General features: G+C 50.9%; 2 protein-coding genes across 7 annotated transcripts; one reads left to right on the plus strand and one right to left on the minus strand.

Moving 5' to 3' along the window:
• Positions 1-2,164: 2,164 nt before the first annotated feature.
• Positions 2,165-7,462, minus strand: JMJD4 (jumonji domain containing 4). Of its 4 annotated transcripts, none has more exons than XM_055333758.1 (6): positions 7,067-7,462; positions 6,740-6,905; positions 4,588-4,722; positions 4,030-4,297; positions 3,396-3,542; positions 2,165-2,597 (listed from the first exon to the last, which is right to left on the minus strand). In XM_055333758.1, the coding sequence occupies exons 1-6, from the start codon at positions 7,329-7,331 to the stop codon at positions 2,295-2,297; spliced, it is 1,284 nt and encodes a 427-aa protein (XP_055189733.1). In that variant the 5' UTR covers positions 7,332-7,462; the 3' UTR covers positions 2,165-2,294. The 4 variants fall into 4 exon arrangements, with proteins under 4 accessions (XP_055189733.1, XP_055189734.1, XP_055189735.1 ...); XM_055333759.1 differs by having other exon boundaries at positions 4,597-4,722; positions 7,067-7,461; XM_055333760.1 differs by lacking the exon at positions 4,588-4,722.
• A 195-nt stretch (positions 7,463-7,657) lies between these two features.
• SNAP47 (synaptosome associated protein 47) lies at positions 7,658-54,703 on the plus strand. 3 transcript variants are annotated; one of them, XR_008665517.1, is made up of 6 exons: positions 7,658-7,777; positions 13,809-14,343; positions 36,036-36,526; positions 42,774-42,898; positions 51,431-51,576; positions 52,882-53,004. XR_008665517.1 is itself a non-coding variant. In XM_055333730.1 (6 exons), exons 2-5 carry the CDS (start codon positions 13,859-13,861, stop codon positions 53,026-53,028), a joined length of 1,248 nt encoding a protein of 415 aa, XP_055189705.1. In that variant the 5' UTR covers positions 7,659-7,777; positions 13,809-13,858; the 3' UTR covers positions 53,029-53,045; positions 53,570-54,703. The 3 variants fall into 3 exon arrangements, 2 of the variants coding, with proteins under 2 accessions (XP_055189707.1, XP_055189705.1); XM_055333730.1 differs by lacking the exon at positions 51,431-51,576 and adding an exon at positions 53,570-54,703 and having other exon boundaries at positions 7,659-7,777; positions 52,882-53,045; XM_055333732.1 differs by having other exon boundaries at positions 51,431-53,023.
• The last annotated feature ends 15,248 nt before the right edge of the window (positions 54,704-69,951 follow it).

Raw genomic sequence — 69,951 nt, forward strand, 5'->3', positions numbered from 1 at the left:
GTTAGGCCCTCCTGCCCAATGGCTGCGAGTGTTACCGGAACACAGCACGGCTCACACCCACCAGGCTCAGTGACTGCAGGCTGTGGAATGCAGTTGCGTGTGCAATAGGTGGACATAAGATAGAGCAACATGGAGGAAGCACCCATGGAACCACACGTGGCAGTTCTTGGTGGCATAGTGGGCTGGATGGTATAGAAGGGACATGCGAGGAACACTGACAAATTATGTGTGCAGCGGTCAGAGGCTTGCACAGTGAGTGTACAGCACCATCTAATGGCACACCACGAGTCAACAACCTGGTCCGCCAGGGTCCAGTGTGTAGTGTGCAGTGAGACATGGTCTGATGGCACAAAGTGGGCGTGCTCAAACCAAAAGCCTGAAAGTGAGCACAGGGGGAGGCGTGCTGGGGAATGGGGGACACACAGGCTTGGATTGTTGTATGTACAAGGTCACTGGATGACAAACAATGGCCATGCAAACCATGCAGCTGACTGGAGAGTAGCATGAGCACCCACCTTTGAGTGACACACGGCGAGTGCAGAAGCGACTATATGGCAGTGGGACTGCCAGTGGTGGAGGCTGACGGGACAGAACATGTGAGCAAGGGGTGAACATGAGCCACACACAGGCACGTGTCCAGACACAACTGTCTGGGACAAGGGCAAAGAGCAGGGCGGCCTTGGGACTGTCCATGGCTGCTGTGCAAGGAGTGGTTGCTGGGTGTCGAGGCAGCATGGAACAGAGCGGCACACCTGCCGAGTTCCAGCACGCGCTGGGAGTGACTGTCAGTCAGCTCTACACACCTGCTTGGCCAGGCCAGTGCTACGCCAGTCACTCAAATGCCAGTCTCCATGCAGCCGTGACCCCATCCTTCAGAGGTGGTTAGCTCTGAACTCCACACAGCTTGATAAAGCAGATTCCCCTCTACACTTTGGGTGGGCCTCATCCGATCAGTGGGGGGCCTTCGGGCAAGGGCAGAGGTCTCCCAAGGAAGCAATTCTGCTTCCAGACCACAACGCACAGACGCTGCCTGGGTTTCCAGGCTTTGGGCCAAGACCACGACATCCATTCTCCCCTGGGTCCTTAGCCTGCGGCCTGCCTCACAGATCTCACTCACCAGACCCCACTCTCTCACTCTAGATATATCTTGGGGGGGGATACCATGTCTCTGAAGAGCCCTACTACAGTCACTGTTGAGTGGCACATGGGTGTGCGAGGAGTGGAAGCTGAATGCTGCAGGTAAGTATGCCCTTCAAAAACTGGACCAGAGTGCAATGGTGCCTTTTCTCCTAGCAGAGGAAGCTGGGTAGGGCCAATGTGTGCAGAGTGGTTTTGAACTTGCTGGTCACCTAACATGGCCAGTCCATGTGAAGGGTGGGAGGGGGCCTGCAGGGGGCCTTGAACACCTTGGGCAAGGTCCTGGCCCTCGCTGGGTCCCCAGCCACGAGGGTGGACTCAGAGCCAGAATGACAAAGGCAGTACTGTCACACCCAAGAGGGAGATGGCATCCGAGGCCAGCAGACCCCAAGTGGCACCTGAAAATGACAGAACCATGATGCCCGGGGACCCGCCTGAGGGATGAGGTACAAAGCCTGGCCTGGTGCCCTGACCAAATAGACCTCTTTGGCTTAGGGCCCTGGGCAGGGGGCAAGCAGGCAGGGGAGGCACAGGCCAGTAGAGGGAAGGCAGGCTCTACATAAATAGTGGTTCTTCTAGGATACAGACAGAGGCCCTGGTCTAGGGGTTGCCCTAGGCCCAAGTCTACACCCTACACGGAGGAGCTTGCTCCAGGGGAAGATGTAGGCAAGCACAGATGTGGTCCCACTGCAGAGGGGGCCCTGCCCGGCAGGCCAGCTGCCTCACCCCGCCATGGATGGGAAGCCTACTGGCTCGGATGCTGGCCTCTGCTCAGAGAAGGCTGGGGGCATCAACTATCCCAGCCACATGCCGCCCCCATTCCTGAGTCCCCAGCACACTCCAGGCTTCTGTGCTGCAAATCTCATTTGGCATTACCTTCCACCCCCCTCACTGGATCCAAGGCACTCTGGCTGAGCCTCATGAAGACAAGAAGCGGAATCTTCTGCACAGGCATCACAGTCCCAGGGATGCCAAAAGACAGGCAGGATAGTACTAGACCTTTAAGAGACACTTGAGACAACAATGGTTCAGCAGGAAGGTGACATGTCCGAGCCCACACAGAAGCACTGAGCTTTATTTCTGGAAGCGACACTAGAACAGACTGCCTGCCTCCCAGGCTGGTGCCTCAGGGTCCCGCCTGATCCAGGCTGCATTCGCTAAAGAGAGGCGGTGGTGACCATGACCTCTTCCAGCTGCTGCAAGAGTTCCTCTGGCTGCAGAGAGAACATGCTAGTGTCCAGTCTCTGGAAGTCGGGGTGGGCCACCACAGATGCCAGCACCTCTGCAATCCGGCTGACATCAAAAGCAGCCTGCTGGCGGCCCAGCCAAGTGTCCTGACTGTCCTCCACTTCACCATGGCCCATCCCTTTGGCCAAGAGGAGGAGCCTCCTTTCAGCGATGATCTTGAGGAAGTGGTAAAATTCTTCAAAATTGATACCAGAGCAGGATCGCATGATGACCTGGCCAGAGGATAGCAGAGCATGAGCAAGTATCTGCTGACTATGGGTAGGGACCAGACTGCAAACCATCTTAAGAGTGGTCCATCCCACCTGCACCCCGATGTTTATAGAAGCAATGTCCACAATAGCCAAACTGTGGAAGGAGCCTCGGTGTCCACCGAAAGATGAATGGATAAAGAAGATGTGGTTTATGTATACAATGGAATATTACTCAGCCATTAGACACGACAAATACCCACCATTTGCTTCAACGTGGATGGAACTGGAGGGTATTATGCTGAGTGAAGTAAGTCAATTGGAGAAGGACAGTGTATGTTCTCATTCATTTGGGGAATATAAAAAATAGTGAAAGGGAATATAAGAGAAGGGAGAAGAAATGTGTGGGAAATATCAGAAAGGGAGACAGAACATAAAGACTCCTAACTCTGGGAAATGAACTAGGGGTGGTGGAGGGGGAGGAGGGCGGGGGGGTGGGGGTGAATGGGTGACGGGCACTGAGGGGGGCACTTGACGGGATGAGCACTGGGTGTTATTCTGTATGTTGGTAAATTGAACACCAATAAAAAATAAATTTATCATTAAAAAAAATCTGATATAACCACAGTAAATGTACAAAACCAATAAATTAATGGTGGTATAATAAAAAAAAAAAAAAAGAGTGGTCCATCCCTGATGGTGGGGACAGCCCTGGTCCTGCTGAGCTTCCCCCCACTCCCATTGCAGCCCTGATCCTGCTGAGCCTCCCCCTATCCCCCGTCCTCCACTGCAGCTCTGGAGAGCCCCTCCAGGCTATCCTACCTGACAGTGTTGGTGCCAGTCAGGCATCGTGTCCCTCCACTCACTGACCTCCTGCTGCACAGCAAGGAGCTCTTGCTGCAGGAAGTGCCACATATTGGCCAAGTTACAACCGTTGACCCAGTTGTGGTTGATGGAAATAGTGTCATCCTGAAAAAGGTGGGGCATGGGTGTCCCCATAAGTCCATACCAGACCATGCCCACCACTGTCCAGAGGTCCTTCCGACTGTCTCCCAGGGGATACTAGCGTGAAGAGGGGGCTGGTGTCTCCTGAGTCCATAGCTGACCCAAAGCAGGGATCCCAGGGGGCTGGTAACTACCCACTGTTGCCCAGGAAGAAATATGGAAGGGAGGGGAAGAAACAGAGGCTGGGATGGGGGCCCTTGCCCATAGCCTGTCCATCCCATACCCAGGCTCTCCTAGAGGGTAGCTTGTCTGCTGTGGGATCAGGAGGGGTGGGGCTGGCCCTCTCTCTGGAAAGGCATCCGAGACGTGCCAAGGGTGAGGAGGGCTGCCGGGCAGGCCAAGGGGGAGATGACACTCTGGTGTGGGGGTCAGACCAGTGGGGCCCCAGGGCATCTCCCTGACCTGTCTGGGCCATGCTGCAGTCACATGCGGTGGGGTGTGCCCACCCTACCAGGTTGTGGACTTGGTGGTGCCACCCACTGGGCACAAAGACCATCTCGCCCGCCTCCTGTGTGACCTCCAGGGGTGGGCTGCAGTGTTCGCGCATGGGGTACAGCTGGCTGTCAAGGAGCGCAGGGGAGGTCACATCGTAGGGCAGGCCACCGTGGCAATCCCGCAGGGCTTCTTCCTGCCCCGGAGGGAAGAAGAACCACTTTTTCCTCCCACAAATGTTGACAGACCAGCTGAAGGAGCGGAAGATGTCGGCATGGAACGGTGACCTGTGTGAAACCTCCTGTTGGTGCCTCTTGGCTCAGAGGCGATCTGGTTCTTCAGCATAGGCTGGCCACGGACATGGGCCCCAGGGTCCTACCTCCCCCACTTGAGAACACAAGGGCTCTAAGCAGAGCCCCCAGGGGCAGTGAGTAAGGAGGTTGGGGACTGGAACACCTGGCAGCCTATTTCACGGACTGGGCATCTTAGAGAGGCTCTCCCGGAGTCGACGGGGTAGGGGAGGGTATGGGGGAGAGGCAGGCAGGGACGAGGCACAGGAAGGAGGGTGGCAGCGCACAAATGGTACCAGGTGCCGGCAGGCCCCATGTAGATGAAGCGGTAGTCATCCACGTCCAGGGTGTCCCAGTACTCATTGAGCCAGTCAGATGAGAAGTACATGGGCAGGGTGAACACATCCTCTGCCAAGGAGTCCCTGGACGGAGTGACACAAGGCTCTTGCAGGAGTACTCACCTCCCCACACCTGTGCCCCCAACACACGGGAGAGCAAGTTTCAGAGCGAGTGAATGACCCTGAGGTGCCTTCTGGAGCCGGTGCCTGCAGTAAGGCTGAGTGGGGCCATCTCAGACCACAGCTGCCACAGCCCATGACCCCACCTAAGCCCCATCTGAAGAACGAACCACAGTCATAAACACATGAGCCAGCTTTGCCGGTGCTGTGACGCAGCTTGGGTGACCCATGCAGGCAGCACCCCATAACCCAATTATTCCAGACCACTCTTGCAACATTCCCAGGATTTCAGCCTCTGGTTGAGCTGGGGCTTTAAGTGCCTCGTCTGCATTTTGCTGTTTTCCAGAACCTGCGGCCTCATCTATACTCTCAACCCTCCAGTGACCTCGAGTCTTATTAAGTGGATGGACGACCCGTGGCCCAAGACAGTACAGCCCATGTCCATCCATCGAGGTCCCTCTCCCCTACCCCTCAACTCCCTACTCCTCTGGTCCAAGAGCCTGATCCCCACAACCAAACCAATGGGCCTCCAGACACAGGAGCTCATCAGCCCAAGGGAGAGCATAGCTCTCCCAGTGACATGTTGGAACAGGCTCTGGAGTAGCTCACACATCCTCATGGCCAGAGGTCATGACAGGGGAGATCCCCAAAACACCATGCCTATCTCTCTGTTCCATGCCTTGGTCACACTTCTGCTTATCCTTCAAAACTCCCAGAGCCACCTCTGCCTGCCTGACTCAGCCTTCCTCTGCTGTGTATTCTGGGGTTTCCAGAGAAAATACAGGACACTCAATCAAAACTGACCTTCAAATAAACAGTGGATAAGTTTCAAGGACAACCATGTCCCATGCAAAACCTAAAAGAGAGTTACACACAAATACCCACTCCTTGCTTATCGGAAACCCAAAACCACCATGCAGGAGCATCTGGGTCTAGGAGTACCTATGTGTGCTAGAATAGGAGTCCCTGAGGGCCAAGACCACTGTCCCTTGGCCAGCTCTCCATGCCAAACATACAGTGTGGCAGGGAGCATCTGTGAGGTGCACTCTTGGATGGATCCAGAGAATCATAAGGAAGTGAACCCAGACTCCCTTTAGCATTCTGAGCCTTAGTTTCCACATCAGAAAAATAAATATTCAATTGTTGGCTCATTTATACAACACGAATTGAGTGTTTACTGTGTGTCCTGTGCCAGCTGGCTGGGGTGACCAGCACAGCCCTGGGTAGGGGAATGGGCACAAAACCCAAGGACCCGGGATCCCTGAGTGGCGCAGCGATTTAGCGCCTGCCTTTGGCCCAGGGCGCGATCCTGGAGACCCGGGATCGAATCCCACGTCGGGCTCCTGGTGCATGGAGCCTGCTTCTCCCTCTGCCTGTGTCTCTGCCTCTCTCTCTCTCTGTGTGTGTGTGTGTGACTATCATAAATAAAAATAAAAATTAAAAAAAAAAACCCAAGGAGCCCCTCGGAGAGCAGGAATGCAGCCAATGGGTGGGGCTGCATGAGGGTGTGACATGTGTCCCAGAGCCCCCATCATGGGACCCCCTGGCGCGGGAGCAGGGTGAGTAGGTGGGGACCAAGCACAGAAGGAAAGCTTCCTTAAAGTCAGTGAGTCACTGCTCACTGATGGAGAGTCTCCCCAGGCTAGGTACCGCCTTACTGAAACAGTGGCTGAAAGAACCTGAGTATGCAAAGCAAGGCTGTGCAGGGCTGGCGGCAGGCAGGGTGTGAGACCCAGCCTAAGCTGAGCGGACACGCGCAGCACCCGACAAGAAGGGTGCCACTGCCACCGCCAGTCAGAGGCCTGGGGTGGCCAGCACAAGTCTGGCACACAGGCCGGGAGAGGTGGTCCCCTCGGCCCACCCGGGCTCCCAGCTGGGGGCCCTGCGATCAGAGAACTTCCAGGACTGCGCACCTCCCAGGGGGCAAGCTGGGCGCATCCAAGGCTCAGTGTGAGGTACAGAAGCAGCATCCGGCCTTTACCTGCACAGGTGCCAGTCCTTGAGGTAGAGGCAGCCGCGCGGAGAGGAGCAGCCCCCCTGGATGTAGTCCTTCCAGTAGCCGATGTAGTCGCGGAGGAGCATCTGCTCCTTGGGGTTGGAGTTGTACTCCCGCACCCCGCAGTTGGCCACGGGGACCACCACTTCTCCTGCAGCCAGGGGGAAGGCCAGAGGGTAAGGCCCACTGCCCGGGGAGGTCTGAACCCAAGGACGCACCCCACCCTCACCCCGCCCCTCCCGTACCTCCCTGAGGGGCCGCACACCGCCGCCCCCCGCCCCGCGCCCAAGCATCCTCGCGCTCCGCCCCTACCATACTTCCGGAGCAGGTGCTCGAAGTCGGGCTTCCCCGCGGCGGTCACCCAGTGCCTGCGGCTGCCCCAGCCCTCGGTGAACGCGCTGGAGAAGACGCACGGCACGTTGGGCAGCAGGTAGCCCTTGAAAAAGTCGGCGTAGGAGAAGGAGTCAGGCCTCTCGATGAAGTCCACGCGGCCCGGGGACGCGCCCACCCCGCCTGCTGGGCGCCCCCGGAGGCCTCGGAAGTAGCTCTCGGCGAACACGCGTGTCTCCCGGTCCATCCTGCGCGGGGCGGGAGAACGGCGAGAGCCCCGGCTTCGGGGACCCCGCGACCCAGCGAGGGGCACGGGCCGGGAACCCGCCTCCCGCCTCCCACCTCCCACCTCCCGGCTCTTTAAACCCGGCGGGGAAAGGAAGTACTTGCTAAAACTACTTCCGGAGTAGATGCTAGTGCGGAGACCGGAAGCTCACAGCCTCGGTGCCAGCCGGAGCGAAAGCCGAGCGGCACAGGAGCTCGGAGCCCGCCGTCGACCCAGCGCGGCGGAGCGGAACCAAGACGCCGCGGCCCCAGTTCCGGCCGGAGCAGGAATCCCGGCGCGGCGGGCCCTGGGCGCACGCGCACAGCCCGCGGACCTCTTTCTGCTCAGGCGCGAGGGCGGTCCGCAGCCCTCCGTGAGGCAGCGTCGGACCCGAGCCTCGCCGTCTTCGCACCTCTGCGGTGATTCAGGTCAGCGGCCCCCGGAGTCTGTGGCTGGGCCTGTGCCGGGCCCTCCGGGCCGTCCCCTGGGTCCGTCCTGCCTACCGCTGCTGCCTCGGGGAGAGCCCCTGCTGCTGCCAGCGCGCCCCAGGCCGGGGGAGCTCGTGGGACGTGCGCGGGGCTGGCAGCGGGGGACCGGGGGGGAGGGCAAAGGGCGGGGGTTGGAGGGGCTGCCGAGGTGGCGGTGGACGGGGCGGAGAGGCTAGGGAGGGGGTGGGGGGACTGGCGGGGGAGCGGGGGTGCCGGTGTGCGGGGTGGGCGTGCGGGGGCTGGGGGGACTGGAGGGGGTGCAGAGGAGGTTTTGGGGGGGCTTGGGGGCCAGAATACGGTGGAATACGGAGTATCTGAGGGGATGCTGGGGAGCCAGAGGGATGGTAAGGACCCAGAGGGGATGTGGGGGGACCCAAGGGGATGCTGGGGACCTGTAAGAGATGTTTGCGGCCTAAGGAGATGATGAGTGGCTGGTGGGGAGTAGAGGCCTGAAACGCGAGTTTGGGGGAGCAAAGGTGAGGATCTGAGGCTGCACTCCAGCAGGATTGGAATGGGGGGGCACGAGGGGGTGACGAGCAAGGGTCTGAGCATGTAAGAGAAAGTGTCCTGGGAACACAACCTAACCCCGTTGGTAGGGAAGGAAAGAAGGCAGGCTGCTTACTGGGAGGGCTCTGCAGATGACAGGCGCCTAGAGAGTGGGCAGGCCTTCACACATCTCACACCTGGTAAAGCACTCAGGTCCTTGAGGGGAAAGCAGATGCACCTGTGTCCTCTTGCACCTGGTGAGACATTCCTGACTCAGTTCTGTAGGGATGTGTTACAGCTCTGAGGCGGCAGTTGGTGACTGTGCCTTGTAAAATATGGATGTGGGCTTACATCATTCCTGAACAGAGGGGCCCTCTGAGTGAAAGGGGGGGCAGAGGACGCCCCTTTATTAGACGAGGAAGATACCACTGTGTTTACCTTTGCAGGTGTGATAAGGAAGGCCTGGGGGTGTTGGGACTCTGAGCTTTGCAGGGCTTGAGTGGGACTCTTGCCCCTGAAGAACAGGGTGAACCACGAGTAGGGAGAGGCAGAGAGGAGGGAGGGACCAGGAGAATGAGTTTGGGAGCGTCTGACATCAGGGCGAAGAGGGTCCACGGTGGGAGCTGAGAATGCCAGACAGGGGGGCAGTGGAGCTGCAGGAAAGGCTGCTTCCCAGGCAGAATTCCTCAGGGACCAGCAGGTGCCCATCTAGGAGAACTCGACGGCAGTGCGTGGCGAGAGGGACCCCCATAGTCCTCCCTAGATGGGACTTTGAGATACAGTTGTCCTCCCAGGCATTTGTGCATTCGTTCGTATTTTCCACTCCCTTCTCCCCCCATCGTACACACCCCCTCCCGCCTATTTCTTACGTATGGAAACATGTATGTAAGCTTTTGCTGTTTTTAATCCTTTTTTTAAAAAAATTGAGCCGGTACTGTCCACATCTTACCGTGGATTGACTAGATCTTCCTTAATTATTGGGTTTCAGTTGTGCTGAATGCAGATCACCAGGAGGCAGTTAGGAAAAGCTTGGGAAGCAGAGCGTTTATAACTGTCTGAAGATTTAGAAAATGTGGTTTAAAGTTTGCCTCTTGGGAGAAACACGGAATTCAGATAGGTGTCTCCTGGGAAGAATCCTGGATTCTGGCTCCTGAGGCTTGGTCGTTGCGACTAAGTTACCTCAGAAACAGGAGGCTTTGGGCCACCAGGTCCACTTGCTCCCCAGAATGGTGGAGGCAGCCAAGCCAGGGTAGGAAATGAGACCCCGTGTTTCGTGCTGTGTCCACACGGTGGCCCTCTGGTGCTAGACGTGTCACCAGCACTGCACAGATGGGGCTGTGGCTCTCAAAGGCGCCTGGAAAGCAGCCCTGGCATTGCCTGGGAACTATGAGAAATGCACATTTTCCGGGCCCCACTCGGGCCTATGGAGTCAGAACATGGAGGCAGAAGGGGGCTTGCACAGTCAGCCCTCAGCGGGAAGGAAGACTGCTCCTTCTCTCCAAGGAGTGAGGAGGTTGGTGTGTGTCACGTGACTCGGCCACAGTGTGGCCCTGAAACACCCCAGCAGCACACTGGCACCTCCCGGGTTGTAAGTGGGAGCTTCTGAGGAGCAGGAGATGGAGGTAATGGAAACGGTGGCTGCCGGCACCAGGAGACACTGCTGCCACTGTTCTGCCTCCAGACCTCCTTGTGTTCAGAAGTCCTTGGAACTTGTGTAAAATGTCGCTGGTTCTGTTACTTTAGAAACTGACTAAAAATAGGGTGTTTATTTGATGCTGAGTCTCACCCAGGGCACAGGCCGGTGCAAGCACTAGGAGACATCCGTGTACAACAGTATGTGGTTCAAAATGCCGGATGCCGCACACTCCATCCACGTGCCGGTTCGTGTCTCCCCATGAGCATCCCTCAGAGTCCTGCACCAAGATCTTCCCATCCTACTTTAGCTCCATCCCCTAGTTCAGGCCCTAGGTCAGTGCAGGTCAATGTGGGTTCCAGGCTATAATAGGCAAGGACCGAACAAGGCCTCCAGGAATACACCATGGATCAAAGACCCAGGTCAGCACACTTAAGGAAGAAAGCCATCCACGGTGAACACAGTCAGTGTTTCCATGTGATGTCACTAGGTGGTTCAGTCAGTGCATGTTTACTGGGTGCCCGTGGTGTGCTGGCATTGTGCCCAAGGCACCGTCCTGATATTTGCCTTCTCCAGCATGTACACTGAGCCTGTCACCATGTAGGAACATGCCCAGGCTCCTGGAGGTTGTGGCAAGTGCTGCATGGTCAGTGAAGGATCTGCTATGGGAGTGAGGGGGCCCCCCTGGAGCTGGCCATGGGGTGGGGAGGGTGGGAGACCAGAGAAGGAGCCCAGTGTCTCCAGAAGGGCAGCTGTGTCGGACAGGCGTTAGAACACATGTGGGCATTGCATTTGGCCACCTGCAGGCCTGGGGAGGCCTGGGCAGAGCAGCATCAGTAAGCAGTGGGGAGCAGCCTGTCTGGGGGTGGGAGGCCTGGTGGTGGGAGCCGCAGTGGGTGTCTCTTGGAGGAGCGGTAGCTAGAGAGGGCTGTGGCGGGGGGCGGGGGGGGCGGCGCTGGTCTCTTCTAAGATGGAGACCTTAAAGCATCTGTGCAAACTGATGAGAGGGTCAGGACAAGGAGGGCAAATGTGCGGCTGTGAATTCACTGTTTTGTGAACAAGGATGGCCACACATAGCCCTCTGTCTCTGCGCTGTCCCTGGCTGCTTCCACTGTCCAGCGGCAGAGCTGTGCCCTGGCAGCAGGGCCCATATGCCCACAACACCTAAGATACCGTCTGGCCTTTGGAAAAATAGTGTGCCCTAGTGTCGGAAGAACGGAGAGGTTGATGTTGCTGGAAGGGGTCGTGATCAAGGGCACAGGACCAGGCGCGGCCTCGTACGCGGTGGGGCCCTGTTTCCCGCAGTGGGTAGTGGGGAACAGAGGGCAGGCAAGGGCAGGCAGGACATCTGGGGACAGGTGTGGCAGGTGAGTCTGCAGCTCAGGGAGAGGGAGGGTGTGGGAATGTTGTTCTTGCTTTGGCTCTCCACTTCACCCTTGTTTACTCCGTCTGTTGAGGAAGACGCCATGGAAATGTGTGGGAGGCGGAGTGCTGTCCACAGCTTTCTCCTATTGCTTTTTCCTGGAATCCATAGTGAGAAGTGTTTCATTTCTCCTCCTCTTTGAATCCTAGTGCATTTTAGAGCTGATGTTGTCCTTGCCTTTTCGGTTTTTAGTGGTGGGTAAACAGGCCCAGAGGGCGAAGTGACTTTCCACAATGATAACATATGTGGCAGACTGGGGTCCTCGGACCCTGCCGTGCTCCAAAGTGCCCCCAGGGGCACAGACTCTTGGAGATAGGGACTCAGCCTCCATGCTGCAGCAGGCCCCCAACCACCCGATGCCCTGACTCTCTCTGCGGGTTGGAGACTTGTGTGGGGGTCAGGTGGCTGAATGGCAGGAGGCTCCCTTCAGCTGGGAGACTGGGGTCAGGCCATCTTCAGGTGGTGGGGCCCAGGCGTCCAGCCTCCAACCTTGGTCTTGGACTGAGAAACACCCAAAACTAAATAGTCGTCCCTGGTTCTGACAGTCTGAATGACTGCCTGTGGCCTGGTGGCCCAACAGCACTGGCAGGTCTCATGCGAGGGATCTTGCAGGTCTGTGCTGTCAGAGGCCCTGGGCTGGCAGCACTCTGTAGTCTGGATTTACTTCAATGTCAGGTGGGGGGAGAAGCCTGACCAAGACACGTTTGCTTTCCAGTTCCCTCTGTCCAGTGAGAGACATGGTCACAGCGGAAAGGCAGCCACACTGCCCCAGATGGTAGACTTGCACACCATCCCAGCATGGCCAGAAGACTCCTGTGAGAGCCCACAGGTCATGCCCTGTAGGAAGGTGACTCGGTATCCATTCCGAAGGTCTGGTGTGTGGGTTTGTGGACTCTTCGCAGAGGCCCCTAAGCTCACACTGTGAGCTGTGAGCTTGCCATCTACTAGGCGCGTCGGTAGTGTTGTGATGCATTGCCGACTCTCTAGTCTCTTTGATTCTGTATAATGAGGAAGCTCCATACCATGCAAGCTCTTTTGTGTTTTGCCTAGCTTTTCTTGTTTGATGCCGTCACTAGAGGTCTCGGTCTTTAAAAGTATAACTCTGTGGACAAATTCATAGGGTTTCAGTAGATGCTGAGCTCCAGGAGCCAGGGATGATGTCAGAGTCAAGTCCTGCCTGCCAGCTGCCCCACGTGGCATGTGGGGCCTGGCACCTGTGGCCACGATTCAGAGACTCCCTGAGGCTCTGGCCATGCTGCAAAGGCCCACATTTCTCAGTATTGTAAAAGATAACACCAGCGATTCATTCTCTCATTCTTGTAAGTAGGTTGTGCCATAACTACATGTATGCAGCAGGGGATGCGGGAGAGTGGAAGACAGGCTCCAGTATAGGTGGCCCTCTGCCCACATGTGAGGTGCACAAGGCATTTCCAAGCCTAGTTGTAGCCAATTCCACACCCTGTACTTGTGGTTTGACCTTGTACGAGGTCCTCTTCCTTTCCTAGCTTTGTTGGCTCATCTGGTGAGTGAGAGGGACAGACATAGTGTTCTATAACGATTGTCTTACTCCGTCATTCCTGGGTTTCCATATTTCGTTAACAAATGAAAACTGTAGGAATGCTTGAATGGCTCAGCGGTTGAGCATCTGCCTTCGGCCCAGGGTGTGATCCCGGAGTCTCAGGATCGAGTCCCACATCAGGCTTCCTGCATGAAGCCTGCTTCTCCCTCTGCCTCTCTCTCTCTGTGTCTCTCATGAATAAATAAATAAAATCTTTAAAAAAAAAAAGTGCAAACTAGATGTGGATGGTATATGTTCACTATGTACAACTGTATAGAACTGTAGGTAGAGCTAGATAATTACGTAGAACTTTATGGAATTCGTGGGCCATGCAGGAAGGGAAAAGCCTTTGTGTAGACTTTCCCTTCATTATTTCCTTTATGATAAAGATTTCAAGAGGAGAATGTTAGTGTAGGAATGTGTGAGGAGGGACTTCCAGGTAGTTCAGCAGTTGGGCGTCTGCCTTTGGCTCAGGCATGATCCCCGAGTCCCAGGATCGAATCCCATGTTGGGCTCTCAACATGGAGCCTGCTTCTCCCTCTGCCTATGTCTCTGCCTCTTTCTCCCTGTGTCTCTCATAAATAAATAAATCTTAAAAAAAAAAAAAAAGGAATGTGTGAGGAGTGTGTATTGGTGAGATTGTCACAGTCAAAACAGTGTTCTTGTGAAGGATCCTGGGGTTGCAATGGCATCGGGCTGTGGCCCTGGTTTGGGTGAGTTGGGCTTCCGTCCTGCATGTCTGGGTGGTGGGAGTCCCCAGTGTGCTCAGCAGCCCAAGCACAGCCTCGCCACCACTGTCCTAGTGTCTGTAGGCCAACTGTGCTGACGTTCATTAGACTCCCCCACCCACTAACTTGTCCCTCTCCTCCAGAGACGTAGTGGCTGACGCCGAGCGGTGGGGCAGACCACCCTGGGAGCCAGATGAGCAGAGAGATCTGCGTGCACTCTTGGCCTTGCTCCTACTACTTAGAACCAGAGAAGCGATGGGTTCCTGGAAAGCTTTCATTAACTTCTCGCTCCCTGAGATTTATGACTGATAAAACCGGGGAGACCTTGGTCAGCTTCCCGCTGTCTAGTGTGGTTGAGATAAAGAAGGAAGCTTCTCACTTTGTCTTCAGTTCCATCACCATCCTGGAGAACAGCGGCCCCAAGCACTGGTTCAGCTCCTTGCAGCCCAGTCGGAATGCAGTCTTCAGCATCATTGAGCATTTCTGGAGAGAGTTGCTGCTGTCTCCACCAGAGGCAGCGCTCCCCATGACCAAGGGGAAGCAGCTGACAGGTCTGATGACCTGTTCTCAGAAACGCCTAGAAGAGACAGCCCGAGTCCTCCACCATCAGGGCGAACAGCTGGACAGCATCACCAGAGGCCTGGACAAGATGGAATCGGACCTGGACGTGGCTGACAGGTACAGGGAGTGTCTCAGACATAGGGGTCATGCTTTGCACGGTTACACCAATTAGGCATTGGTGGGGGGCACACTGTGTGCCAGGTGCAGAGCTTCAACTTTATGTGATTAAGGAAGATTACCTCATTTAATCATGTGGGGGGAAATGGGCCCAGAGGCTGGTGATTTTTTCAGTGTCATGCATACTAAGTTTGTTATTTTGCATGGCCATGTAGCCTCAAGGTTTGAGCTGACTCACTTTGGCTCCAGGAGCTGCCACTTTTGCTCCACACCAGCCACTCCCAATCTTCTACCTCAGAGAACCTCCACTCTTTTGGGGGGATTGAGGTTAGGGACCCCAAGGAGCTTTTGTTTTTGTGTATCATGTGTGCCAATGTTCCTGTATTTTTTGAAAACTAAGAAACTAAGAAAAGATTATTTGTTCGTCTAAGAAATGCAATGATGAACCCATGATCTAGTTATAGAAATAACTGTCAATGAAAAATAGCATTTATAAAGTAGATGTGTTAGTGGGAAGAGTAGCACCTTTAAGATTTCTACACATCCCTTTACAGAAGGACTTCATAGAAGACTGCCAAGTCCTCCTGCCTGTGTCTACAGTCTGCCTGCCGTGTTATCCTATGTCCTGGGGCCTCTGGGCTCTCCATGTGCCCAAGGGAGAGAGCGCGTGAAAAGCCAGGCAGTACCATGGTGCTTAACCTAAGGAGGGGTGCTTGTGGTGGATGAAGTGGGAGGTCATGAGACCTCTGTGAGCTTTCCTCCTGGGAACACAGTTGGGCAGTTTCTGCCTTTTATGCCACCCTGGGGTCATGGGACCAAGTTGTGGGCAGGAGTGATGTGAGTCACTTCCACGCCTGGTCCCTGAAAGCCTGCCACCCAATCTCCAGTGTTGTCTTCCCCTCACCTGGAAGTGGCACACAGAATCCTCCCCTGGACTCGGGGGCCCGGGGCAAAGTACACAGACATGAGTTGGATGGAGTTTGGGTTGCCAGGTGGCATCCCAGAGCAGATCTGACCCCAGCCCTCTACAGGGGTTCTACATCAGCATTGGAATAACAGAAATTCAGGTTTCGGTAATGACATTAATAAGAATTAAAGGAAGGGTACATAGTACCGGCTAGAGGACAGTGAATAAGCATTTTCACACACTGCTATTGGGAATGTCTGTTGGTGTAATCCTTTCAGAGAACAATCTGGCAATTTAGAAATGTTCTTTTAACAAAGGACAGGGGAAGATGAACCTGAGAATAGGAGAAAATGCTTATAACATCCGCCCCTATTCCCACCAAGGGATTCACACCCAACCAGGTGAAGAACTCATATGACAAAATGGGAATAAGCCAATTCGACAGAAAAATGGGCAGTGGCCATTGATTGGAGAGTAGGATAAGCATCTGTCGGTGTCCCAGACAGGTAGAAATAGAAGGCTTTAGGTAATGCGTGGGGCCCCATGGCTGCGTCCAAAGCTTCTGGCATCCATCTTCCAAGCCATTAGGGGTGGGGTGTGCACAGGGAGGCCAGGGCACATGCTCTTGTCTTGAAGCAAATGATGCAGGCCCATGACAGGGAGGCTGGCACCCCTGATAGATGAAACAACACTGACAGCCAGTCAGCGTGTGGGTCAGGACAAGAAGTCTCCTGTTGCTGTCATGGATGTGACTTGGCTCGGCCACTGGCAGGACCTAGCCAGGCCAAGGATGTGCAGACCCTGTGACCAAGCCCACTGTGTGGACAGGCTCTGATGGTCATGAACAGCTGTGGTGGCTGCTCCTCAGGGGGCTGGGCAGGTAAGTGGTCCCTACTGACTGTGATGCAGTACACGGATTTTGTCAGGCTGACTGCTTCATGTCACATCCACACAGACCCACCTAGATCCCCCCGAAAGCAACATGAATAAAACAAAATCAAGTGCGTACTACAGAGCACCACGTATAGGAGCTTTTATTTTATTTTTTTTTATTTTAAAATTTTTTTTTAATTTATTTACAATAGTCATAGAGAGAGAGAGGCAGAGACACAGGGAGAGGGAGAAGCAGGCTCCATGCACCAGGAGCCCGATGTGGGATTCGATCCCGGGTCTCCAGGATCGCGCCCTGGGCCAAAGGCAGGCGCCAAACTGCTGCGCCACCCAGGGATCCCTAGGAGCTTTTAAATAGGCAAAGTAGCAGTATAGGAAAATGCAAGGAGCACCCAAGTGTGAAAGCCCAAGCTGGAGGGGTGTGCACGGCCACCACGGACAGCTTCCGCAGACCAGCTGATGGACCCCTGAGTGCGGGGGGACCTCCTGCTGGCACAGGTCCTCAAGTGGGTCCCTGTGAGCCTTCGGGTTTGTCTGTGACGTGAGGCTCTTCCCCTCAGTGGTCAACTGTGTTCCTTCTGGAACTCTCATTGGTTATCAGGCGTCCTGTACTGAGCTTCTCATAGCATTCTCATTTTTCTCTCTCCATGTACTTTTCTTGTTTCTAAGGTTTTATCTTCCTGCTACCCTTCCATTTTTGTGATATCTTTGATTTCTAAGATTGATTTATTTTTTATTTTTTTTAATTTTTTATATTAAGATTGTATTTATTCATGAGAGACACAGAAAGAGAGGCAGAGACACAGGCAGAGGGAGAAGCAGGCTCCATGCAGGGAGCCCAATGTGGGCTCAACCCCAGGACTCCAGGATCAGGCCCTGGGCTGAAGGCAGGCGCTAAACCGCTGAGCCACCCAGGGATCCCCAAAGATTTTTTTAATCTTCCTTTTAGTAGCAGCTGTTGTTTCTCTCTTGGTTGCTGTCCTCTTACCTCTCAGAGTTTGCTGGAAAACCTCCTACAGGGAGGGCCAGGGGTGTACCTCCCATTTCTGTGCTCTCAGCTCACCACACCTGCTTCAGCAGAGCAGGAAGTGGTGGCCAGATGGTAGTGGGGCCCAGCAGCACGGGGTTCGTGAGGTCGGCAATCTCACCAAGCTCTCCTTAAATGAACTTTGAGTCTGCTGGGTTGTGAGCCCCAACTTCACGCCAGCTTTTGGAGGTCTCTGATATTTTTCCCCATAGGGAGTTTGCACTGCAGCCTGGCTTATTTCTTGGCTTGTGCCACTGCGGCCTTACAGCTTACTTTCTTGGTTTTGCAAAGTCTGCCTGGTTTCCAAGTTCTAAAATTTTGTTGCTCCTATCTCTTCTCTTTGTCCCCAGGGAAAATATGTGTGTTTACTTTGCCATCTCTGATCGCGTGGCTTATACCACGAAGTACGTGTGTGTCTTTGTCATGGCTCCTGGCACAGAGTGCCTAAGGCCCTTGGGGTTTCCCCAAGTGAGGAGAGCGATGGAGGTGTCCTGGTGCTCATAAGGAGCCCCTGAGGGAGTGTGGAGGAGGTGACCTTGGGTGGCCCCTCAGGATGGGGGCAGGTGGCCAGGGGACCCAACCCTGGGAGCAGAGGGTTGGACACTTCAGTCCCCTCCCCCCGCCCCGACCTCTGGGAGGGGAGAGGGGATCAGTCACCAATGCCCAGTGATGTAATCAATCACGCCTGTGTCATGAGACCCCATGAAAACCTGGGGAGGATGGGCTTGGAGAGCTTGGGGCTTGTGAGCACATAGAGACTTGGAGAGAGTGACCTGCCCCAGGGCTGGCCCCGGATCACAGCCTTGGATAATAAGCTGGTAACATGGGACGTTTCTCTGAGATCTGAGCCACTCGAGCAAGTTCAGGGACCCAAGGAGGAGCCGTGGGAACCTCTGGTCTGTAGCCAGGGGGTCAGTGGGGGCAACCCCTGGACTTGCAGCTGGTGTCTCGGGGAACCTGTGGCGTCCCCAGATGGGCAGGTGGTCAGGAGTGAGTGAAGGGCTTCCTGTAGGGATAAAACCACACACAATTGGAATTGGTCATTTTTAGCCAGTCTTCTGTTTTTCAAAACAGCATATCCTGGAGTATCTTTTTCAGTATACCAATGTATACTTATTTAGAGTAGTATCTGTGCTCAGTTCCTACTGCTATGTTTTGAGGATTAGCTCTGGGCTGTGTTCTCTTTAAGTTATTGCAGTTGTTCAGAGGAGCGCTGGTGCCCTGCAGATGCAGCGGGTAAAATGCCGTCCTCACACTTGGGCAATGGCCCCGCGCCCTAGTGGATGGGAGCCTGGATTCAGGTCAGTGCGCACCTGCTTCCACATGAGTGTGCTGAGCTGGGGCTCTGCCGCTTGCCGAGCTGTGGAGGAGCAGGAGCACAGCAAAGCCCTCCACAGACTGCAGGTCCCGCCGTGTTCATCAGAGCTCACCGTGAAACAGAAGTGGCAGGGTGCGTGTGCGGTGTCTGCAGGGGTCATGGGGCTGGTGGCTCCAGATTCCGAGTTGGGTAAAATAGACATATGGCTTCATCCGTCCAATAGATCAAGCTTTGGCCAAGTGGTCTCTTTTGATTTACCATTTGGCTGTTTTCTATACCTGGATCCAGGCTTTAATGGCCTCATATTTGCTGTGACAACCCCCAAACCCCTGCTGTTTGCTTAGGGTTCCCACTGGGAAATGAGGGTAACTGCTAACTAACCTGAAGTATCGGAGCCATTAGTCTTACGTGTTGTGTTGCTTTTCCTGAGAATTTAAATGGTGACCCAGAGAAGCTCCCGTTGAATTGAAGAGAATCAGACCCTTCTACCCCCGATGGCTGCCCTACCACTTCCCTGTGGGGTCAGACACCTCGAGTGCCTAGGAGAGCCCGCTGTCTCAGAAGGGCCACCCCTTCACATCTCACTCCATCCTGGTGTCCTTGGGGCCACCAGCACCTGATGGGGCTGGAAGCGTGGCCTCCCCTGACCCTCCCGCAGAGCCAGCACCTTCAGCCCCTGCTGCCATGGCTTCCATTCTCATGGCTGAGATCTGTTATTCTCCTCTTAGGATTCTTCCCCACCCCAACTCCTCCCCACCCCACCCCACCCCATCCCTCCCCTGCCTCCCGGGAGCCCAGCCAGTGACCAGGTCACAGCACTCCATCTGAAAACCTCTGTGCTCTCCCTCCCCACAGTCCCAGGTTGGAAACACAGGGTGTCCTCGGTGCTCTTCAGGAAGAGGGATCCTCCCTGTCTCCCCATACCTCCTCTCTGCTCTCCCTCCTCCTCTCTCACCTTTCTCCTCTCTCTCTCCCTCCTCCACTCTCTCCCTCTTTCTCTCTCCTTCCTCCTCTTTCCCACTCCTTCTCTCTCCCCCCCTCCACATGTGTGTGTGCATGTGTGTCATATGTGTGCATGCTATGTATGTTTGCTGTATAGATTATATGTCTCTGGAGGACCCTGATAAATATGGAATCTGGTACTAGGTCTAAAGGGTGTTTTCTGAACATATTCTATAGTTTCTGGGATTTCTAACCTGAGTAGATTTAAAGGTGCTGCTGACTCTTACTTCCAGTGGCATAGAGGGAACTACTGCATGGCCTTTGGCTCTAGACATGCCTGAATGCCACCATGGGACACCCCTACTCACATACTTTAAAAGGTAAGGTTCTGAGTGACCATTTCTCCATAGTAACGAGACTTGCTCACTGCTCCTAACTCCCCTGCACGAAGTAGGAGAGGGAACGGATGAGTTCAGGGTGCCCCATAAATGTCCTGACCATTTCTGTCTCTACTCTGAAAGAAACCCTGAGCTCCTGTTTGCAGGGCCAGGATCTCTGAACATGAGATCTAGAGTGTCATCTTTGAGTGCATGGATCACAGCAGAAATGGAAACCCCAGCTCTGTGTGCTGTCTGCTGTGAAGCCTGGGGCACAGATAAGACGACAATGAGTCATGCAAGGTGGATGTGGATGTATAGGCGGGTCCTTATGGAACTGGGGGCATTGAGTCCCTCCATTCGGTTGAGACTTTATTGGTGTTAATGTCACTTCTGCCCTCCTGAGAGAATTGGCCATCTTCACCAGAGTCTGTCAAGGCCCCCCCAAAGTAACTGCTTTGCAGGATGACCACTGTGCATTGCTTCCAGATGAATGGCTAGACTCGGTACAAATGTCCTGACCATTTCCGTCTCTACTCTGAAAGAAACCCTGAGCTCCTGTTTGCAGGGCCAGGATCTCTGAACATGAGATCTAGAGTGTCATCTTTCAGCGCATGGATCACATGCAGGAGGCGTGCAGCCCTGTGGAAGTACCACATGATGCTCCCAGTAAACACAGACAGAAGTCTTCAGGACTTGTGTGGGAATAGCTATCACAGGAGGGGGTAGCAGGGAATAGGACCGAACAGGAGACAGGACCAAACGAATGGGAGAGATGCTGGATTTGGTACTACAGCACCTGGGGTCGGAGAGGGTTCTGGCCAGTGGGTGACATGCACACTGAAGGGTGGCCTACACTGCGTGTACTTTGGAATGGTAGCCTGGACTTAACCACATTAGACCCACTCACCCACCTGGTGTGGTCCAGAGGACACATTTTCCTCCAGGACTGTGAGAAATGCATTTGTGAAGGGCCCGAGTGTCCTTGAGGTTCTGGGTGGCTCCTTTCTTGTCTGTAGGCCAGAAGGGACGGTGGGACTACAGCAGGGATAACAAGATTCTGAGGTGGCAGGGCCAGGTGGTGGCCCTTGGTCACTGAAGACAAGTGGGGATGGTCACCATCATGCACAAGAGCCATAGCAGCGATCACAGTAGTCTGACTCCCAGAGACCTGTGGCATTTAAGCAGGATGGCTGTGCATTGGGGAGCAGGACTCAGTTTTTTTGAGACTACTGGATGCTGAAACTGCTGCTGATTGTAACATACCATTCAGAGTAGGGGCTTCTGGAGGGTCAAGAGATCAGTGGAGTTTTAGCTCAGGTCTGCCTCACAGTGGGCCCAGTAAGGCTCTGAACCCACTCCAGGGCTATTATCCTGGTACTGGAGCACATAATTAGAATATACACACTCAGCAGCTAGCAGAACCCCACGCTGGTTCCCTGACCGGGGCAGCAAGGGCTATTCTGGTGGCAGAGGCCAAGTGGAAGCCTCCAGACTACCTAGAAGAGTAAACCATTCTTGGAGGGATTTAAGAGATCAGCACCCCATCAAGGACCTGAAGGGTGCATGAATAGTGAGCCCTACTTCATCTCCATCAGCTCACTTACTCGACTTTGCAGAAAAAGACAGATCTTGGAAAAAAACAGTGGACTGTCCTAAACTTAACCAGCTGGTACTCTAATTGTAGTTGCTGTTCCAAATGCCTGAGCCAACCAACACCTTCTCTGGAGCCTGATAATGCCGCAGTCGGTCTGGCAAATGTTCTCTTTCTGTGCTGTTTGTCAGGACAGCTTAGTCCGATTACTTTCAGCCGCACATCTAGCAGGACGTCTGCGTCATCCCACATCAGGGATATTTCAGCTCTCCAGCCCTGTGTCACAGTGTATGTCCCAGAGCCCTTGACTGGCTTTCACTGCACAGGATAGTGTGCTAGTCCATGACATGGCTTACACCATGCAGACTGGATCGAGTAAGAATTAGCAGCTGCTCTAGATGCATTGGAAAGATGTTTTCATGTCAGAGGGTAGGAAAGAAACCTGACAAATTAGGGACTTCCCTTCATACTGAGATTACTGGGGATCCAGTGGAGTGAGCAGGGCTTGCTGAAATAGCTCCCCTAGGTGAAGAAAGAGTTTTTGCACCTGGCTCTTCAGTTGGAGCACCTCAGTGGCTCAGTCAGTTAAGTGGCCGACTCTTGGTTTCACTGCAGGTCACCATCTCAGGGTCATGAGAATGAGCCCCATATTGGACTCCACACCCAGTGGGAAGTCTGCTTGAGATTCCCTCCCTTCTCCCTTCCCCCTCTGCCCCTCCGCCCATCACGCATGCTTGCACACACAGGTGCACACGTGCTCTCTCTTTTTCTCAAATAAATAAAATCTAACAGAGAGAGAGAGACAGTACCTAGTGAGCCCTTTAGCATTTTGGAAGCAACATACTCTTCATTTGGGTGTGATACTCCAGCCAGTTTACAAAGTGACTTGAAACCTTTGAGTGGGGCCCAGAACAAGAAGGCTCTGCAGCAGGTCCAGGTTGCCATTTGGGCCACATGATCCAATAGCACTCGAAGTGTCTGCAGTAGACAGGGGTGCCCTTTGGAGCCTTTGGCAGACCTTTGTAGGGAGTCACAGTGCATGCGTGTGGGATTTTGGAGCAAAGTCCTACCTATGGATGACTTTTTTTGTTTGGTTGGTTGGTTTTGGTTTTGTTTTGTTTTGTTTTGTTTTGTTTTGTTTTGTTTTGTTTTGTTTTTGAGAAACCACTCTTGACCTGCTACTGGGCCTTTGTAGAGACTGAATGCTTGACCATGGACCACCAGTTATCATGCAATCTGAGCTTTTCTTCGTGAAGTGAATATTGTGTGACCCACCAAGCTATAAAGTGGGGCATGCACAGTGACACTCCATCATCAAATGACACAGTGGGATATGGGAGATAAGGCTCAAGCAGGCTCTGAAAGCACAGGCTAGGTCACATGACAGGTCAGCTCAAATGCCACGGCCCCCACTCCTGCTGCACTGCATTCTCTGAGCCTGCCCCTATGGTGCATTTCCTACATGGGGAGTGCCCCCCATAGCCAGTTCTGAGGAGGAAGATAGTGGAGCCTGGTACAGATGGTTTTGTGCAATATGGAGGCATCACCCAGAAGTCCACAGTGGTGAAGGGAAATCCTTTCAGGGGGCAGAACTTCAAGCTATGCACCTGGAAAATCATTGTGTTGAGTGAGTAGTCTTGTGTATACAGTCTTCTGACCCACTCTCAGCCTCATGAGGATGGGTCTTAGGGCTGGAACACACAGTCTGTGCCAGCTTATCCCCTAGTAGGGAAATCGCTTTCCCTGTTACAAGCTCAGCCAGTACTCTTTTGTCCTACACAAGCATACATGTTAGTGGCTCTCAGGCACACCCCCAGCTTTCCGTATTTCAGACTGCGGGGGGGGGGGGGGGAGGCGGGGGGGCGTGCTTGAACTGCAGCATTACAGGGATATGTATAAGCCAGTTGCCCTGTGTCGGCTGCTGGGGGACCTGCTGGCCAAGAGAGACCACTGCCTAATATTGGAACTGATTTCGTTCTGTCTCTTCTCTACATAAGTAAAGCTGGGTTAGGTATTACCCCATCCAGTGATTGACCACGTTGTGTTCTGTGGTAAATGGCAGTACCAAGATGCTATGGGCAGAAGTGTTTAGAGTCCTCTCCTAAGACTGGTGACCACTATGTGGTACTCTGCTCAGCCATTTCCTTGGAAGGAGGAATGGCCAGAGGTCAACTGCATACTGCTTGGCTGTGGCCAGTGGTTTGGCTGGATGTTTGGGGAATGGAGGAAACACAATTAGAAACTTCACGACAAGGAGGTCTAGGGTAGAAGTATGTGGATACACTTCTCTAGTGGGACAAGAGGCAAAGATGTAACCTGTGTGAATGCTCCACCAGTCTCTTCAGCAGAGGAGGACTGTGATAACCATGTGGATAAGATGACCTGTTCTCTGGGTACCAGTCAGCCTATTTCCCCAGCATCTCCTAAACCAATGGGCCCATGAGCAAAGTGGCCATGGTAACAGGGATGGAAGTTATGAGGGGGCTCAGCAATGTGGACTTCAATTCACTAAGGCCAGCCTGGCCACAGCCACTGCTGCACGCCTAATCTGGAGACCCCAGTGCTGAGTCTCCAGTATGGCTCCATTCTCCAGGTGGGTGAGCCAGCTCCTTGGGGGCTGCTTGATTACATTGGGCCACTTATTGTGACTCTCCTGAATGTGACAGGTCACTTTTCTCTTCCTGCTTTCAAAACTCTTTTTTTGTCTTTGAGTTTCAACACTTTATAATGTATCTCAGTGTGGATCTTTTTAAGTTTATCCTCCTGGGTGTTTGGTGAGCTTCTTGAATGTGTACGTTCATATCTTTCATCAGATTTGGGAAGTTTTCAGCCCAGTGTTTCCTCGGATTACTTTTCTGCCCCTTTCTTGTCTATCTGGGATTCCTGTAATACATTTGTGGATGCTTGATAGTGTCCCACAGATTGTTTAAGCTGTATTCATTTTTTCTGCCTGTCAGACTGGGTAATTTCAAAGATATTACCTTCAAATTTGCTGATTCTCTGTTCTCCCTGCCCACATCTGCTGTTGAATCCCTCTGGTGAGTTTTTCATTTCAGTTATTGTATTTTTCAGCTCTAGAATTTGGTTTCTTTTCATAATTTCTGTCTTTTTACTGATATTCTTGTTTTCATTTTTTTTTTCCTTTCAGTTATTTGTTATAGTTTCCTTTCGCTCATTGAATATATTTAAGATTTTGGTGTAACATCTTTGACAAATAATCAAAATATTAGAGTTTCCTAAGAAATGGTAATGGGCCTTGTGAATGACCATACTTCTTTCTTTGTATGTTTTGTAATTTTTTTCTTGGAAACTATACATTCTGTTATGGTTGTGGTAACTCTGTTATGGACTAAGTATTTGTTTCCTTGATACTCATATACTGAAGTCACCCCTCATTGTGATGGTGTAAGGAAGCAGAGCCTTTAGGAGGTGATTAGGTTTAGATGAGGTCATGAGAGTGGAGCCCCCACAATGGGATAAGTGGAAGAGGCTAGAGACCTTTCTTTGCTATGTGAGGACATGGGAAGGCAGCCATTTCCAAGCCAGGGAGAGAGCTCTCCCACAAAACCAGATCTGCTGGCACCCTAATCTTAAGCTTCCCAGTCTCTATAACTGAGAAATCAGTCTGTTGCTCAGGCCATGCAGTTTTTTGTTTTTTTTTTTTAAGATTTTATTTATTCATGAGAGACAGAGTGGCAGAGACACAGGCAGAGGGAGAAGCAGGCTCTGTGCAGGGAGCCCGATGAAGGACTCAATCCCAGGACTCCGGGATCACAGCCTGAGCTGAAGGCAGACAATCAACCACTGAGCCACCCAGGTGCCCCAGTTTGTGGTATTTTTGTTATAGCAGCCCAAGCTGACTGATTCACTCTGGAAACCTATTTCTCCTACTCCTTGGGGATTGGTGGTTTTTACTTATTGAGGATTGGGGCTGACCTTTGTATCTTTTCCAAACTATTTTTGCAAACCATGTCTTCTTTGTTGTGTGTGATCATTGAAGTTTCTCTTGCCTTGTCTCTCCGTTCAGCTAGTGAACTGAAAAAAATCTTAGCTATCTGGCTCCTGTCAAGGGAAAAGGAAATACATCTTGTCTCTTTGAGTTCCCTCTGGCAGGAAAGCCACTTCAGTTCATGATGTTTGAAACCTCTGTGTTGGCCTCTCCATGATAAAAAGCAGCAAAAGGGCCCCATAGAACTTCTAGAAAACAAATTTGTTTACATATATTAAAATTCTGATTATATGCTTCCTACTTCTTGGTATTCTATATCTTTCTTTAAATGAAATGAAGACAAGTTGGTTTTGATATCAGGAGTTTGCTGGAATCTAGTTGTTGAGGTAATTAGTTTGGTTGTGTTTTCACTGGCATCTATGAGTATGGCCTCAGTGCTCAGATGTTGGAAAATGGCACTGTGGAATGACAGTTGACTCTTCACAGTTGAGCCTAATGTAGCTCAGCACTTTGACAATGTTTTCCGTTGTCTTCCTGCTATATGCTATTGCTAAGTCGTGTAGGATTGTGGCTATTTTTTCCTCCCTATCCTAGATATTCTGAAGTTTTATTCTGATGTGTCTTAGATTTTTTTAAATAGCCTTCTAATTTACATACCATATGATTTACTCATTGTATGTGAACAATTCATCAATTTTTCTTCAATTTACAGAGTTGTGTAGATATCACTATAGTCCAATTTTAGGACATTTCTGTCACTCCCACAGGTTGCCTCAAGCCCTTTGGCAGTCATTCTCTTCTCACCCTGCCCAGGTCACCACTGATCTGCTCTTTCTGTGTAGTCTTCTCTTTTTTAAGGAGTTAACATACATACCATGTTTTTGGGGGTTCATCCTTGTTGTAGGATATAAGGATATATTTAAGAAGTACTTTGTTACTTCATATTTCTTCTTCTTCCTTCTTTCTTCTTTCTTTTGTTTTTAGGTAGGCTCCATGCCCAACATGGGCTTGAATTCACAACACTGAGATCAAAGAGTCACATGTTCTACTGACTGAATCAGCCAGGTGCCTTGTTGCTTTGTACTTCTGACTAATATTCTGTTGTATTATCTATTAATATATCACATTTTGTTTATCCATTACCGGTTTTGATGGATGTTTTGTTGTTTCTGCTTTGCTGCTATTATGAATAGTGCTGCTGTGGACACTTGTGTACAAGTGTTCCTATGAACATTTGTTTTCATTTCCCTTGGGAGGGAAATTGCTGGGTCCTTAACATTTTGAGAAACTGACCAATTGTTTTCCAAAGTGGCTGCACCATTTTATGTCTCTGCCAGTATTTGGAAGGCTCCAGTTTCTCCACAACCTAATCAACACTTGTTATCACCAGCCTTTTTTATTATAACTCTTCTAGTGGGTGCAAGGTGGCATCTCACTGGGGTATTGATTTTCATTTTCCTAATGATAATGAGCATCTTTTCATGTGCTTTTTTTCCATATGTTTTCAGATCATTTGAGTGTTTTTTATGTTGTCATGTTTTTATTATGGAGTTGGTAAGAATTCCTTATATATTCTGGATAGAAGTCTCTCTATGGTATATATGATTTGAAAGTATTTGCTCCCTTTCTGTGGATTGTTGTTTTACCTTTTTTTTTTTTTTTTTTTTTTAAATTCATGAGAGACAGAGAGGCAGAGACACAGGCAGAGGGAAAAGCAGGCTCCATGTAGGAAGCCTGGCATGGGACTCCATCCCAGATCTCCAGGATCACACCCTGGACTGAAGGCGGCACTAAACCGCTGAGCCACCCAGGCTGCCCCCTTTTTTTGTTTTGTTTTTAAGATTTATTTATTTTAGTCTTGGGAGGGGGAGAGACAGAGGGAGAAAGAGAGAATCTCAAGCAGACCCCTGCTGAGCACAGAGCCTGATAGGAGGCTCAATCTCATAACCCTGAGATCATGACCTGAGCCGAAATCAAGAGTCAGATATTTAACTATGCCACCCAGGTGCCTTCATTTTACTTACTTGAAGGTATTTTTTGAAGCAGAGAACTTTAATTTTTTTTTCTCCAAGGAATCAAACACAATTTATTTTAGAACTAAATAGAACAGATTGAATAAAAGAAGTTTTGTCTTAAACTTTCCAAGTAGATATTTTCTTTTTCTTTTTTTTTTTTTTAAGGTTTTACTTATTTATTCATGATAGACACAGGCAAAGGGAGAAGCAGGCTCTGTGTGGGGAGCCCTATGTGGGACTCGATCCCAGGACCCTGGCATCAGGACCTGAGCCAAAGGCCACTGAGCCACTCAGGCATCCCCCAAATAGATATTTTTCTCCTCAGGCTTCATGTTATCAACTTTAAGTCCCATCAGTGACCTTCATAATATTCACAAAAGATGTGCAGATTGTGTCATTTGGTTGAAGAGTCGAGTTTGGAAATAACAATCTTTACACTTTTTGTGCTTTAGCTTTTTTTTTTTTTTTTTTTTAAGTAATATCTATGCCAAACATGGGATTTGAACTCAAGACCCCAGGATCAAGAGTCACATGCTCTGCAGACTGAGCCATCCAGGTACCCCACTTTGTACTTTAGAACAATTCTCAAAACATGTTATAATGCCCCCAGCTCATGACTGTTTAATTAATTTTTTCTTCTTAAAATAACTTACAGCAAGAGAATCATTTATACATATTCAAAAACAGAATTCATCCATTTTCTTCTGTGTTCATGGTGGGAAAAACTTGTCCAACCCAACAGATGTAGCAAAGTCTGTTTCTTATTTTGGCTTCTCTGTTTTAATGACCAGAGAAAATCCTTTGTTGTTTTTATTTTTGGTTTCAACATACTAGTACCAAATATTCTGTTCTTTTTTTTTTTAAGATTGTATTTATTTATTCACAGACACACACACACTGAGAGAAAGAGAAGCAGACACACCGGCAGAGGGAGAAGCAGGCTGCATGCAGGGAGCGCATGGGACTCGATCCCAGGACTCCAGGATCAAGCCCTTAGCCGAAGGCAGACGCTTTAACTGCTTAGCCCCCCAGGCATCCCAACATTGATCTTTTCCATTCAAAAAATCAGCATTTCAGAGCTTTGCAGCTTCCCACCTTCAGACACTGCCAAGGGGACTTCCCTCCCTGGAGCATACCATGGGACCAGGGCAGAAAACTGTGGCATTCTTGTGCCCAGGCTCTCTTCGTGGCTGCGTCCTCAGCTCCTCCTTGGGATGCTGGGACACCAGGGCCTGACTGCATGCACCTCCTGCGCCTGTAGCCCTGCTCTGGCTGCCTGATGAGATCCACTGTATCCGTTTTTCTTTCGTCACTTGCCTTTGATGTCCTACATGATTCATTGCCTAGTCCAAAGTCACAGAGGTTTACTCTTTTTTAGCCTTTCTGTTTAGGTCTGTGATCCACTTGGAGTTCATAGCATGAGAAATGGGTCCAACTTCTTTTCTTTGTGTGTAGATATCCAGTGGTCTCAGCAATATCTCACTGTTTCCCCCATTGAATTGTCTTGTCATCCTTGTTGGAGACCAGTTGACCCTACATGTAAAGGTTTGTTTCTGGACTGAGTTCTATCAGTAATCCATGTGTGTGACCTTATGGCAGTACCACACCATCTTTATTTCTGTAGCTTCATAGTAAGCTTTGCACTCAGGTAGTGGGAACTCCACCAACTTTATTCTTTTTCAAGATTGTTTTGGCTATTCTGGGTCCCTTGCATTTCTGTATGAATTTTAGGATCAACTAGCTAGTTTCTGCACAAGAGCTAGGTGGGATTTTGATAGAAATTGGATAGAATCTGGAGCAGTTTTGCCATCCTAGCAATGTAATTATTAGTGTATAAAAACACTTAAATCTGCTATTTTATTTTTTGTTACTTATTCCCTCTGTTCATTTCTTTTCTCCCCCCTGCCTCCTGTAGGTTACCTGAATATTATTTCAGATTGCATTGTGACTTACCTACACTGTTTTGAATGTTATCTCCTTACATAGATTCTTCATCTTCATCGCTCTCAGTATTACATTATATATGCATAATTGGTCCCAGTGTTCTGGTGGTTGGCATTTTACCAGATTGAGAACTATGTAGAAACCTAACCTGTCTTTATGTCGCTTTACCCTGCCTGATTCATAGAAAGGATGTATAAGTTAATTATCTCTTGACTTCATTTGCCTACTTGAGAACCACATCAGTGTTGTAATTTTTACTTCAAATGCCATACATATTTTAGCCAGCTCAAGAGAAAAAAAAAGTATATTTTATTTCCCTATATTTTTACTCTGTTTTTCTACCCTCCTTCCTGATGTTCCAGGATTCCTGCCCTCAGCGATTCCTTTCTGATTCATCCATTTCTTTGAGACATTCTTTTAGGGCAGACCTACTAGCAGCAGTTTCTTTGTGGGTTTTCTTCCTCTGAGAATAATTAAATTTCCTCTTTATTCCTGAAGAAAAGTTTCACTCAATATGGAATTTTGAAGTGACAGTTCTTTTCTTGGAGCACTGAAAACCATTGTGCCACTTCTTTCCAGCCTCCATGGTTTCTGACAAGCAATTGGTTTCCTCCTGTAGGTGAGTCTCTCCTACTGCTGTCAGGATTTTTTGTCTATTTAACATCAGTTCACAGTAATTTTTTTGATTTTATGCTATGTGGGTCTAATGAGGTTTTATTTTTTTGAATCTATGGGCTTATATTTTTTTGCTTGATTTGGGAAATGGTCAGATTTGTTTGAGCTGTTTTCTGGCCCTACCCTCTCTCTCTCTCCTCCAGCTGGAGTACTGGTGATACGAATGTTCAGTTTTGGGTTTGTTGTCATTGTTTTTAGTATTTTTCTCTCTGTTGTTCACATGGGTAATTTCTGTTCTTTGATCTTTAATTTCATGGATTCTTTTATCATCTCATGCAGCAGTTTACATCTACCCATTTTTTTATATCAGTTATTATATTTCTAAGTTCAAAAATTCCCAGGTACTTTATTGTTTCTCCTGTTTCTCTGCTAAGACTTTCTGGTTCTTAATCTATTTCCAGCATGTCCATAATAGCTTATGGAAATACTTTTATGACAGTGCTTTAGAATCTTTGTCTAGTAAGTCCATCGTTTCATCCTAGTTTTGGCATTTGCTTACGTTTTTAATTTCAGTGGAGATTTTCCTGGTTCTTGGCATTGTAAGTAATTCTTCATTGTATCTTGGACAATTTGGGTATTAAGACTCTGGATATTATTTTTCTGTTTTTGCAGAGCTTTCCCTGACATGGCATCCCAGGAGTAAGAAGCTGATTCCTCTTGGGGTGCCTGGGTGACTCCATCCATTAAGTGTCCAACTCTTGATCTTGGCTCAGGTTGTGATCACAGGCTTGTGAGATCAAGTCCCACATTCAGCTCCATGGTGAGTGTGGAGCCTGCTTGAGATTCCCTCCCTCCCCCACTGTCTGTCTTTCTCTCTTAAAAAAAAAAAAACTGATTCCTCTTACTGCCGTGTGAGGGTCAGAGCCCTCATTTCCCCATTTGGCCCTTGTTCATGCCTTGGGGTAGGTACAGACACCTGTTGCTGCTGGCTGGGAGTGGGATTTTTTGCTTCCTCACCACCGTGCCCTAGCTGGGAGAATTAGGGAGGTCTTGTTACCATCCCCCTCTACAGACTGGTAAGGTTTCCCTTGTTGCCCCTGGCCTTTCATGTGGTGTTCTCTACCACCATCCACTTAGGGGAAGGAACCCTAGTGCAGCCAGGTAATGGTGGATGTTGAGGTGGCTCAGGTACCTTTTCTGACACTGTTCCAGTTAGAGGAAGGCATCCATGCCCTTTTTTTTTTTTGCATTGAAGTTTAGTTGACAGACATGTTCCATTAATTTCAGATGTATGTTGTAGTGATTTGGCAAGTTTATACTTAATGCTACGCTCACCACACATGTAACTACCATCTGTCACCAGAGACGCTAGTACAATACCATTGACCATATTCCCTATGCTGTGCCTTTCGTCCCTATGACTTATTCATTCCATAACTGGAAGCCGGTAATACCCCATCCCCTTCAACCATTTTGCCCCTTCCGCAGGCCCCATCCCCTTCAGCAGCCAACAGTTCTCTGTATTTACAGGTCTGTTTCTGCTTTTTTGTTTGTTTTATTTATTTGCTTATTCTACATATAAGTGAAGTCATGTAGTGTTTGTTTTTGTCTTATTTCACTCAGCATAATACACTCTATCTCCATCCACATTGTTACAAATGGCAAGGTTTCGTTCTTTTTTGTGACTAAGTAATATTCCTGTGTGTGTGTGTGTGTGTGTGTGTGTGTGAGAGAGAGAGAGAGAGAGAGAGAGAGAGAGAGAGAGCGCTTCATTATTCATTCATGTATGGAGACCCTTGGGTTGTTTGGCTACATAGTTTGGCTACAGTAAACATAGGGGTGCATATATCTTTATCGCTAGTGTTCTTATTTTCTTTAGGTAAATACCCAGTAGTGGAATTATTGGATCATATGGCAATTCTATTTTTAATTTTTGAGGACCCTCCATACTGTTTTCCACAGTGCCTGCACCAGTTTGCCCACCAACAGTATAAGAGGGTTCCCCTTTCAACACATCCTCACCAACACCTGTTGTTTCCTGTGTTGTTAATTTTAGCCATTCTGACAGGTATGAGGTGATACCTCTTTTTTTATATAATAAATTTATTTTTTATTGGTGTTTAATTTGCCAACATACAGAATAACACCCAGTGCTCATCCCATCAAGTGCCCCCCTCAGTGCCCGTCACCCATTCACCCCCACCCCCCGCCCTCCTCCCCTTCCACCACCCCTAGTTCGTTTCCCAGAGTTAGGAGTGTTGTGGTTTTGATTTGTATTTCCCTGATGGTGAGTGATGTTTAGATCTTTTCACGTCTCTTGGCCACATGGATGTCTTCTTTGGAAAAATGCCTATTCAGATCCTCTGCCCATTTTTTAATTCGATTGCTTGTTTGTTTTGGTGATTAATTGTATAAGTTCTTTATATATTTTGGATATTAATCCCTTATCAGATGTATCATTTGCAAATATCTTTTTCCATTCAGTAGGTTGGCTTTTTGTTTTGTCAGTGATGATTTCCTTTGCTGTGCATAAGCTTTTTTTTTTTAAGATTTTATTTATTTATTCATGAGAGACACACAGAGAGAGAGAGAGAGACAGAAACAGAAACATAGAGGGAGAAGCAGGCTCCGTGTGGGGAGCCCGATGTGGGACTCAGTCCAAGGACCCGAGGATCATGACCTGAGTCAAAGGCAGACACTCAACTGCTGAGCCACCCAAGTGCCCGGTATAGAAGATTTTTATTTTGATGTAGTCCCAACAGTTTGTTTTCACTTTTGTTTCCATTGTCTAAAGAGACAGTTCCGTATGTTACTAAGGCTAAAGTCCAGGCAATTACTATATACGTTTTCTTTTAGGAGCTTTATGGATTCAAGTCCCATATTTAAGCCATTAATCTATTTTGAGCTTATTTTTGTGTGTGGTGTAAGAAAGGGTCCTGTTTCATTCTTTTGCATGTGACTGTCTAGTTTTACCAACACCATTGTTGAAAAGACTGTCCTTTCCCTGTTGTATATTCTTGCCTCTTTTGTCATAGATTGACCATGAAAGTGTGGGTGTGCTTCTGGGCTTTCAATTCTTTTCCTTTGATCTGTGTCTGTTTTTGTGCCAGTCCTGTACTGTTTTGATAACTGCAGCTTTGTGTAGTATATCCTGAAATCTGGGATTATGATACCTCCAGCTTTGTTCTTATTTCTCAAGATCACTTTGGCTAGTTGAGGTTTTTTGTGGTTCCATACAAACTTTATAATTACTTTTTCTAGCTCTGTGAAAAATGCATTTGGTATTTTGAAAGGGATTTCATTAAATATGTAGATTGTGTTAGGTAGTATGGACATTTTAACAATATTAATCCTTCCAATCCATGAGCATAGTATTTATTTCCATTTGTGTCATGTTCAGTTTATCAATGTCTGATAGGTTTCAGAGTACAAGTGTTTCACTTCCTTGGTTAAATTTAACCCTAAGGTATTTATTATTTTTGGTACATTCATAAATGAGATTTTGCCAGATTTCTCTTGCTGCCACTTTGTTATGAGTATTCATATTCTTTTTCCTTTTTTTTTACGATTTGATTTATTTATTTAACTGAGAGACAGCATGAGCACAAGCAGGGGGAAGCAGAGGGCAGAGGAAGAAGCAGACTCCCCACTGAGCAGAGAGCCAGGTGCAGGGCTTGATCCTAGGACCTTAGGATCATGTCCTAAGCCAAAAGCAGGCGCTTAACCAACTGAACCACCAGCTACCCTGTGTATTCATATTCTTAAACTACTTCTTGCTTCAATTTTAGAAGGTTGGGTTTTTTAAATATGTTGTCTACTTACTGTTGTCCCAATCATTAGTGTAAAGCTGGGTATGATATTCCCTAGAAGCCTTTCAAGGCCTAAAGTATCTATGGTGAAGCCTCTGTTTTTATTCCTGATATTGATAATATGCATTTTCTTTTTTTTTTTCTTGATCATTTCTTGTAAGGGTTTAATTATTTTAATTACTTCGAAGAGGGGCACCTGGGTGGCTCAGTGATTGAGCATCTACCTTTGGCTCAGGGCATTATACTGGGGTCCTGGGATCAAGTCCCACATCGGGCTCCCCGCAGGGAGCCTGCTTCTCCCTTTGCCTGTGTCTTGCTTCTCTCTGTGAGTCTCTCATGAATAAATAAAATCTTTTTTTTTTTTTTAAGATTTTACTTATTTATGCATGAGAGACACAGAGACACAGGAGAGGGAGAAGCAGGCTCCATGCAGGGAGCGCGACGTGGGACTTCATCCCTGGTCTCCAGGACCAGGCCCTGGGCCGAAGGTGGCACTAAACCGCTGAGCCACCGAGGCTACCCTCATGAATAAATAAAATCTTAAAAAAATAATAAAATTACTTCAAAGAACTAACTTTTGGCTTTGTTCATTTTTTCTTTTTTCAATTTCATTGATTTCTGCTTTTCCTTCTTCTTTGGGTTTAATTTATAACTTTTTGCAACAGAAGCTTAAGTCACTTATTTTAAACCTAAGAAGTTTTCAAATGCGTGCATTGAGAGCCATAAATTTTACTCATGACTGTTCCATTTGCATCCAGCCATTTCCTGCATATTATTTGGTTTCATTCATTTCAGATATTTTCTGATTCCCTTTATTTAGAATTGTGCTTAATCTCCAAATATTTGAGGATTTTCTACAAATCTTCTGTTATTAATTTCATTTCTTTGGGGACAGAGGGTACGCTCTGTAGGATTTCAATACTTGAAATTTATTGAGATGTGTTATAGTCTTTTTCTTAATCTTCTGAGTACACTTTAAAAGGGTGTACATTCAGCAGTTGGGTGATGTTTCAATAAATATCAGTCAGGCTGAGTGGATTAAATAGTGTTTATATTATTAATCATTTTTGTCTTCTTGCTGTGTTAATTATGGAGAGAAACATATTAAAATCTACAACTGTGATTATTTCTCCTTTTAGTTTTGTTAATTTTTGCTTAATGAATTTTGAAATTTTGTTAGATATGTTTTAGAATTGTCTTTTTTTTTTCAAATTGACTCTCTTACTATTATGCATTGTCTGTCTTTATTCCTGATAACACCCCTTATCTTAGAGTTTACTTTTGGCACGATCTTTTTTCCAATCCATTTGCTTTTGATGTGTCTGTGTCCTTATATTTCAGAGTCTCTTGTGAACAAGATATAGCTATAGTTTGTTGGTTTATGTCTTTAATCCAGGATGACAATACGCCTTTAAATTAGAGGAGTTAGGGATCCCTGGGTGGCGCAGTGGTTTGGCGCCTGCCTTTGGCCCAGGGCGTGATCCTGGAGACCCGGGATCGAATCCCACATCGGGCTCCCGGTGCATGGGGCCTGCTTCTCCCTCTGCCTGTGTCTCTGCCTCTCTCTCTGTGTGTGTGTGTGTGTGTGTGTGTGTGTGTGTGTGACTATCATAAATAAATAAAAATTTATTTAAAAAAATAAAATAAAATAGAGGAGTTAGTCTATTTATGTTTAGTATAAATACTAATATGGCTGAGTCTAACTCTACCATCTTGATATTTATTTTTTGTTTATACCATTTGGTCCTTGTTCCTTTGCTTTTCCTTTCCTGCTTCCATTTTTTTCAGCACAAGGTAGATCTCTTGGTGTTATTTGCAGTTATTTTATAGTGTTGCCATCCACTGTGGTACCCACTAGCCACATGTAGTTAAGTTTAAAATCAGTCCCTCATTATATCAGCCACACTCCAGGGACCCAGTAGCCACATGTGCTTGTTACCACATTGGACAGGACAGATTCCTGCAGAAAGTTCCATCAGACAGCTCCCTGCAGATTGAGGTCAGGATTTATTTTGAGTCAGAATTAGCTAGGGTCCAGGGTGAAAAGGGTAACATTTCTAGTCAGAAGATGTGTGTTTCTGTTGTGTGTTTACTATTGATGGCTTTGTAGTCTGTAAGCCTAAGAGATCTGCTCTTAGCCTCAATTTTCTTTTCTAAAACATGCAGGTAGTAATTCCTGCTCTTTGCTTCATGGAGTGCTTGTGGAAAAGAACACTATAAAATGGTTAGCTGCTTTATGAAGCCTAAGGCAGTTTTGAAGAAAATATTCAAACTCAGTTGACTGTGTTTTGTTTGGTCTTTTAGGTTGCTGACGGAGCTGGAGTCCCCTTCTTGGTGGCCATTTAGTTCCAAGCTTTGGAAGATGCCAGCAGAAACAAACCCCAAGGAAAGCACCTCAATGGCTAGTCCCAAAGTTCTTGGAAAAGAAGGGGTAGTGGTCCGAATTCCTGCTGTTATCTCCCAAGGGAATGCATCTCATGTTAAAGCAGGAAGTCTCACCATCCTTGTGTCTGGGTTGGAAATCCATGACTCCTGTTCTTTGCTCATGCACAGATTCGAAAGAGAAGATATAGATGACATTAAGGTTCACACGCCTTATGAAATTAGCATCCGACAGCGGTTCATTGGGAGGCCAGACATAGCTTATCGCTTGATATCTGCCAAGATGTCAGAAGCTATCCCCATTTTGGAGGTGCAGTTCAGCAAGAAGATGGAGCTGTTAGAAGACGCCTTGATGCCCAGAAGTGCCAGATCGTCTTCCCCAATAGAGAAGGGCTGCTCAGTCTGGCAGGCAGGTAAGTGAGCATTGGCATTTGGAGTGTGCCTCCTTCTCCAAACTTGCAGTCAGAACGTAGCATGCCTGGGGTACACTGTTCACTTGTGTCACTTGGAGCAGCTGCTGATTTCTCTGCAGCAGTGACTGTCCATGTGTTTGTGAATGAAAACAACTTAGTACTTGCCATCTCAGAGTGTGTAAATCCCAGAGCTCAGATTTATCACCCACTGAGTGCTATGTGGGTTTCCCCGGAGGGCAGGAGGGCTTGATGGCCCTTTCAGATCAGAGGCAGGCTCCAAGTTAGGCATTTTCCCCTTTCCTCTGTGTGACCCGCCTGCCCTGGTAGGCATCCAGTCCCTCCACCCCTGACCTCAGCCTCAATCAGGGTCATCTCAGCCTGCCTTCTGGGTACCTGTTTAAGAAATCAGAATCTCTGAGAACTGCAGCATAGTTTTTGTAGGTTTGTAGGCCTCCCCTAGTGGGGAGTGTGTGGCATTGGGCGTGGCCCTGGAGGTTGAGAGAGAGTCCCAGGTCCAAGCCCCAGCCTTGCCTGGGGCAGCCTGGGGTCATCTGACTTGTCAGTTTGCCATCCAGATGGTGTCAGGTAGCATCTCGCTGGTGCCTTTATTTTCATGTCTATCATTGATTGTGATGTGGAACATCTGACGCTCCTTATTTGCTTTCTGGCTTCACGCATTTTTCTCTGTGGATTGTGTGGCTTTTTTGTTGTTGTTGTTGTTGTTGTTTTTCTACTGTGCTGTTTATTTTTTGTGATTTGTAGGAGCTCCTCACATGTAGGTTTGCATCCCTTCTTGGCTCTAGAGGCTACCAGTACCTCTGCCAGACTGTCATTCTCCGTTACAGAAATCCTTAATTTTGCTATGGTCTAATCTAGCATTTTTCCCATTAAGTTTGTTTTAGAGCCCAGCTAAAGAAATCCCAAAGTCATAAAATACCATATTTCCTAATGCTAGCATTATAGGTGACCTATGTCTGCATTATAATGATTTTTCTAACAGCCTAGTAGTCTCTTCTTATTAACTTTGATTGCTGGACATCTTTTACAGTTAGAGAAGTGTTTGTTACGGTTCTGGTTTCGTTTTGCTCGGAAGTGATTGATTTCAGCACTAATATGTAACCTGTTTCCCTAACACATGAACATTTCTAGATGGCTTCAAGTTTCAAAAGAAATATACCTGAAGATAGATCTGGTCCCATAAGCACCAAAATGTAAAAACTTCATTTAAAAACTTATTTCCTTAGCATTTCCAGATTTTTCTTTGGCCCCTCTCTCAGGGCAGGACTGAGAAGGGTGGGCAATGCCACGAGCCTAAGACTCTGAGCAGGTCAGGCCGTTGGCCACCTCTTGCCCCCACACTGCTGTTTTCCTGTGGGAGGAAGAGACTCAGGGCTGCTGGGTCCCAATGCAGAGTGCCTCCAGCCATTGCTTCTGCTGCTGCTGAACCAGAACTCCCTGCGCCAGGCGTAGTGCCAGGCACCCACAGTCCCTGTTCTCATGGAGCTCCGCCTGGTGGTTTCAGAGAAGGGACATGGCACTGAATGTCCTGTGTAGGGGGCAGCTGTGAGCACACGTGGCACAGAGTGTGGCACTGTGCAGGGGAGAAGAGGCTTTCTGGGCCCTGCCCCCACGTGTCCACGTGCAGACAGGGCTGGAGGGGAAAAGGAGGTGCATGCCAGGGCCTCTGCGGCCGTCGTCTGGCTGCAGGAAGCTAGGTGAGTACAGACTCCGCAGGGCCCGCCCTCAGGAAGGGTACAGGCCAAGGCTGCTGACCACAGGCCGAATGTCTTCTTCCTCAGGGAAGCCACAGACAGTTTCCCTCACCTAAAGTCAGCTGGGGCTGGGCCTCCACCACCTCTGCAGACACCTTCCCAGCAACACCTAGATTGCGGGTGGCTCGCATGACGGGGTGTGTGGCCTCGCCTGTCACAGTCAGGGGCTGTGTGTATGGAATGAGTGGAACCACAACCAGGATGACATATGGGTTTTCATCCTGCGCTCAGCCCACTTCAGCCTCTGGGTGGGTTCCCGCAGGAGGTCTGTGACTGCACGGAGCAAGAGGGGCCATCCTCCCGTGGTGAGGCCACCCCATCCCAAGGAGTTTATGCAGAAGGGAGCTGGGGAAGAGGCCAGCATGTGGGCTGTGAGCAGCACCATGTCTGGCTTGCTGGGACCTCTGCAGGAGGCCTGGGCAGCCCTCTCTGTCGCCTCTGATGGTGTTTTCACTGTCCCAGGGTGGAAAGTACAGAAGCAGTGGAGGTGGAAACCATGACTTGACATCTCAGAAATGTACTCCTCTTCTCCAGCCAGGAGCAGTGTTGGTAGAACGTGTGACCAGCAGGTGGCAGCGTCACCACAGCACCCCTGTTTGCCTGGAGTCCGTGTCTGGAAGAACTTTCCAGAGACCTCCACAGTCATGTGAAGTGCCGGTGGCCCAGCCAGCAGCCAGCCACTGCGGTCTCCTGGGCTTCGGGGGTGGGGAATGACACAGGGGGCTGCTTCTACCCTGGGGCGAAGCCATGCAGAGTCCGTGTGTGTTCACACAGCATCTTTAAAGGACTCTTTATGTCCTGGAGTATTTCAGACATGAGGAGGAGCTAGGAGGCTGGTACAGACCCCGATATTCCCCTGCCTTGCCATTCTCATCGTCACAGCTCACACGCATGTGTGCATGCAGCATCACTCTGTGAAGTCTCAGTTCTGTCCAGGCTCTCTCGCACTCACTGTCCAGAACCCCATCTGGAACCCTCGTGCTGGGGGGGCGTCTCCCTGGACCCCCCTGGCCCTGACAGTCTTGACGGCCTGTAGGAGTGCTGCCGAGGTTTCCTAGCATGTCTCCCAATTGTGCTTCACCCGTGTTTTCTCAGGGTCCTGGGGTAATGGGTTTCAGGAAGATGACTTCAGAGCATAGCCCACGCATGGCCTTTTATGTTTTTGGTACTTATTTTTGTCTCTGTTGTTTGCTGACTGCCATATTCTGAGAGAAGCCTTCTCTGGCCACCTGATTAAGAGACCTCCAGTTACCTGCCCTACACTTGCCCTCGGCACTGCTGCCCTCCGGTTGGCTGTTGTGCTTTCACACTGGGGCATGTGCTCTGTCCTCACCAGACACAAGTTGTCTCTTCATGACCACGTCTCCAGCACCCAGAAGAGGCCCAGGCATCCAGGGGCACACGTCTGTGAGACAGTAATACATGTCTGGGGCACTGATATCCAGTGCAGGACTACTCATTGAAGACTTGGGCTTCAGGCAGTGGAGTTCAGTGCCAGGACGTGGCACCACACTGACCACAGGCACACCCCCCACCCACATGGTCACTAGGACGCAGGCACCACGCTGACCACTCACAGACCTCCTTTGGGTACTTAGAAATGGGCACCCCTTGACCCCAGCCGACCCCCTGGGAGCTGTGTGGCTCTCACACACTTGATCTCTTTCCAGGAGCCCCAGGTCCACGCTGTGCACTGTGTAGGTTTGAACATTTGCCAGTAAGTGACTTTGGCTGTAGGCAGTTGGGATTGCTTACTCGCTCTCCGTTTCAGCTCTCTGCTGTGTGAAGGGCGTGGGCATTTTGTGATGTTTGTAGGGCTTCCCACCCCAGTTGTGTATGCTTCTGGGGCTGTCCCTGTGTAGAGTAGGTGTTTCCTTCCCTGTGTCACTGATGAGGCTTTTGGGTCCCAGGGACAAGGAGGAAAATCTGCCCGTGGCCAGATGGGCTTGGAGGGGTTCTTCTGTTCTTGGGGCAGGGCCGGTGGTTCTTGCTCTGAATCCCCAGTGAGGCCGGGATCTGAGGCCAGGGTCTGCGTCTGTACGTCAGGGGGCTGGAGTCCGCAGCTGCCCATAGCAGCCCAGCTGTCGTTCCTGGAAAGTGAAATCATCCCTAAGTTCCCTTGAAGCTGGAACAATTTGTGCTGATTTTGTTTAACTGTGGTAAGTAATGACTTTAGAGGCAGAACCGTTGTATACTGAAGTAAATTCTTTTTCGAAGATATTTCAAGGCATTGAAGTAACTGAGTCAGTGGGTCAGGGCTCAACGCAGAGCACCCAGAGTGCCGAGCTCTGTGCTAGGCGTGATCCTGCTGACCCTGCAACATGTCATAACCGACACCCCTGACTTAGTGTGTTCCGTACTGAGAAATTCTCTATTTTGGCTTTCTAGTTAAGTAAAAAACCCCTTTTGTTTAACATTTTAAAAAGGTCAGCATGTCCCTCCAGAACATAGGGGTATTGGAGTGGAAACCAGAGCAGTGCTGAAGGAGCACAAGGGTGGGCGCTGGCGTCAGAGAAGCTGTGGGGTGCAACACGTTGATACCAAAGCTGTGCAAGCTAAGTGATGCCAGGACATGTGAGCGAAAGTTGCTGCTGATGGAATGGCAGAGTGGAGGACATCTGTGTATGTATGTGATGTATTCGGGAGGTGGGGGGATGCAGAGTGGGCAGAGCCAGTTGGCTGGGGACAGCGTGCCAGGGTGGCTAGAACAGGAGTCCACGAGACAGTGGAGTGGAGTGGACACCAAGGAAGGAGGAGGTTCTGGGCTGAGTGAGGAGACCACTGTTTGTCATCACATCAGCACCAATGACTTGCTAACGTGTGCATGGATTGGCCTGTAAGACTAATAATAGCTGGTGGCACATGTTTGCTATTTCTGCCGTCATACCTTCCAGCTAGCTCTGACGGCTTCTACTGCAGGCGGAACTTTTGCGGTACTTTTCCTTATGTAACATTTTAGTTGTGACACTTTAGATCACGTAAGGCCAAACAGTTGCATGCTGTGGAAAGTTCCTTACTAATTAAATCCCTTAGGAGCTGGAATAGGATGGGACTTTGGAGATTTTAAAACACAGGTTGTGAGATCAGTTTGATTGGTTGCGATCAGCTTTTATTGTTTTTGAAGAATGAACGAGAAAAGCAGACATCTGTGTGCATGGTATACAGTAAGGGCTTTGGTAAGACAGGTAGGCCTCCTGGGTGCAGCTGCGGGTGTGGCGGGCCTCCGTGGGGTGCAGTCCTCACAGGCGCTCTGTGTGGGTGCCCGCCCACTGCTTCCTGAATGCTCTCCTCTGCAGGACCTTGAGAAGCCTCTCTCGTCCCCACAGCAGCCTGCGTTTATCCTGGGTGAGGCCACGCTCCCTTTGCTTAGCCAGGCACCCCTTGGGGAGTATCACTTCGTAAGGATTACTTCGAGGACTGAGAAGAGAGGGTATTTCTGTATGTGTTGGAGGTGGCTGGTCTGTGCCCCAGAAGGAGGGGCTTGGGCAGTTGGTATATGCTGGGGATGGCTCGCTGGGCCCCTTCCCTTCCTGACAGTGCATTCATCAGGCTGCTCTGCTCAAAGGAGCCTCTGCTCACCGCCTCCAGCGTCCCCACGTCCAGGATCCTGTTGGCCCTTCTGTGCCTCCTGTTCCACAGAAGCAGAGACGCGTTCCGAGGAGTTGGTGCTGGCATCCAAACAGCGGATTCTCATCCAAATGCTGTCTGCTTTCCAGCATCGTGATACATGAACGTGACCATGCTGTGTATCCGAGGGGCCTTGTAATATGGGGAAGAACAGGCAGTAGACCTAACTGATGCCCTTCCCTGGACCCTGTGGTGCCAGGGTTTGGATGTCAGCTCTCTAAATAAAGGACGTGGCATGCAGTGGGGGGCATGCAGGGCCTCTTGAGTATCACTGCATCTCCAGGCTGCCCTTCTGCTCTTCCAGGAGCCTGCCCAGGTGCGGGTGCTGGGAACACCCCTGAGCAGGGCCCAGCCACGTTTAGCACTCTGACTCACCCCCCCACCCCCACCCCAAAGTGGCCACGCCACCAGCTTTGCTTGGCCGAGCCAGCCGGCCATTTCCTGTGCCCTGGGGAACCGCAGCGCTCTGTGGGCTGACGAGATGGTGCCGCAGTTTCCAGGACCATGTTTTATGTGCGTTTCACCAGGTTCCGCAAGTGGCCTGTTGGATACTCCCCATGTGTAGCCCTTTCCTGAGAGACCAAATACACAGCCAGACCTGGGACATTGTCAGTGGTGCACTCTCTAACCAGAGCAGGGTAAGGAGGCAGCTTGGGCTAGGGTCCCAGTGAGCCCAGGCAGCCCCCAGCCCGGCTTCACACAGCAGAGCTCAGGAAGATGGACCCACCACAGCTGCCAGCCCAGAGAGAGCTGATGGTCTTAAACATCACTCCCTGTGAGCTTCTGAATGTTCGTGCGTTGTTCGCACCTCCTGGAAGATGTCACTGCTGTTTGACTTTCCATTCCAGCGTCTGGACTGATGGACCGTGCCATGCCCCACGAGCCCTGCTCAGGGAGCCAGGAGGGCCCGTCACTTCAGCTGCAGAGGAGTGAGCCGCTCATCTCTGAGGGGGATGCCCAGGAACTGAGACAGGTAATGTGCACTCCCGGCACCACGTGGTCCCTGCATGTGACATGCTTCTTCTTCTGCCTGCCCCTAGCTCCTCGCTGGGAGATGCTGGCCTGTCTTCTGCAGGGGCCTGTCACTGTGCCCCCCAGCTCTGTCTGCTCGTGTAGCTGGAGAAAGGAAAGAGCGGTGCCCATTCTGAGTCCCTGTGTTCCATGGCACACAGACACTCCGTGCGCACGGCCCCCCTGCTGGCTGCTCTGCCTGTTGTACATGTACACGTGCAAGTATACATGTGGGCTGTGTGTGTGCAGGATATGCAGGTTCATGTGGGCTTTCTGTGCATATACATGTGTGCATATGTGTGGTACATGTACTCGTGTGTACGTGTGTGTGCTATGGGTGTGGTGCCCTGTGTTATGAGATGTACCGTGCATGAGATGTGCACATGAGGTGTACATGTACTGTGTATGTGCTATGAGACCCATCTGTGTACATCTGTGCGTTGTGACTTATAAGTGCATTTATGTACATGTGTGCTCTGTGTACATGTACTGTGTGTTCTGTGTGCTATGATACCATCCATGTATACACGTGTGTACTATTGGTGTGCTTATCTATGTCTTCATGTGTGCATGTATTCTGCGTGTATCTATGTGTGTCTGCTGTGTGTGAATATACTGGGTGTCCCAATGTGTGCATGTACTGTGTGTATGTATGTTGTGTGTGCCATGTGTGCATGTTTTTCTGTGTGTGTGCGTTGTGTCTGTGTGCCATGTGTGCATGTACTGTGCGTGTTTATGTGTGTGTGCCGTGTGTGTACTGTGCTTGTCTGAGCATGTCTGTGTGCAGATCCTGTGCATGTTTGTGTGCTGTGTTTGCATGTGTCTGCATGCCTGCATCTGTGTCTTGTGCATGTGTGTGCTGTGCGTACATGTCTGTGCATCTGTGTGCACATCCTATGTGTGTGTCTGTGTGCGGTGTTTGCGTGTCTGTGCATTTCTGTGTGTGCCTGTCCTGTGCGTGTGTCTGTGTGTGTCTGTACATGTCAGCATGTGCATGACTCCACAGGTGCACATACAACTGAGAGTACTCACTCATCCCAATTGCTCTCAAGGGCTTGACACCAGATTCTTGCCACTTTTTGTCCGGGAAGTAGAAATTTAAACAACATTTGCTAGAAATACTTTTAAATTGTCTTCCTGTGTTATTGCTGGAGAGTGCAGTGTTTTTTCCTTTTCCTTTTTGAGTAGTTTTGAAGCAGATACCGAGTGTCACCTTGTTCATCAGCATCTCAGTGCACTTCTTTAGAACATAAAAGCTGTTAAAAGCCCTCACGCTGTGCTGCACTAGCCTTGGTTTGTCAGAACCCATCGTCTCATTCAGGGAGATGTGCTTGTTGCTTTGTGAGAGAGAGAGAGAGAGAGAGAGAGAGAGAGTGTGTGTGTGTGTGTGTGTGTGTGTGTGTGTTCAGCTCACAACCGTATGAGGCCTGTTCCAGCTGCTCAGCAAAGCGCCTCTCACTACACAGCTTCCCTCTGTCCTTTCCGTTAGCTTCACAGTCTTTTTGTAGCAAAAACTCAGTTGTTTCTCTGTGGAGATTTTGGTTTGCTTCTTCCTGACTCAGTTTCCCTGGTTCATAGCTCAAAGTTTAGCCATATCCAGGCTCTGGTCTAAAGAGGTTGTGTCATCCCTGGCACCACACACTTCCACCAGGGCACATAGGAAGACCATTTGTCTTTCAAACCTGTTTTTAAAGAAAAAGGCTTACTGACATGTCAGCCTAGGCATAGCCTCCTTTAAACTTGGCCATTTCCTTTCTGGAAAAAAAGTGCTCATCTTTGCTATGGGATATTTTAAATATGCATGATTTGTCACTCTTTCCCTGGGTCTAACTTAGTCACTTTGAGTAATGACCACGGAAATGCTGCTTTCTAGCTGCGACCAGCAAATGCTGCAGGTTACCGACTGAGGTTTTTGATGCACATATTGACTCCAGAATATGGCTTCAGGACTTGAGAAACCCCCATCCTATAAGGAAACACTACCATTCTCTTGAGAATGGATGTGAGCCCACACACCTCAGGCTGCTGGGATCTGAGACCCTTCTCCCACCCTCGTGTGAAGCTGTCCTGCCGCTGTGTCAAGACCAAGACAGGGACACAGCTTTTTGATGGGAAATGTAGGGATTTTATGTTAATTCTGGTGATGGCCATGTAGTGTGAGAAGGCCCTTCCAGTTTCACACCAGCAGCCTCTGCCCTAGAAGCCAAGATGGTAGAGGTCATGATGAAGATGCCAGCAGCCGGGAATGGAATGAGCTTCCTCACTCACCTTCCACGTGAGACCATGTCTGTGGGGTTGGTCCTGAGCATCATCAGTGGCTTAGTGAGCCCTGTGGTGTCCGTGCTGGGAACAGCAGCTGCTGTGCTGAGTCAGGACGTTGGCCACAGGGTGGGGACGTGGTGACCCCTGAGTGGTGAGACTGGGGAGAGCCGCTGCGGAAGAGCAGGGCTTCACACCAGCCACCAGTCCTCCTCCCTGCAGGCACCCTGGGTCCACCAGAGAACGTTTTCTGGAGGTAAAACACATGTTTCCTATTTAGAGAATTCTTAGCTGTGTAGCTGAAGCCCCAGCATAAGTAGGAATGAGGTAAATTTCTGGGGAAAACAGAAATGCGAGAACCACTCCTCCCGTTCAGCTGTGGTTTCTGTGGCAGATGCGATTACCGTCCTTACGTGGAAATGGGTCTCGGTGACTTAGCCCGCAGTGGATGCTGAGAGACGCGGCTGGTGTGGTTTCCCCAGGACAGGAGGGTTCTGCACCCTGTGCCAACTACCACTACACGTGGGCCCCGGAGCAGCCCTCACTGCGGCGTCCACTGTCCATGGGGAGGGCCTGTGGTGGCAGCAGCCAGGCCAGGAAGCAGATTCACTGGGATAGGTTTGGCAGAGCGGCCTGAACCGTGGCTCCCATCTGAGGTGCTGACCTCTCCTCGCTCGAGCTGCTGCTTGTTTGTCACCAGATCTGGGTCCAATGCCAGGTCCATGCAGTTTGAGGTTCCGTCAGTCACCCTGCTCCCCAGACTGTCCATCCTGACCTTTCCCCCCTCTCCCCACCCAAGACCAGGATGAATAGTGAGCACTGCCAAGGGGCTCCCCTTAGGGGCTGCTGACCTTTTCCATAGTGGGGGTGTGGCATGTAGACTGGGGCACAGGTCACGGTTCCCACAGCAGGGGGTGCAGTGTGTGAACTAGGACATAGGTCACGGTTCCCACAGCATGGGGGTGCAGCATGTGGACTGGGGCGCAGGTCACGGTTCCCACAGTGGGAGTACCCTGTGTAGACTGGGGTGCAGGTCACGGTTCCCACAGTGGGGGTGCCCCGTGTGGACTGGGGCACAGGTTCCAGTTCCCACAGCAGGGCGTGCAGAGTGTGGACTGGGGCGCAGGTCAAGGTTCCCACAGCGGGGGGGTTATATGCTATTGTTTTCCTGGCCTGATACCAGTGCAAACACTGGCCATCACTTAGGCCCAGTTGGGCATCTGTTACTTTGTAAATTATCAACAAAGCTTCCTGAATACATCAAGCCTATGTCATCTGTTAAACCAGCAGAAGGGACTTGGTACCAGGAAGGAGGTGCTGAGTAACTTCTCACATCCATGGCAGGTGACATTTCGGGGAGCAAACGTCTATCGGGGGACCTGCCCTAGCTGGGCAGTCTGGTCCTGGCACTGGTGCGGCCCTGCTCTTGGCCCCACAGTCCCGGGTGGGCTGCACGCCTGCCCTGGCCCTGGCCTCTGCCTCTGGACAGCAAGGGCTCTGGGCAGCAGGGACCCTAGAACCCTCCACCTGCTGCACAAATGAGCACAGTGACAGGAAAGCTGACTCACAGGAGAATGTCATGCCCCACCTTCTGTATTATCCATGGGTTTTCTGTGCACTCTGCTGGTGAACTGCATCACTGGCAAACATGACCTGCCACTGTGGACCCCCTCCCCAGCCTCTCTGTGGCTTCACGTGCCCTTCGTGCTCTCCTCTGGGATCCTAGACAGCCCATTGCGCTCTCACACATTGGCTGTGGCCCCAGTCAAGAGCTGGCCCATGCTGTCTGTGGCTCAGGTGGGGCTCAGGTGGGGCTGGCAGGGCCCCTCACCCGCACTCAGAAAGAACAGACCTGGGCGGTGCAGATGCTTTCTGCCCCCTCCGCTGTCTCGGAAACATGAACAGGGCGGGAATGCCGGATAAGGAACCCCGGGGTCTTGTCCATTGACAGGATTCCAGACGTGCCAGCGTCTGGGTGAGCATCTCCCAGGGCAGCTGCTCTGCTGTGCAGACAGAGGAGCACCAGGGCCAGGGGCAGACGCTTTCCCGTCTTCTCAGTCAGCCTAGACGTGCCCCTGCCGTGTTAGGGGGTTTGGTCATTTATTACTGAGTTGCCTGGCTGTTTTTTATTGTAGGGAATGTATATGGTGTAAACGTTGCCATCTCGCCCACTCTCAGTGTGTAGTTCAGTGGCACTGATCATGCGCAGAGTGCCCTGCGGTGCCACTGCCTCCAGACAGTCCCCTGCAGCGCCAGCCCCGTGCTGGCCCCTCCAGTCCTTGCTCTGTCAGGTGTGTGTCCTTCCATGCTGGCCCCCCTCACTTTGCACTGTGTTTTCAGAGCTCATCTGTGTTTCCTTTTCGCAGCTGAATGGATGGCCGACAGTTTGTGTGTCCATTCATCTGTGCCTGCAGTACGTGGTGCTGCTCTGAACATTCACACAAGAATCTGTGTGGGTCTGTGTCTGCTCCTTGGGGGCATATACTAGCTAGGCGTGCAATTGCTCGGTCACGGGATAATTCTAGGTGTAGATTTTTGATGAGCTGCCAAACTCTTTTCCATAATGGCCATACCGTTTTATGTTCCTGATGGCACGGACGTGGGGAAGTGAGTCCTCTAGCTTCATTCTTCTTTTTCAGGATTGCTCTGTCTCTTCAGGGCTCCATGCAATTCCATATGGATTTGAGCATCCGTTTTTCTGTTTCTGAGGGAATAAAAGGCTGCTGGAAATTTGGTACTGCGTTGAATGTGTAGGTAACTTGGGCGCATCTTGTCATCCTGCCATCCAGGAGCACAGCACATCCCTCATTATTTAGTTTGTCTTTAATTTCTTTCAGTGCGATGTGTGGGTTTTAGGCCTTTACCTCTATTTGCTTGTGTTCTGGGCTGAGCCCTATTTGGATCCCATCGTGACCTGATAGTGGGCTGGTTTCCAGGGTCCCCCTACAGCACTGTGGGTCCTCACGTGCATGTGCCCTGACTGGACCTTGAGTTAGGGAGGCCACTGGAGGCTGATCAGCCAACTGTGAGTGAGGGCTCTCAGGGTCTCACAGTTAGGCTGCAGATCTTGAGGTGGGGACCGTGAAGGTAGGGCCTCCCTAGAAAAGAATCCTGTGCTGCTATCCACAGATAGCCCTTGGGGCCTCAAGAAATGCAGCAGAAGGGACAGGGTGGGATGTGGGGGTGGTCTCTGAGTGCTGAATGTGACAGATTGTAGCCTAGAATGTTCTTTACAGCCTCCAGAGCTTTGGCTGTGCTGGAAGCCAATTTTTCCCTCTTTACCTTCTCTATAGCATATTAATGGCCCCAACTGGAAGAACTATTTGGAGTTGCAGACAGCTTGATTTATCCCAGCTCTGTTCTTAAATGGTTGCTAATTTCTCACTGCAAGAAAATTCACAGTTTTTCAGTGAGTCAGCTTAATAACAAGATCAGGGCAGACAGTCTAGCTAATACTAACCTCACTTTAGGTGCTTCGTATTAATACAGTAATACTCGGAATCCTGGAGCTTTATCATGAAGAACAGCCAAACATTCTTTTCTTTCAGACCCTACATGAGGCCACCAGTACATAAAAGATGTTTTGGACACATCAAGGCCCATGCTTCCATGCACCACCACTCCCCTGCTGCCATTATGCAGTGATCCACAAGGCTGGACGCCCTGGGGTCCTGGTGGCACAGCTCGCAGCAGAGCTGGGCCTCCGACTCCCTGCTTCCCACATCTTGATGGCTGGTGTGAGGTGCATACATGGAGATGCATCTGCTTTGGTCAGCGGACCTCCTTTGCTGGATGAGCTGTTTTTCCGTTTTTATAAACAAGGTGGAAACATGTCCGTCTCCGCTCGTATCTGTGCTGCTGTCCCAAGATCTGTGGTGCCAGGAGGTAGAAGCTGTCAGGGCATGTGGCCAGAGCAGAGGAGAACGTAGTGATGTCTGCTGTGTCCTGGGGAGCACGTGGTGCCTCCTACTTCCAGCCCGGGTCACACTGACACACCCGCACCCTGCCCGTGGAGAACGGAGCTTGCTGTGCAGACACAGTTGAGCACCTCTGCCCCTCTGGGCTGCAGATCGCTGAGTATTCCGGACCATGCCGGCACACATTTGTGTCTCACCTGTGCCTGTGTATTTCTTTGGAGTTTATAAAAGTCACTTTCTCCTCAGCTCAGTTGGACAGTTCCTGTGTCGGGTGGACGTGCTTGCAGAGATGGCTGGTCACCGGGCTGACTTACTGGTGTGGCAGGGGCTTGAGGCAGAGCCCAGGGACAGCCAGCTGATAGTTCAGAGGCTGGCGGCATGACACACCGATGACTAGACAGCTTGTCATCCTGGGCCGCAGAAGTAACAACTGTGTGAAGGTCTGGCCAGACTTCCTGTTCCCCATTTTTTCCACCCCGTGTTATATGGAATGCACATGATGGCATTTAATTTCTCTCATTCATTCCTTAAAGAGAAAAACACTGGACCAGGACTTGAGGTTCCTAGTTTGAAGACTTGCTCGGTGATTTTCTTTGCAGACTTGGTAGCTACGCAGATCACACGTGTTTTTGTAGTATTCATTTCAAGTGCAGTTTTGGCGGGTCAGCTGGGCTCTCCACAGGCCACAGAGGAGGGGTCTCGGTGAGACATTTTCAGAATCAGACAGTTCAACAGGAACGAGCCCGTGTTTACACAATAGACTCCATAACATGCTCAACTTGCATAGGCACATCAGTTGGTCTTGCTCACGAAGTAAGTTGTGTGTCTGTTATCTCTGCATAGGAGGCACAGACTCCTCCCGCTGCTGCTGCCTTGATAGGGAGGGGAGATGCTCACACAGGGGCTGGCATGGGGGACGGTGCTCAGGGGGAGGGTGTGGAGATGTGCTGTGAGGATACCACTCAGCAGCTTGCTAGAACTTCACATAATAGAAGACCATATCTCGCTAATAATTCGTTATATTGATTCTATGTTGAAATGATAATATTTTTATTGAGTTGAGTTAAACAGGATGTGTTCTTCAAATCAAAAACACTTACCATTTTTTATAGGGCACCTGAATGGCTCAGTTGGAGGAGCCTGTGACTCTTGATCTTGGGGTCGTGAATTCAAGCCACATAATCAGAATGTAGAGATTACTTAAATAAAAAAATGCTTACTGTTTTTACTGTTGAAAATGTGAGCATTAAAAAATTTAAAGTCACAGGTGTGGCCCTCCTTATGTGGGACCTTTGCCATAGCTTCTCAGAGCTCCAAGAGCAGGCCTGGGGCTGGTGCCCTCCTCTCATGGCTGTTTGAATGGCTTGCTGATCCCTGGCAAGGGCCCTTTTGCCTTTCTAAGGAATGTGTGGAGTTCCTGTCAGTGTCACTGGTGCTGTGACACCTGTCGTCCACGAGCTCATCACACCAGGGCCACACAGTGCACACTGGCTGCAGAGCCCGGGGTCTTGCACATGCCTCTCAGCCCCGTGTGTGCAACAGTTAGTGTGAGGGTTCACAGAGACATTCCATGCCCTCATTTGGGATGACTGTGGATGAGAAACCAGGAAGCAGCTGCGTGGATATGCACTTCCACCCCCAGTGTCATGTCCCCAGGCCAGCGTATGGGTATGGGTATTCACACAGGTGCCACAGCATCACCAGCGGTGCTTGTCATCTAGGCTCAGGACAGGTTTTACTTTCTTCTCTGGCCCCATGTCCTGATTTTCTATCTGTGGTGTGAGTCTTGGAACAGGACAGGACAGTGGATGCCCCGCTCTGAAGGAAGCAGCTGTTGCCTTGTGGCGAGGCTGCACCCGGCCATCCACACAGCTGTGGTGGTGACTGCTCACAGTTCAGAGCCGGGTGGTTTGAAGGACGCTACGTGGTTGACAAGGACATAGAGGTGGTGGACAGCGCATGTGGCTTCATTGCCCGGCACAAGGCAGGGGGGTGGAGGTACCACTCATGAGTGTGAAGTCAGGTATAACCAAGCATGTGGCCAAGGCCAGTCTCCTCAGGGCCATAATGTGAATGTACCTGCTGGAGCAACCTCATTAGAACACTGAAAGTACAGGCCAACTGGGAGGGGTCATTGAGCAGAGAAGACGGAGCGCGAGGACCTGCCTCACACGGTGGTGATGGTGAGCAGCGACTGTTTATTATGCTGTTTGGGCCTCAGCCATATGAGGTCATAGGAACGCGATGGAAAAGACCTCCTGTATTAGGTCATCTAGCCCGTCCCTCAGAGCTGACTGACCCCACAGTATACTTTCCAGAGCTCCGTCCAGTTTTTCCAGTGACTCAGCGGCTCCCAGAGGGTGCAAAAGGCTGCTGTCTGAGCCTGCGACCTTGGGTCAGGATTTGTTCCTCCGCGCCTAGACGGAGCTCCCAGGGATGATGCTTGTGTGCAGAGATATGTGGGGTAAGTCCTGCCTCTGTCAGGAGCGCCTGAGACTGCAGATGGCCCTAGCGCTCCTCACCACTGGGTCCCTCCTGCAGCGGAGCCCTTCCAGGACTTGGCGGGGGCGCCTCACATCCCACTTTATAGTTTTCACAGCTTGTTCACATTTGTGAGCTCATTGCAGCCTCACCATTCCTGAGGAAGGAGTTGATCTTACTACACTCCAAGCCACCTCCCTGCCTCCTCCATTCCATTCCTCCTATATCCGATGAAGCAGCTCTCTCACGTGGTGGGCAGCACAGGGTCACTTTGTGTGAATGCACAGGGAGTGTCACGCCTTCCCCTGGGGTGCTGTGTGGTCTCCATGATGACAGTAGGTCTCAGGCTGCAGTGTCCTGGCTGTGCCTGCGACAGTGATCTCTGTGTGCGGCATGGTGTGGTGCCAGTAAAGTTAGATCTGGGGCCCTTCTGATGCTCACCCAGGCTGCCCACACTGACATCGGTCCCTAAGGGACAGAGGCCTTTGACATGGGGAACAGGCCCCCGGGCTCCTCTGATGATTCATGTTCTGCAGTTCCTTTGTCCTGACCTAACCAGTGATCTGAAACTTTCCCTAAAAGAGGTATTAACGTTTATTGCAAGTAGTTGGTCATTAAGATCTCTCTTAAAATCATTCCTTTTTGTTGTTACCTTGAGGATACTACATTTTTAAATGCAGGCTCACCATGCATGTAGTTAAAGCACATTTCTCAATGCAAGTGGCCTCAATAGGATTGCAGTAAAGTGGCTGCTCTTACCAGCGTATGAGACGTTTTGACATGTGACATGAGTCCCAGAGATGTTGGCCTCCCAGAGCCCTGGGGCCTATGCTTCCAGGCCAGCCCACCTCTTTTTACAGGGGCCCCACGGGCTGTGCTTTGAGGCTGCTCCAGGCCTCGGGCTATTTGTATGTATCTGTGAAATGTTTCAAACAGGAAGAAAGGGATTTGGCTTACGTGGGTGCATACAGGTAATAGAGACAGTGGTTGGTCAGAGCCGGAGCCTGGTTGTGCCCTGAGCCAGCCCTCCCCTGCTATGTGGCTGGAACAGCAGTGCCCCGGGGCATCGTCAGGAGGGAGGGGGCTGGAGCTGGCCAGAGGGCAGGCTCCGCAGCCCTGGGGGTCAGTGCTGGTCAGCAGCAGAGCTGAGACCCAAACCCGGGATTGGAAGGCAGAGGGTTTGTCATCCCCACTGACTCACAGAATTTCCTAAGTACTGCAAAATAGTGTCTGTTTTTGAGAGCTTAAGAGAAGGCAGGCCCTCCTGCCATGTATGCTGCTCTTGCAGATCCTGAGGAAGCTGAAGAGTCTCGCACTGGACACTGAGACGGAGCTGGAGAGGCAGGATGACGTCCTGGACGGCATCACCGCAGCCATTGACCGGACCACCTTAACCATTGACAAGCATAACCAACGTACGAGAAAACTGACCTAGGACTGGAAAGCAGAGAGGTGACTGATTCTGATGACAGTGGCTTCCCTGAGGACTTTGTCCTCAACACTTGCATGCTTCCTACATAAAAATCTGGGAAGTCGTCCCAGGGGCCAGTTAGTAGTTGGAGGCCCTGTGCCAGGAGCTGTGGGCTTGCCTCAGGGTGCAGGGCTGCTGTGATGTGATTCCTGCCATAATACAGGCAGGGAAGGGGGAGCTCCAGGAGAGGGAGGTCTGCCTGCAGATCCAGCAAGTCCCCCCAAGCCCCTGCCATGGTGGCCCTGCTCCCCCACTGCCCCCAGGCCCCAGCTCCCTGCTCCCCTGTTCCCTACTCCCACAGCCCAGCTCCCCTGCTCCCCCATTCCCCTCAGGTCCCAGTTCCCTGCTCCCCCCAGGCCTCGGCTCCCCCTTCCTACTGGAGCCCTTCAGAGGGTCCACAGTAACAGAAAGGCTCTTACCCACACGGATGGCTGCACCCAGTGGCTGCTTTGCATGGCGAGCATCCCCACTAGCTGAATTTTCATTCTTTCTCTGTTCTTGCTAGGTGTAAAAGGGCAATTTAAAACTCTGTGAAAGAAATGTGCTGATTTTTGAATCTGCCTCACCTCTGTGGGCTGGTCTGCATGGGCCCCTCTCATGTCACTTCATTCCATTCTTCTCTGGAAGACGGGCCTGTGTCTTTTGGTTGTACTGTGACCTCCAGTACATCTGTAGGTCTTTCTGTGAACACCTAGAATATTCTTGTCCAGTTTGTAGCCAAGTGTGAAAATAATACATACTGCACCTATTTTAAAAAGTGTTGATTTTTTTTTCTTTGACCGCTCTATTTCTATCCAGAAACAAAAGAGAAATCATGGTTTAGAATATATTTTGAAGATGAGCAGTCATGCTGCTTTTTGCTTAGTTTTGGGTGTTTCAGTGAGAGGGCCCCTCAGGGAAGGACAAGGCCAAAGTGGAGAAGTGGGAGACCCTTCCCCTATCACAGCCAAACAGGCCACCTGCAGACCGCTTTGCAGTAGCATCCAGGAGGGCTGTGCACAGAGACGCCTTTAGGCCTTGCTAAGGTGTCCCTTTCAGACTGCACGGCAGGCCCCGTGCTGACGTTCTGGGTCCTGGACGGTTTGAAGAGTGAATGGGCAGGCGCAGTGCTAGTTTTCTAGGGCTGCTAATGAAATACCATAAATGAAGGTCTCGGGACACCAAGCTCTGTCCCCTCCCAGGTCTGGAGGCCAGGAGTCCGCAGTCAAGGTGTCGTGGCCGTGCTCTCCACCTGGAGGGGCCCCAGGCATTCTGGGCTCGTGGCCATGTCTCCCCAGTCTCTGCCTCTGTCACCACATGGTCATCTCAAATCTCCTTTTCTCATAAGGACATCTGGCTCGCCCTGAGCCAGGATCAGCCTTTGCATCGTGTGACAATTTCCACTAAGGTCTCATTTCTGAGGTTTGGTGTGGGTGTGAATTTTGGAGTGCTGTGACTTCTGGAAGCTGACCTGTTCGAGAAAACACAGGAAGGGGCACCTGGATGGCCCAGTGGTTGAGCACCTGCCTTTGGTTCAGGTCATGATCCCGGGGTTCCAGGATCAAGTCCCGTATTCCCCCCAGCCTGCTTGTCCCTCTGCCTGTGTCTCTGCCTGTCTTTGTGTCTCTCATGAATAAATAAATAAAATCTTTTAAAAATCTTTTAAATCTTTAAAAAAAATAAAGACATAAGAAATAGCACTTCCAGAAAGTAACCTTCACAGGGGTCTTCTAATTCTTCACTTCTTGGTGAATTCTGTTCCTAGTCTCTAGCTGCATTATTTGGTCTGTACTTCCCAACCTCCACTGCACCTGTCCCATCAAGGTTTCTGACTGATGCTGGTGTGTGAGTGGTTGCTCCTGACTTTTCCTGGCAGGATGAGGATGGAGCTTTCAGAGCTCACAGCCACTCCAGAGATCTGAGCCCCATGCAGTTCTTCTGCTCATGCTCAGTGCTGAAGAGGGCAGGGAGGGCACAGCAGATGTGTAGATGTGTCAACAAGCACAGTCACTGAGAGGTTATGTACTGCCCAGAGGTGCTGGCTGGATGGCATCCTATGGAGTGAGGAAGAATGCTGGAGGAAAGGCAGCCCGTGCCCTGGGCCCAGGGCAAGTGCAGGTGGGCAGGCTGTGTGCCCAGAAGCTGCCACTTGTCACAGCAGCCCAGGAGGAGTGACATTCCCAGACATGGAGCATATGGTTCTGAGTGACAGCTGTGCTCTGGGCTCACACCAGGGACTCAGAAAATCCACACACGTGTGCCTACCCACATGTACGTGCATGCGTGCGTGTACACACACTGACCCCAGGTGTGTGTTCCTTAGGAGGCTATACCTGGCCTTCTGTCCAGGAGGCCAACAGCACGGCAGTACTGCAGGTGACTGCAGCTGAGTCCAGGGTCGTCCCCAGGAGGCCCACACCCCATCCCCAGGTTCACAGATGCAGTAATGGCACATAGTCTCCTCCCAGAGCTAGGAGAGGGGAGGAGGGTGACTGATGATGGTTTCTACAAATGATTTTCTCTACAGGCTCCAAATTATCATGCATGGAAATTTTAGGAGAGGAAAATACAAACATGCTTGAGACATTTTCAGACACCACAGAAACCCTTGACTGCAGTCAGTGAGGGTTGGGGCTTTGGGTTGGGTTGGGTTTGGAGTTTGATAAAATGCTCTCTTGGAGGCAGCTCTGCAGGTTAGGGCATCAACCCTGGCGCAAGACTACCAGCCTCACCTGTGAGGACCCCCTCCATTCTCACTGCTGCCAGTGTAATTATTAGCTATAGGTTGGAGTAAAACTTGAAAGACACACAAATTGTAGTCAGTTTTCACATTTGCAACTGATTTCCACCTCCACGTAATATTTCAGACTTTTGGCACCCATCTGGAAACTTGGAACAGCAGTCAGCCTGTCGAGGAGGTAATTTCCTTGATTCATTTTGAAAGTGAAAAGCCACAGGGTTGGAGGCAAGGGTGGTCCTGCTTCCCAGAAGGGCCCTCAGGCTCCTCCCTGGGTTTCCTCAGCAGGGAAGGTACTGACTTGCAGATCCAGGGGCTCCTCCCAGCCCTGGAGAGCTACACAGGGGCCACGCTCTCAGTTATCAGGAGTGGAGGGCTGTGGTACAGGGAAGGGAGCCCCTGTACCCTCCTGCTGCTGGAGCCGGGGGTGACGAGCGTGGAGACTGCTCTGTCAGCCTGACCTGTGTGCTGGGGCTCCTGGAGGTGTGGACAGGCATGTCCTCAAAGCATGGTTGGCGTCCCATCATGTACAACTGCAGGCAGCGGGACCTCAGAGAAGCTCTGGCACCTTCCTCCACCAGGTTCCTCAGGGTCCTTCAGATTTTGCTCAGCATCTCCTGTCCCCACCTCTGCCTTTCCCTTTCACCCTAGGGAGAGAAGTGTGAGCTAAAGAACAGGTGAGTTGCTTTCCTCAGCTGACCCTTCTGCTTGGAAGGTGGGAAAGTTACAGAAGGGGCATCTTTCCTGAAGGGAGCAAAGGCCTTGTGTCCATCTGGTTGTAGGATGCAGAAACCCAACTGGATGTGGGGGACAGTCAGGGCCTCACAGGCTTTCCTGAAAGTGCTCCAACAGCCCAACACCACTGTCCCAGGCCGCTCCCCCCCCCCACCCCGCCCCCAGTGGCTGTTCCCCCTTGCCTGGCCATGCAGCTGGTGCAGGAGGTCGGTGAGGCTGACCCTTGTTTGGAAGCACTGGGGCACTTGCCCTGGGAGGGTTGGGGGCAGTCAAAAGGGCATGCCTAGCACTCGGCGTCCCTCACATGAAGAGCTGTCATTACAAACCCCAAGAGAAGAGCATCAGTTACAGGCCCCAAAAGGACAAGGTGTGCATTGCAGCTCCTATCAGAAATTCCCCACCTCTGCAGTCCAGCCAATGAGAAATCATTACTGTCCTGAATTGACCTTCTCTTATCCCTGAATACACCCATTTTTGCTCACAAAGTAACAATTTTATTTTTAAGGTTAAGGGAAAGCAAGGAATGTGCAGCCTCATGACGTCCCTTGGATGTCACTCTTGGGACCTCAGGCTGTGTTTTCCAATGGATGTGATATGCTGGTTCCAGATGTGGCAATAGCTCTGAGAGGTGCTGCTGGGGAATGAGATGATGGGGACGGGTAGAAGGCCTAAGCCCCAGCAGCATCTCCAAGTGCTGAGTGAGTGCTTCATCTACTAATCGAACACCTCTGGCCACTTGTGTGGCATTGCTCCAAGGGCTCACAGAGCAACCCCACAATGGCACCGACGCCACTGGCAGGTATCATGCGCTCTGCACGTGAGATTCCAAGTGACCAGCAGGAGCAAGCCTGCAAGGAGGACTGTGTGGAAAGAAGGGAAGGAGTCTCAGGTTCCAGACTGGGGCCTGGACGAGCAAAGGCTGCTCAGGGTCCAGATCCAAAACCACCCATTTATGCCCCATCTCATAGTAAAATGGTCTCCTGGAGTCTGAGGCTGGCTGCTAAACCCAGACGACCTTTCTCCCCAAGTGGCTTGACCCCACAGCACATGGCCCTGACAAAGGGTGTCACAGAGGGAACTGGAGAAATTGCTGGGGGAGTGGAACAAGATACCCTGGGTAGCAACAGTATCATCCCTCCAGACAAACCCAAATTGGGAGGTGCCCGAACCTGCAGCCGCACTTTCTTTGTGTGCTGGCAGGAGTGTTTAGGTCATGAGAAGGGAGATCATTGCATATTGTCCAAGCGCACTCTGACCTCTGGGTTTGGAAGAGTAAGTGCTTTGCCCTCGTGAATTCACACCCTGACCCTAGATGCCCACAGTTCAAGACCTGCTGCCATGAACATGCTCAGCCCTCCCTCATTACACTGCCCAGAATAGTAATGTCACCCACTTCCTAACACATCCTATGAGGACAGCATTATCCTAATACAAATCCAGCAAAGACATTACAAAGGAACCACAGACAAATATCTCTCATGAGCATAGATGCAAAAATATTCAACAAAATGTTAGCAAATCAAATCCAACAATCCATAAAAGTAATTATACACCCTGAGCCAGTGTTGTGCAAGGCTGGTTCACCATCCAAAAGTCAATTAATACAATCTATCACAACAGACTACAGAAAAATTGTATGATCATATTAATAAATATAAAGTATTTGACAAATTCTAACATGCAGTCATGATTAAAAAGTAAAAAAGAAAAAGAGAAAGAAAAAGAGAAAGAAAGAAAGAAAAGAAAGAAAGAAAGAAAGAAAGAAAGAAAGAAAGAAAGAAAGAAAGAAAGAACCTTCCAGCAAAATAGGAATGGGGGAAATTTTGTCAACTTCATAAAGAACATCTATAAAACATCTATGGCTTCCTCTGTGAAATTTCTGTTCATGTCTTTTGCCCATTTCATGATTGGATTGTTTGTTTCTTTGCTGTTGAGTTTAATAAGTTCTATATAGATCTTTGATACTAGCCCTTTATCTGATACGTCATTTGCAAATATCTTCTCCCATTCTGTAGGTTGTCTTTGAGTTTTGTTGACTGTATCCTTTGCTGTGCAAAAGCTTCTTATCTTGATGAAGTCCCAATAGTTCATTTTTGCTTTTGTTTCTTTTGCCTTCATGGATGTATCTTGCAAGAAGTTGCTGTGGCCACGTTCAAAAATGGTGTTGCCTGTGTTCTCCTCTAGGATTTTGATAGAATCTTGTCTCACATTTAGATTTTTCATTCATTTTGAGTTTATCTCTGTCTATGGTGTAAGAAAGTGGTCTAGTTTCATTCTCCTGCATGTGGATGTCCAATTTTCCCAGCACCATTTATTGAAGAGAATGTCTTTTTTCCAGTGGATAGTCTTTCCTCCTTTGTTGAATATTAGTTGACCATAAAGTTGAGGGTCCACTTCTGGGTTCTCTATTCTGTTCCATTGATCTATGTGTCTGTTTTTGTGCCAGTACCACACTGTCTTGATGACCACAGGTTTGTAGTACAACATGAAATCTGGCAGAGGAAGACATAGACATGGCCAAAAAGCACATGAGAAAATGCTCCATATCACTTGCCATCAGGGAAATACAAATCAAAACCACAATGAGATACCACCTCACACCAGTGAGAATGGGGAAAATTAACAAGGCAGGAAACCACAAATGTTGGAGAGGATGTGGAGAAAGGGGAACACTCCTGCACTGTTGGTGGGAATGTGAACTGGTGCAGCCACTCTGGAAAACTGTGTGGAGGTTCCTCAAAGAGTTAAAAATAGACCTGCCCTAGGATCCAGCAATTGCACTGCTGGGGATTTAGATACAGATGCAGTGAAACACTGGGACACCTGCACCCCAATGTTTCTAGCAGCAATGTCCACAATAGCCAAACTGTGGAAGGAGCCTCGGTGTCCATCGAACGATGAATGTGGATAAAGAAGATGTGGTCTATGTATACAATGGAATATTACTCAGCCATTACATTAGAAATGAGAAATACCCACCACTTGCTTCGACGTGGATGGACCTGGAGCGTATTATGCTGAGTGAAATTAGTCAATCGGAAAAGGACAAACATTATATGGTCTCATTCATTTGGGGAATATAAAAATTAGTGAAAGAGAGTAAAGGGAAAGGAGAGAAAATGAGTGAAAATATCAGTGAGGGTGACAAAACATGAGAGACTCCTAACTCTGGGAAACGAACAAGGGGTAGTAGAAAGGGAGGTGGGTGGGGGTGTGGGGGTGACTGGGTGATGGGCACTGAGCGGGGGCACTTAGTGGGATGACCACTGGGTGTTATGCTAAATGTTGGCAAATTGATTTCCAATAAAAAATTTTAATTAAAATAAAACTGAAAATATAAACTCAATTTCTGCCAAAAATAAACAACAAAATAAAACATCTATGGCTCACATCATATTTACTGGTGAGAAATAAGAAAATTTCCTGCTCAGATCGTGAACAAGGCAAAGTGTTCCCTCTCACCACTCCTTTTTTTTAATAATAAATTTATTTTTTATTGGTGTTCAATTTGCCAACATACAGAATAACACCCAGTGCTCATCCCGTCAAGTGCCCCCCTCAGTGCCCGCCACCCAGTCACCCCCACTCCCCGCCTTCCTCCCCTTCCACCACCCCTAGTTCGTTTCTCAGAGTCAGGAGTCTTTATGTTCTGTCTCCCTTTCTGATATTTCTTACCCATTTCTTCTCCCTTCACTTCTATTCCCTTTCACTATTTTTTAAGAGAATTTTTTTAAGCTTTTATTTATTTATGATAGTCACACAGGTAGAGAGAGAGAGACAGAGACATAGGCAGAGGGAGAAGCAGGCTCCATGCACCGGGAGCCCGACGTGGGATTCGATCCCGGGTCTCCAGGATCATGCCCTGGGCCAAAGGCAGGCGGTAAACCGCTGCACCACCCAGGGATCCCCCCTTTCACTATTATTCATATTCCCCAAATGAATGAGAACATACACTGTTTGCCCTTCTCCGACTGACTCACTTCACTCAGCATAATACCCTCCAGTTCCATCCACGTTGAAGCAAATGGTGAGTATTTGTCGTTTCTAATGGCTGAGTAATATTCCATTGTATACATAGACCACATCTTCTTTATCCACATTCATCTTTCGATGGACACTGACGCTCCTTCCACAGCTTGGCTATTGTGGACATTGCTGCTAGAAACATCGGGGTGCAGGTGTCCCGGCGTTTCCCTGCATCTGTATCCTTGGGGTAAATCCCCAACAGCCTAATTGCTGGGTCATAGGGCAGGTCTATTTTTAACTCTTTGAGGAACCTCCACACAGTTTTCCAGAGTGGCTGCACCAGTTCACATTCCCACCAACAGTGCAAGGGAGTTCCTTCACCACTCCTTTTCAATGTCTACTAGAATTCCCAACTAACGAGATGAGATAGGAAAAGTATACTGATTGGAACAGGGAGGAAACTGCAGATAGGAAGACTCAATAGTGTCAAGATATCAGCATTTCCAAACCTGTTCTGTAGATCAGTGCATTCCCAATTAAAATCCCAGCAAATTATCCTGCGGATGTCGACAAGCTGATTATAAAGTGTATTTTCAGGAGCAGAGGACTCAGAATAGGCACTTCAGTGTTGGTGAAGAACAGAGAATTGACACTACCTGCCCTCAAGACTCACTATAAAGGAACCGTCATCAAGGCAGGATGGTATCCGTGAAAGAACAGAGCACAGATATAGACCCCCAGACATAAAGCCGACAGATCTTGGACAAAACAGCAAAGGCAATACAATGAACCAGTCTTTACAGCCAATGGTACCGGGCATCCACATTCAGGAAAAAAAAATCTAGGCTGATTGATACCTTATATCCTTCACAAAAATTAACTCAAAATAGATTATGGGCCCAAATGTAAAACATACAATAATAACGTCCCAAGAGACAACATGTGGGGAACCCAGATGACCTTGGGTATGGTGAGGCCTTTTATTTTTTTTTTAATTTTTATTTATTTATGATAGTCACACAGAGGCAGGGGGGCAGAGACACAGGCAGAGGGAGAAGTAGGCTCCATGCACCGGGAGCCCGACGTGGGATTCGATCCCGGGTCTCCAGGATGGTGCCCTGGGCCAAAGGCAGGCACTAAACTGCTGCGCCACCCAGGGTTCCCTGGTGAGGCCTTTTAGCCCGTGAAAGAATGGATAAGCTGGACTTCTTTACAGTGCAAGTCTTCTGCTCTGGGGAAAACTGTCAAGGCAGAAGTGTTTGCAAAAGGTATACCTGATAAAGGACTGTTATCCAAAGGACTGAATGAATATATGAGCTGTGGGCCGTCCACACAATGGAACAAACGGGCTCCCGCACCACGAGGAGCCGCGGGGGAACCTGAAGCGTGGGTTACTGGGTGAAAGTTGCCCATCCCAGCAGGCACGCACCCTGTGATTCCAAGTGTGGGGCATTCTGGAGAAGGCGGGGCTGTGGACACAGGAGACAGGTCCTCTCCACAAGCGCCTGGGGGGAAGGCAGGGAGGACTCGGGGAGCACTGAGGAGCTTTGGGACCGTGAAACCATCACTGCGTTTTGCCACTGGAATGTGGGTATATCTGAACTCATAGATGCCAGCACCAAGACTGCACCCCTATGTATGCCGCGGACTTTGGTGACCATGCTATGTCAGAATAGGCTCTTCTTTGTGCATGGATGCACGCCTCCAATGTGAGATTTGGACGGCGGGACAGCCTGTGCTCATCTGGGGTCAGGTGTATATGGGAACTCTGTCCCTTCCACTCAATCCTGCTATGAACCTAAACTGCTCTAAGAAAGAGAGTTGGAGGGAGGACAGGAGGGTCTGATGCCAAGATATACCAAAGTCCAATCGGTTTCGAGGCCTGACCGCACTCCTCTGTGATCCAAGGCTTTGCTCTCTGCTCTTGGGGTCACTCTGTCTTCTCTTGAAGGGAAGAGCATGTCCAAAGCCTGTTTTCTGCCTGAAATTTTGGAAGTACAACGGCCCTGTTTCCCTGGGTCCCTTTCGGTCTAAGCGGGCAGTACTTCTGCTCATATGACGTTCTCCAAGACCTCACGGGCCACACTGTCAGAGAGTCCTGCACTCCGCAGCCTCTGCGCTGGCTTCCGCAGAGAGGCCCAGGCACCCGCAAGCCAAGGGCTGGCTCTCTCCAGGGCATGCTCTCCCAGCCGTGGATCTTTGCAACTTAGCAGGCTGAAACCTTCCCAAACCTTCAGGAGCTGCTCCGGGCATCTTCCATTCACCTCCATGTGGCCGGCCACACACCAGGCAAGGCCTACCACCCTTGACTCACAGGTTCTGCTCTTGACACAGTCCCGCTGAGCTCTCTGCTGTTGTCCCAAGTGTCCCCCATCTCTGAGAGCCTGTCGAACTGCCTGTTTCTGCCAAAGGACTGTTCAAGGCAGCTGGGGCTTTTTTCTCTCATGTGTCAAAATTGTCAAACCATTCTCCAATTCCAAAGCCACTTGCACAGTTTTAGGTACTGTTAAGGTGGCCCCCCCATGTCCTGGTAACAGGATCTGCTAGTTTCCTGTGGCTGCCATAACAAAGCAGCACAAACAGGGTGGCTTGAACCAAAAGGAATGCTTTCCCCCGGCTCTGGAGGCCAAGATCTGCAGCCAGGTTGTTGGCCGGGCTGCATCACTGGGGCACATCCAGGCACATCCAAGTTGCCGTCAGAATCGGGCTGCTTGCCAAGGTCCCACTTTCATTTTTGGCTGCCAGCTAGGCCACTCTGAGCTCCTGGAGGTCGCCTGCACCCCTCACCCCATGGTCCTCTCCGTCTGTGCCAACAGCCAGGTCTTCCCATGCTGGGAATTTCAAACTCCCCTTCTGTGACCAGCGAGAGAACGGTCTGCTTATAAAGGACCTCATGTGGTGAGGTCAGGCCCACTCGGATGCTGCCCTGCCTGAAGGTCCCTGGATCTGGGACCCCAAATCCATCTGCAGAATCCTGTCACAGCACCGTCCGATTGGTGTTGGATTGAGTTACTGGGAGCAGCTGTGTGCACAACAGAGCAGAGATGCTGGGGGCATCTCGGGATCTGCTCCTGTTTCCAGGAGAGCTGCGGTCCAGCTCTGAGTCCCCGTGTACCCAAAGGGAGTGGACACCTCGCCCCTCAGCGACCATTCCTTGCCACGTGAGGAAGTCAGTCCTCACCTCTGAACGTGCATTTCTGCATCTAGATTATGCAGATCCTGAAGAACCCATGTCCCAAGCAGACAGAGCCCCTGGCCGGGGCCCGTTAGTGCTACAGCCCTGGTGAGATCCCCTGCCCCCTATGTGTCTGAGGAGGCTGCAGCCACACGATGAAGGCCGTGCTGGGGGAAGAAGCCCAGCGGCTAAGGGGACCAGGTCCTCTGCCATCGCAGCAGGAACCCTCTCCTGTCTGTCCGGGCAGCCTGACTGTAGGCTGACAGCCCCACCAGAACCTGCAGCAGGCCAGCGAGGTACAGCCGCAGGTCCGCACTGGGTGGTGGGAGACACCAGCCCCATCCATGGAATCGTGCCAATGCGTTCCACATGTTTGGCACATTTTCAATTGGATGGTTTCTTTCATGGCACGTGGTGTTTACAGCAGTGCAGCCAGGAGGAGGCCGCTGTGGGCCTTGGACCCCCGTCCAGTGCACATGGCAGTGAGTTGGGTCCAAGAGGGTGCATCACCATTTGCCACCATTTGTGGACATGGCAGTGGGAGGAGGGAAGGCAGGAAGAGAGAGAGGCCCCCGGGGCCGGGGCTCCCGGAGCTCACTCTACCCACCCACCCCCGGGTCCCTTAGCCCCATAGATGAATGGCACCCTGTAATGCAGGCCACAGTGCCCAACAAAGACCAAGGCCTGAGCGTCCCTACCTGGGCTCCCATGGGCAGGAATGGGCAAGTGGCGTGGGTGAGGCCCAGGCAGGTCCAGAGGTGACCCCTGGGGCACCAACTAGGGTCTAAGTGCGCCAGCAAAACCCCCGTGCAGCCAGAGTCCTCCCTCCCCTGGAGGGCGCCAGCCTGGCACACGGTCCGTCCAAGCCCTGCTTAGGGCTCCGGCAGCATGAGGCCTGGCTCCCGAGGGCTGTGCCCCTGGGAGAACTTTGTCCTGCCCAAAACCTCGAAGCCCCCAGGTTAGGTGCGCCTCCGAGCCGGGGGACAGGAGCAAGACCCGGAGAGTCCCAAGTCTGGAGTGGGGTCCCAGGGAGAGGAGGGGTGGGCCTGCCCAGTCCCCTTCCTGGAAAGAAGAGGCCATGAGGGGACAGGCACAGCCTTGGAGAGGATGCAGCTGCCCCCCGGAAGGCTCCACACTGGGTGCTCGTCCCCGAGCAGCTCCTTGTGTGAGGAGGCGGCTGGCGCTCACGCAGCTGACGTCGCTGTGTGCTGCTCACAATGGAATCGCAGCTCTCACCAGAAGCAGATGTCTACCTCCAGAGGCCATCCCGGAGAGCGAACAGCCTGAGCAAATAAACCGCCCTGCAGTTCCGAGGAAAGCAGGCCTGTCAGCATCGGCTTGCTGTGATTTTCAAAGGAGAAGTTTCCAAAACAAAAATCTCTGCTTAGATTTGGAAATGATACCTCCTTCAAAGCTTGATTCTTTCCTCATGTTCAGAGTCTGATAAAAACTCATGCTCATGCGCCCTGCTATGTGTCTGGGGCTGAAAGGATCCAGATCTGTGCTGGGGAAGCGACTGGCTTGTTCACTGGCGGAGCGCACACCCTGCGTGTGGCACGCCTCGACCCTGCCCTAGCGCCCTGGGAAGGTGTGGGGGCAGCAGACGGCCACAGTGGGAAGGGAGAGTGGCATGGGCTGAGTGGCGGGTGGACCCAGGTGCACAGAGGGTGTCCACAGGGGACACAGAGGTACACGGGGGATGGCGTGGGTGGTGCAGAGCCCGGGGGCATCTCACAGCAACCAGAACCCAGCCTGTGTGGAAGGCGGGGAAGGGCTGGGTGCTGAGCTGTGTATCCGTGTGGGGAGATCTTCAGTAAGTGTCATGGGGGGAGCAAAGGACCCACACCCCCTGGGCTCCAAGCCCTGTCCAGTGCCCTGGAGGTAGAAACGCGGTGACCCAGAGGTGCCTGCGCACACTGGAGAGCCCTCCAGACAAGCACGTGTGCACACAGCCTGTCTACAGCCCAGGTGGGCATCGGCTGACCACTGTCAGCTGCTGGCTCCTGTGGAGGGTCCCATCTCTGACCAGACCTACGGCCTCCTCAGACCCTGATCTGCACTGCATGGGCCTCACGCACCAGTATTTGCATAGGAGCCTGACCAGGACCCCTGCCCAGGTCTGGCCTCTTTCCCTCAACTCCAGAGCTGGGTTTGGTCGGGGACACAGGCCTGGTGTTGTCTGTGGGTGCAGTGCAGACAGCAGCGTGGGTGGGAAAGGGAGAGGCCAGTGGGAGAGCGTTCCACTCCAGGGCCCATCAGGCTCCCACAGGGCTGCTGCTGGTGGTGTTCCCAGTCCTAGGTGGAGACATGTCACAGGACAAGTGGTACGCGTGCATGGTGTTCGTGTGAATGTGTGTGTGCTATGTATGCATGCGTGTGTATGCATGGGTTTGGGGTATATGTATGTTCTCATGAGTGTGTACACGCTATGCACATGGGGGGGTGAGAGTGCACACACGCGTGTGCATCAGAGTCCATGTGCGGCATGTCTGGGTGGCATGCCCAAGCCGTGGAGCAACCATTCCCTGGCTGCCCACTGACAGCTGTTTAGGATTTGAGTGTGGTCAGACCGCGACCTCCCGGCAGCCAGCTGTGCTGCTGGCCCCAGGTGCTGGTAGGCCCTGGCTCCCCACCTCCACCCTCTGGGCGCCCCTGGCGGTGCAGGCTCCTGAGGCCATCCTCTGAGACTCCACAGCAGCAAACCAGTCAGACCGTGTCAGCACGGGAGCAACTGCAAATCCCCGGCCACCCCCAGCGTGAGCCGCATGCCCGGCGGCCAGTACCCATGGGAGGCCCGCAATCTGGGCCAAGGGCAGCCGGTGGAGGCAGGGCCTGCCGAGGTGAAGAAGCGGAGCACACACCACTGTGCCTTCCAAGTGGCTCAGACCCTCCCCTGTGATTCTCCAACAAGAGCACAGTCACCCTTGGGAGGAGCATCCCGAGCTCAGTTCCCATGGCCTCCATCGGGAGAGGGCCTGCACACTCACGAGGCTGCCCAGAGGGCCAGCCCGGCAGGGTATGAGCCCCCGTGACGCATCTCCCAGGGAAATTCAGGGTGGGAAGGGCTGGGGACACCAGGCCAGCCATGGGACATGACCCTCTGACGTACCAGAGACCCAGACCCCTACAGTACCCCCAAGGGACTTCTTCTGGACGGACAGGGGCTGTGGCCAGCAGGAGTTCATGTTCACCAGCACTGCCCCCCGGGCTTCCTGTCTGTGCCCCCACATGGGCTGCATGCCACCACGGGCCGGGCCGGCCAGGTCATCGGACAATAGGAAGAAGGGGCAGTGGGGCAGCCATAGCAGCTGCCTGGCACAGGCTCCAGATGGGGCCCCCTCCAGCCCCCGGCCCCGGGGACAGCAGGACCCTCGTGGCCTCCACCCTTGGCCCCCCTACTCCCCAAGGGCTGCTGCTTCATTCCTGCAGCAGGGTCCCCGCTGCTGCCACAGCCACAGGAAGGCTTTGGGCCAGCAACCCCAAGGACAGGAGGCTGTTGTCTGCACTGGATGGGGGCACGCAGGTTGCAGTGGGTTTGCAAAGATGAGACACCCCTGGTTTAATCTGCCCCCTGACAAACAGAAGGGAAGCTAAATCCAGAGCGAGAATGGCCTGAGGCTGCTCGGGGCCACCGGGTGGGAGCCAGAACACAGTGTGGCCTCTGAACAGACCCCGCACATAGAACCACGCTGCCCAGGGGGCAGGCACTTTTCCCAGACGCTGTCCCCGGGTTCCCAGGTCCTCGCTGAAAGGCACGCCCAACGAGCTGCAACAGGCTTCTGGAAATTGGAATAAAAATGCAGAAAAATTCACAAATACAGAATCTGCGACTGGTGAGGATCCATCCTAATAAATGCATGTACCAATCAACTAATTAACCTTCTTTCCAAAAGGACGGTGCTGGCTTAACATAAAAACAGGTCTACCGAACACTAAAAGTTGGAAGAACACTGAGGGAACTCCAAGGGTCCCTCAGAGGAGGAGGAGGCCAGGGAGTCACGCAGAGGCACCTGGAGAGGCTGAGGCAGGGATCCACACGGCGCATAACTGTGCGCGCGTGTCACGTCTCTGGATGGCCTGGACGAGCTGAGGACTTGGTGGGAGGACAGGATTTTTCCACACAAGGTTGTCAGGTCCTTCCCAGAAGTGTGGACAGCGCCAGTGCCACTGAGCGGCTGCAGCCCTGGAACCAGCCCGCTACTTCTGGGACCCACAAATGCTGGAGCTCCGTGTCTACAGTTTTGAGATGGCTCCAGGTGCTTGCCAGCACTGGAACCTCCCAGCTGACTTGTAGTATTTATAATTAAAAATGAAAGCCGCTGTGTGGAGCTTTGCAACACAAGTTTACCTTTCTCTGGAGTTTCTGGGTGAGTTTGATTAAAATGTGTCTTGATATTGCAAGGCGAGCTGAAGAGCTGAAATCCTGAATTTTCTGTATGACCAACAAGCTAAGTCCCCCGTTTGTGTAAAGGCTACAGTTTAAACACACAGCAGTAAGCGTCTCCTTATGCAGACTGACTTGACATTCAGCTTGGAAGCCAGGTCTCTCTGGGATTGTTCTGCAGTTTTATGGGATTCATGGATAGGTATCCAATTCCACATGGATTTTTGCAGAATGACAGCAGACCCACTATCAGCGTGGTTCTCCCTGGGGCCCCGAGGGTGGAGCATCCCCGCCATAGCTGTCTGCTTTGGTTGGCATTCCTAAAACTAGGTTAGTCAGCCTTCTTTGCGAGAGGGAGGAAGGGGTAAATTCATGTTGGGAAGTAGTCTTCTTCTCTGGTTACATTTGTTTTAAGTAGGCTCCACACCCAGAAAGGAGCCCAACCTGGAGCTTGAACACATGGCCCTGAGATCAAGACCTGAGCTGAGACCCAGGGTCTGATGCCTAACCGACTGATCCAGGTAGGTGTCCTCTCATTACTTTTTAATCTACAAAAGGTAACAGAGGTTGTTTTCAGGTGAAACTGTGACTTTCAGACAGAGAGTGAGTCCAGAAGTCCACCTACTGAGAGCCGTGTCTGCCCTGGGCCACCGGTCTCCACAGCCTTGCTAGTCCATGTCCTGTCTTCCCAGGTCAGATGAATTCGTAGCATCATGCAGCATTTCTGTATATTCTGCATTTTGCCACACAAACCCCTTTCCCACGGGGCTGGGCCCGAGGAAAGTTCATGTCCCAATCTCCTCTGGCAGCCACTACATGGAAGCATGCCTTCCGTCACATGGACCCCTGGGACATGCGCCAACCCACTAAAACCATTGTGAACAAGTTGCCCTAGGACTTCCCCATCTCCCACTGGCTCAGATGTAATTATGCAGTAATTTATTCGTGTGTGTGTGTGTGTGTGTATGTGCACACAGAGGCATGCAGGCCTATGCAGAAACATAGACATGTGGAAACATGCAGAAAGCATGCACACACAGTATTTGCTCAATGCTTGCAAATGCACCTTGTTCCAAATTTTTTTAAAAGAGCTCTAAAGAATTTATAAAACATCTCTGAAAATTTATAAGAAAGCAAATCAGAGAAAAGGATGGTGACATCAGATGGGGGTAGAAATAAAAGCGAACAGAAAATACACTGATAATCATATAAACAACAGCTGTGCTCCAAGCTGCTCACTGTGTGCCTGGGCTGAGGAAGGTAGGATGACTCCACATTTCACAGGTGGGGAGCCACAGGCTCAGGCTCCTGTCTGGCATCTTTGGACAGCATCACCATGCGAAGCGCAGGACCCCTTGAGCCACGTTTATGAGCGGTGGTGCCTCTGGGTGACAGATGGGGCTGCTCTCTGGAGGCATCTGTGGGTGTGCTCTGCCCCTACAGCCTGTGATTGCCAGCTCTTGTGCCCCAGATGAACACTGTGGCTTTGGCATTTATAAGGACCAACGCTGGGCCATGGCAGGCGGGGGAGGGGGGAGGGCTTTGTTTTGGAATAAATCTGGTTTAGGGATCAGAGAGAGTTCTTTGAGAAGGGGTGGAGAGTTTGTGTTTGGACACCCCCTGTGTCACCATCTTGGCCCTTTGCTGGGACGGAAGAAGGGTTGGCAGCCAAGAGATGGTCACAGCTGTGTGGACATGTGGTCGCAAGCATTTCCCTGCCTATCCAGGCTCTTTCCAGCCTGACCACCTGGTCCGTGAAGGGGAAGCCTTGTGAGTGAGTGTGTTGTTCCAGTCAGGCCAGCCTCTGAACTCACACAGTGGGAGGGGAACCACAGCTGGGACCCCAGACCAGGACAAGTGCAGGTGCTTGACCAGCAGATACCACCTGGCAGCCTGGAAAAGCTGAAGAGG

Source organism: Nyctereutes procyonoides, unplaced genomic scaffold (assembly GCF_905146905.1).
Source record: "Nyctereutes procyonoides isolate TBG_1078 unplaced genomic scaffold, NYPRO_anot_genome, whole genome shotgun sequence".
Lineage (NCBI taxonomy): Eukaryota > Metazoa > Chordata > Mammalia > Carnivora > Canidae > Nyctereutes > Nyctereutes procyonoides.

Excerpts from the sequence above, each read along its gene's own strand:
- JMJD4 (XM_055333758.1), bottom strand. The coding sequence starts at position 7,331 with ATGGACCGGGAGACACGCGTGTTCGCCGAGAGCTACTTCCGAGGCCTC. Across the intron at positions 3,543-4,029 it reads ACCACCAAGTCCACAACCTG|GATGACACTATTTCCATCAA; the intron begins GTAGGGTGGGCA and ends CACCTTTTTCAG. Across the intron at positions 2,598-3,395 it reads ACTGGCACCAACACTGTCAG|GTCATCATGCGATCCTGCTC; the intron begins GTAGGATAGCCT and ends TCCTCTGGCCAG.
- SNAP47 (XM_055333730.1), top strand. The coding sequence starts at position 13,859 with ATGAGCAGAGAGATCTGCGTGCACTCTTGGCCTTGCTCCTACTACTTA. Across the intron at positions 14,344-36,035 it reads GACCTGGACGTGGCTGACAG|GTTGCTGACGGAGCTGGAGT; the intron begins GTACAGGGAGTG and ends TTGGTCTTTTAG. Across the intron at positions 42,899-52,881 it reads ATGCCCAGGAACTGAGACAG|ATCCTGAGGAAGCTGAAGAG; the intron begins GTAATGTGCACT and ends CTGCTCTTGCAG.